The 72089-nt window shown below is 35.9% G+C and overlaps 5 protein-coding genes and 2 pseudogenes across 6 annotated transcripts; 3 read left to right on the top strand and 4 right to left on the bottom strand.

Moving 5' to 3' along the window:
- Nucleotides 1-28831: 28831 nt before the first annotated feature.
- LOC145015183 (2-C-methyl-D-erythritol 4-phosphate cytidylyltransferase, chloroplastic-like) lies at nt 28832-31526 on the bottom strand. Its single transcript, XM_078973633.1, has 11 exons — nt 31201-31526; nt 30844-30915; nt 30604-30659; nt 30345-30424; nt 30151-30233; nt 29941-30018; nt 29729-29797; nt 29520-29588; nt 29368-29414; nt 29137-29227; nt 28832-29014 (listed from the first exon to the last, which is right to left on the bottom strand). Exons 1-11 carry the CDS (start codon nt 31438-31440, stop codon nt 28946-28948), a joined length of 954 nt encoding a protein of 317 aa, XP_078829759.1. The 5' UTR covers nt 31441-31526; the 3' UTR covers nt 28832-28945.
- A 136-nt stretch (nt 31527-31662) lies between these two features.
- Nucleotides 31663-33155, top strand: LOC145015184 (NADH dehydrogenase [ubiquinone] 1 beta subcomplex subunit 3-B-like). Of its 2 annotated transcripts, none has more exons than XM_078973635.1 (2): nt 31663-32004; nt 32939-33155. In XM_078973635.1, the coding sequence occupies exon 1, from the start codon at nt 31751-31753 to the stop codon at nt 31979-31981; it is 231 nt and encodes a 76-aa protein (XP_078829761.1). In that variant the 5' UTR covers nt 31663-31750; the 3' UTR covers nt 31982-32004; nt 32939-33155. The 2 variants fall into 2 exon arrangements, with proteins under 2 accessions (XP_078829761.1, XP_078829760.1); XM_078973634.1 differs by having other exon boundaries at nt 31667-32010.
- An 802-nt stretch (nt 33156-33957) lies between these two features.
- Nucleotides 33958-37775, top strand: LOC145015182 (ATP-dependent Clp protease). The gene is made up of 14 exons (XM_078973632.1): nt 33958-34819; nt 34949-35090; nt 35182-35265; nt 35393-35439; nt 35530-35604; nt 35697-35774; nt 35865-35921; nt 36011-36081; nt 36177-36276; nt 36362-36466; nt 36574-36636; nt 36751-36873; nt 36964-37125; nt 37582-37775. The coding sequence occupies exons 1-14, from the start codon at nt 34091-34093 to the stop codon at nt 37654-37656; spliced, it is 1911 nt and encodes a 636-aa protein (XP_078829758.1). The 5' UTR covers nt 33958-34090; the 3' UTR covers nt 37657-37775.
- A 2316-nt stretch (nt 37776-40091) lies between these two features.
- On the bottom strand, nt 40092-40715 carry LOC145017086 (secreted RxLR effector protein 161 pseudogene; annotated as a pseudogene).
- Nucleotides 40716-43563: 2848 nt separating this feature from the next.
- On the bottom strand, nt 43564-44241 carry LOC145017084 (uncharacterized). Its single transcript, XM_078975174.1, has 2 exons — nt 44140-44241; nt 43564-44094 (listed from the first exon to the last, which is right to left on the bottom strand). Exons 1-2 carry the CDS (start codon nt 44239-44241, stop codon nt 43564-43566), a joined length of 633 nt encoding a protein of 210 aa, XP_078831300.1.
- Nucleotides 44242-50741: 6500 nt separating this feature from the next.
- Nucleotides 50742-54554, top strand: RUS6 (root UVB sensitive protein (Protein of unknown function, DUF647)). The gene is made up of 13 exons (XM_078975654.1): nt 50742-51274; nt 51603-51701; nt 51807-51920; nt 52016-52087; nt 52174-52284; nt 52476-52595; nt 52719-52820; nt 52945-53017; nt 53106-53189; nt 53301-53365; nt 53454-53555; nt 54120-54305; nt 54412-54554. The coding sequence occupies exons 1-13, from the start codon at nt 50936-50938 to the stop codon at nt 54475-54477; spliced, it is 1533 nt and encodes a 510-aa protein (XP_078831780.1). The 5' UTR covers nt 50742-50935; the 3' UTR covers nt 54478-54554.
- A 2527-nt stretch (nt 54555-57081) lies between these two features.
- Nucleotides 57082-58220, bottom strand: LOC145018235 (zinc-finger homeodomain protein 2 pseudogene; annotated as a pseudogene).
- Nucleotides 58221-72089: the final 13869 nt, after the last annotated feature.

Below are 72089 nucleotides of genomic sequence, written 5' to 3'. Positions count from 1 at the left end.
TAATTAGGGTTTATAGTCTTGGATTCAAAGCATGTACAATAGAGAAACCTAGATCCAAGCATTAGGGTTTATATGAGCACATAGGATTTCTTATGACCAAAAACCCATCAGTGGTATCAGAGCCTAGCTTGGTTTCAATTGTATTGATGCATGGCATATCTAAAAAATTCGATTTTTAGTGATCAAGAGGCTGGACTCGCCGAGTCCATAGCTGAACTCGCCGAGTCCAGGGTGACTCGACGAGTCCAGGCTTGACTCGACAAGTCAACTCGTCAAATATTGCTTATCTCGGGATTTCTTGCAGTTTTTGCATATGGATAGTTACCTTATCATGTTAGATCAATATAAATCCGATTTTATGATATATATGACTATATTCTTGATCTAATTAAAGATAATTATCAATTAATAAGATAATTGTTTCCTTATAAGATAATTGATTAATTATTTTGAGTAAATTGATAAATTGTTTTGCAAGAAATCATTAAACAAATAAAATATGGATAATTATGTAATTAAATGTTAGTTTAGATTATTTGTTATTTGATCCTTTTTGTTATGAAAAGTTTCATATATTGCCCTCAAGTTTTGAAATTTAAAAGTTGATTAAAAGTTTAATTAGGAATGTTAAATTCTAAAACCCTAGAAATGTTTTGAAAAGTTCAAATACACCCTTATGGTTTTATTAATTAATTAAGGAGTATAATTAAAAGAGATTTAATAAATCCATAAAATTTTAGGTTAACCATTTAATTGAACTAAAAGTGTAATTGTTAAAGTTAACCACATAGTATTTTAAAAGTATAAAATGCACCCTATACTATATATATAACATTAAAAATCTAACATTATATATATGTATGAGTAAAAGTCAGTCTTACCGTTAGTAGGCCTCATTCACGAAGTTGGCCTATAAGGGGTTTTTAAGGAAATTGCCTATAAAATGGCGATTGAATGGGTATCCACTCTTACCCACCACACTCTTGACTAGTGGAGGGTCGTTAGCCGAACGGGTAGGATAGGACGAAACCTTCCATTATAAGTATAATGAAATACAAAGTAACTAAATGTTTTTCTAATTCCTAATCTTAGTTACTTAGGCAAAAGTGAATTGATGCAATTCCATGAAATTACACTTTGTGCCCTTGCGAAGACGTTAGTGGAGCGTGTGTGGTTAACCGGCACACTAAATGGTTCTAAGCAAAGGTAGCAAAGGGTGACTCAATGTTTGTCATAGTTCGGTGGAGCGTGTGTGGTTTACCGGCACATCGAATAGGTGACTGTAACATGTTGGGGCACCATGTAAGTTCGCATGGTTATTCACACCCGCTTTGTGATCCTCGGCATCCCAGTCACAAACTAGAGGGGCATATCGAGATTTAAACATGCCATTGAAATGTTCAATGAATCTCAAAGGATCTACAAGTTTTCATAGATTTAAAACTTAAATTTCTTTTTCGTTTTTTCATGGTGGAAATTAGTGAATCGTCATTCACTTACCTTCAAATATTCTGCAACTAGATTATGGCATCCCTCTTCTAGGTTGTAGCATATTGTGTTGGGTCCTAGCCTTAGTATCTCATTTGGGTGATTTACTAAGGACTCAATCTATCAACTAACTTGAATTCGTTTTTCTCCCGTTTTGTAGATGTCAAAGTTCGACAACTATGGTCTTCCCAAATCCCGTGGAACAAGCATTCCACATGAAGATGATATTCCACGATTCGATCGAGGAACAAGAGATCATGCTTCACTTCCTCCTCCTCCTCCAATTATTCTCCCTAACCCACAAGTTCAAATGCTTGAAAAGTTCAAGATCACTCAAGCCCTTTTGGCAAGTGAACATAAAGAAGGAAAGTCGGTGTGTGCACACGTCCTAGGGATGAAGTCACACATTGATAGGTTAAGAATGTTGGGATCCGTTGTCTGTTGATTGGGTTCTTCAGTCACTTCCTAACTCATATAGTAAGTTCGTAAGAGAGTACTATATGATGAACCGCGACGTGACCCTTATAGATCTCACCTATATGCTTATTGCTGCTGAATCAGCAATGGTTTGGCGCAATAGAAAAGCAAAGTTGATTGGTGAATCTGCCTTCGAGATCTCTATGGATATAGACAATGGCAACGAAAGACATGCTATGATTGAAAAGATTGATCATAAGAGAAAGGCGATGTCTGAAGTAGTTCCATGTCCTGTTCCAAAAAGAGTCAATTTGCTTTTATTGCCAAGAGAAGGGGCATTGGAGATGAAGCTGCCCTATTTACCTAAGAGATCTAAAAGATGGGAGAGTCGAAACGTATGGCTCTAATTTAGGTAAAATCCATTGACTAACTCTTTTAAGCTTCATTCTAGATTCTGAATACATGATGTGATAAGGTTACAATTGATGTTTTGAAGGATCGAAGAAAAGAAAAGAAGCTTAAGGGAAGAAGTGAGCAGAATCTAACCGTGAAGGAATGGATTTCGATCGCGTTTATCGAAGATTAGATTCTTGAGCTACTACTTAGAGTTAGAATTAGATTGCTAAGAAAGATGTATTAGCATAAGTTTTTCAATGAGTTGCATTGTAAGGACAAATTTTTCCGCAATAAAATAAATTTTGATTTTAAATTCTATTTATTTATCCTTACAATGGCGTGTATGAAAAAATGATGTTAAAATTATTAGCAATAATAGATTTGTTTCTTATTGTGTTATGGAAAGTCAAGAATTTACCAAATAGGGAGAGTTTCTCATTGCCCAAGTTTCAATTGGACAGAAACTTGGAATCATGCAACTTAGTTGCACGATGAATGAGAAATTTCATATTTTGGAAATTAGACTAATTCATTGACAAAGTGTCAAGTGAAGGACTAGGAGATCAAGTACATAAAGTTGCGTGTTGATCAAAGTCCACCATAAGAGTAACAAAGACATTCGTCATGATTTACTAAAGGTTTAGTAAATATGATTAAGTGTAATTCTGAATTGATTGAAAATGTTTAAATCAATAGCAGAACGAATAAGAAGAGTCAAGTAGGCAGAAAGATAAAAGTTTCTCCATTCTAAGAAGAAGGGAGAGTACCTTTTATGCTTTATGATAGGTCTTAATGATTAAGAACCATATCTCAATTGATCCTCTAAGTAAGTCTTAGTACAATTGTATGTTTGAGAAGAGGAATCAAGAATTGATGAAATGGAAAAATCAAGAAGTCTATCATACTTCGTTCCAATAACAAGTCTTAAAGTTAAGATTGTGGCAATGAGTGAAAAGTATTAAAGGTTTATAACATTCATAAAATGTGGAAAATTGTGATGTCTTGAATAAGACAAAGACCAACTAGGACCAATTTATGAAGTGTTTTGATACAAGCTACACTAACTCTTGAAAATTTGTTTGTCAAGAAATGTTTATTGACAAAAGAATCATATATGTCAAGGAGTCAGTGGGAGTCTTAATGGTCTCGAAAAGTTTCAAGAACAAATCAAATAAACCTTATTGATCATCACTAGCACACGAGTTGAGGTTTTGCAACCTATCGTGTTGACATTATTTTGTTTCTGTGCTGTTCCAATTAAGTTAATCATGCATGTGAGTTCTATGAGTTCTCATTTTGAACGCATAAAAGGCAAAGCACTTTAATCAATGAAAGGTACATTGATAGGAAAAGGTGAGCTGCTTAATTACTTGGAAGACGTGGTGGGCAGTTGTGCTACCATAAGGCAAGAAATCAAGATTAAGAAAGTTCGATCCATATGAGTTTGAATTTGTCGTAAACTCTGTTTTTAACAAATTCACATGGATAGGAACGAATACACCACTTTAAATCTAAGTGTCATAAGATTTCCTCCTTCATGAAAATGATTGTGAGGAAATGCTTTCACTAAGAAAGATTTTAAGAAGATAGTTATTGTAAAGTTGCATTCTCGAATTCAATTATGGCTACGGTATCCCTTTCCATGATTTGAATTGTGACGTTTGGCAATTAGTCTTAATTTTTTAAGACACACATATGAACTATCTAAAGGCAAAGGTGTATAAGTTCAAGAAGCCTTGATAAAAGATTATCAAAGCATTAAGTATTAGAAACATGGACTTAAGAAATTCAATAGGTATTGTTTTTCTGAAAGTTAAGATGTTTATGAATACATGTCGAAGCTAGTGGGAGCATAAGTGTTATGTTTTATAATAATCATCATGATAGTGGGAGCATAAATGTTATGATTGTATGATTATTAAGGCAAGTATTGCAAGTTGGTAATATTAATTATAGAAAAACAAGAGTTATAGCTTGCAAAGTCGTAAGGGTTGTAAAGTTGTTTTGCTATAATTAAGGGAGAGAATATTATGCTTCATTTCAAATCTAAAGGCTTAGGTTGTGAAACGTTAATAGATTTAGTCAAAGGTACATAGTGTGTTCTTAAAATTTCGATTATGATTACGACATTCCTCTTCACAATTCGAATTTTGAGAACATAGCAAATAAAACATTATGCATCATGTCCCATACGCTTCGGGTATAGGATCGATTGCAAATGCTTTAATGTTTGACCATTCTAAAATTTTCCAAATGTCTAGCGCATTTAGAGGGAAAAGGTACTAGAATTGGTTTTGACTAAAATAATTAAACAACTATCAAAGGACAATCCAAAGTTCGACGAGGATTGGTTACTTGTGAGTAGTTGGAAGCATGGTATTGAATGGACCATATCAACATTATTATGAATAGATAAGATTCTATTAAGAATAAGTTGCCATATGGAAAATATGGAAGCGTGTCCATATTAGGAATTAAATATTGAAAATCTATGACTAGATTAGAAACTTTTATGAAAAAGGATGTTCAAAGAAATGTACTTTAAGTGAGAGACATCATATCTAAGGAATTGTCTTGTAACGATCTCCGTTAGAGAACTTTGTAATATCATTGGCAATAGTCTTTGTGACTTTGGTGCAGTGACATTACGAAAGGATCGTTGCATAAAGTGTTAGAATCTAGCATAGTCTATAAGTAGCAAGAATTTGATATTCTTACACTTATGAAAAAGGATTTGGAGTTGTAAAATGAGAATGATTGGAAATGTGTTCAATTTGTCTATTTCACAAAAGTAATAACCATAGGTAAACATTGTGTGCATGCTAGGAGCATGGGACAAGTGTAATAATTCAAGTAAGAAGTTGATTACCCGAAACTACAAATAATGAGTAATCAATATGGTGATAAATAAAAGGAGTTTTATTTATACTCAAAGGTTTGAGGCCATATGGGATTAGTATTATTCTTGTGTTTCACCTTGCATGTTTTGACTTCCAGAATAATTAAGTTTATTAAGAATAATCGAATTATTCGAACGGGCCACAGTCATTCATATGTTGGAAGTAGATATGAATGAAGACTGTCATGAATTGGTGTGTGGATTGTCTAAAAGAGTATTAGACATAAGCAAATGTTTGCTGCAACGTTCATGAGTGCTTATGAATATGATTTGAGCATTGGATTAAACCCACGCTCGCTTGGATCACTCCATGAATTGTATCACGAGTGATTAGTGAGACGATAACATCTTATATTCTTGAAACGGAGATGTGTGAGTTGTATCTTGCGAATCGGTTGCACATTGATAATATGTAAACGCACTAGTAACTTGGTGTTATAAAACATATTGTTGTGTGTGATTTGGTTAGTGAGTGCAAGTGAGCATTGTATCAAAGTTTATCCGTTCCTTTTATTCAAAGAATAAAAGCGATATCTTTTGGGCCCCTCGATGGTTTAGTGATGAAAAACGTAAATGCTCGGCCGGGCTAGGGCTAATTTGATTTGTTCAATTAGTCTGTCGTCATAAATCGAAAATCGACAAGTAGTACAAAGAGAATGATTTGAAATCATATCTCATACGATATCTAGAATGGAGGAATATATGATCCCTTATCTAAGGACACGTGTATCTGATAGGATCAGAGTTGACAGCAGCTTTGGAAAGCTACGATTGCATATCAGGATCTGAAGTCATACGCAGAATAGTTATTAGACTTATCCAAGTGGGAGACTGTTGGATTAGTGTCTAAGTCCATAACTATTTTGGTATGTACTTGATCCGATGGTGCATGGTCCTTTTGGGTTGCCTTCACCAAAGCAACTTGATTGGAGAAATAAATAAAGAGAGAGAGGTTATTATGATTTATTAATATGTTATAAGAATAATATATTAAAGGAGAAATCATATTTGTTTAATTAATATTGGTCAATAATTAATTAGGAATTAATTTTGTGATCAAGTGTAATTAATTAAACTAGAGGGGCTGAATTGTAATTATGTGATAGTTACAAAATATGGTAATGGTTATCCTAAATATGGGTTGAACGAATTCAAGGAGATAAGGATCCTTGAAATCGTCCAAAGGATAAAGGATAAGGGTTTTCAAGGCTTATCTTATGGTTGCTTTGTGGATAAGCAACTAGATAAGGATAATGACTGAAACCCTATCTCTACACCTATATAAAGACCCTAAGGCCTTAGAATTCGTGTACTTGTTCCCAAGGAGTCCTAAGGACGAATTCTAACCTCTCTCCTCTCTCTTTATACCTTCTCCATTTCCTCTTGGTGTTTGTAAGCCATTAGAGGAGTGACACTTGTGACTCTAAGCATTCCAAAGTCATTACAAGGAGATTTGGGATTGTTATTGCTACATAACAATCAAGGTATGATCTTAAACCTAATTACATATTAATATGATTACTTGAATGCTAGAATTAGGGTTTATAGTCTTGGATTCAAAGCATGTACAATAGAGAAACCTAGATCCAAGCATTAGGGTTTATATGAGCACATAGGATGTCTTATGACCAAAAACCCATCAGTTATGACTTCCTTGCTATGCATATGGGTCATGTTCTTTCAGTAGTACGAGCACATACTACCTTCCACACTTACCCATATTTGTATCAAGTATCACCACAACACCCTAACAATATACATAAACATAGCGAGCTTTCAATCCTCATTCCTAGATGAATGCTAGATATCTCATAACTGGCCTCCCGGTCTCTCATAAATCACCCGTCCATGAAATTTCCACCAACCCTGTAGCACTAATGTAGGCTAGCCATACATAATGTTGGACCCTATATAGTTTTGAATATCTAATCCTACCTTAAGCCCTAATCAATAAGAACATAACATAAGGCCAAATCAAACATTCTCAGGTTATAAGATCTTAAAAATATACAGTCGTGATGCATACACAAGCAACTACAGTAATGATGTCAATCTCATATAAGGAAAACTCTAGGCTAGTAGGCATCATGTAATCAGGCAATTCTATTAAGCAATTCATGAAGATCCCTAGCCTAGTACTAGCATGTTGTTCTAACATATCACGTAATCAAATAACTGTAGGGTATTTTGGGGTCTACTTACTAGCTCCAGCTGATCGTACACTTTGCATCCTCTTTTGATTATTTTGAAAACCATTTAGATTTATTTTGAAAATCTTTCCTTTATTTGAGACTGGATTCACACGAGTGTTCTCCAATTCACTGAAACTAAGGCTCTGATACCAACTTGTAACATCCCAAAAGTTCAAGCCAATTTAAAACTTTTTAAAACATTTAAAACCATTAAGTTATTACAGTTTGTTTTCAAAATAGTTTAATCATCAGAGTATCCCCATAATCAAATCATAAAATCATGAGATATGAGGAGTTGTACGATCACGCCTTCGCCTTCCCGTGATTATCAGAAGTACCTGAAACATAATCAAAAACCGTAAGCCCAAAGCTTAGTGAGTTTCCCCAAAATACCAACACTGTACAAATATAACCATATCATATAACAAATACATAACAATATGCATAATGAGCCTTCAGCCTGACTGGACCGCCTCGCAGGGCCTAAAACCTATCTAGATCGCTCCCGAGCCTTCCACATGACTAGACCCCCTTGTAGGGCCTACAGCCTATCCGGACCGCTCACTGGGTATGTTGGCCTACAACACCAAGCATGACCACCTCAACCCAAGCCCCAATCAAACAAACTTGTGCACATAAATATCATACGCTAGCTCATATCATATAACAATCAAACCGATCTAAAAAATCACTAATCATTGCAACATCCTAATAACCGGGATACAAACCTAACCGGTCACTAACATAGCATCATCTTATATCCAGGACACTGACCTAACCAGGTCACTATGCATAAGCATATCATCATCTTAACTACCAGGATGTAATCAATAAACATATCATGCCATAACCGGATACAATCCATAAAGGGCCGTCCTTGGTGCCTTAGACCCTGTTTATATTGTGAGGATAACCCACCTGACACTCTCCAGTTGTTGGTTGACAGATTCCCGAACTGCCAACATCAAACAACACACAATTAATAATTGGGTTCCAACCCCAAGGTCCAACTCACACTCCAAAGGCCCAAAAGTCAAATATGGGTCAAAGCCCAACATATGGCCCAATTTTCCAAATTGGTCCCAAGCCTCTATATGGTCTTTCCTTAAGGCCCATTCAATTATTCTAGTCCAAACTCTTGGTATTCTCATGGCCCAATATCACGTAATCATAAAGGCCAAGATATGGCCCATCTATAGCCTAATTTTCCAAATTAGGCCCAAGTCTCTCACATGGGCCTTACCATAAAGTCCATCAAATTATTTAGGTCCATTTACTTGTTCTTGGATATCCCTTCAATAGTCCAATCACCAAAGCCCAATAGGAAGGCCCAACTCGAGGCCCAAGTGAAAATAGGGTTTTCACATTAAATGACAAGTAGGGTTAAGTGTTGCTACTTAATCCATTAAGTCCAACATTACCTTAGGTTAATTTGCACATGATTATTAATTATTATTTTAAGTTTTATACATAATTCCCGTGTAGTCCCGATCAATCCCAAAATTAGGGTTTCACGACATTAGGGTTTTCCAAACCCTAATTAGGGTTTCCAACCCAATACTAGTACATTAGTTAATTGGTTGGGCTGTTAGGTTAATTTGGGCTTCATTGGGCCCATTAGGGTTTCATGCACCCCAAACGAGTCCAAAACACTAACAAAGCACACCGCCACCCAACACGGCGGTCGGTGGCGGCAACCACCACCCTACGGTGGTAGTTTGGGTTTTTCTTTTCATTATTCTATTTTTATACAATTTACAATGCAATCTCAATAACATACACTAAGATACACATACAAAAATAAAATTACACACACACAGCCACCCTTGTGGTGGTTGGTGGTGGTATATGGTGGCAGCCACCACCTCATGGTGGTGGTGATGACTTCTTTTCCAGATTCCGGTCAAGGGTTTCACACCCACACACAGCAACACACACTACATTACACCCACCTAATGTATACACAAATCACACACACAGCCACCTTCCATGGTGACTGGTGACGATGGAAACAAGGCAGCAAACGGCATCAACCCACACCCGGATTCCTAGATGCGAACACAGCCACCCAATATGGTGGCATCCGACGGTTGGTCTTTATGTTTCACAGCCATGCTGGTTGCTTGAAGCAACATGGCGGCTTCAACGGTGACTCGGAGTGGCGGCAGCAGCAGTATTATCTACGACAACCACCATGGCCGACAACCATGGTGGTTTTCTTGGTTTTTTTCTAGCCAACCAATACCGACACCCACATCCCACAGCGAGCTCTTAACGGGAACAGAATCCCATCCCAGCCACCACTTGTGGTGGCATGAGGCGGTTGAGCGGAGAAGAAAGAAGGGAAGAAGAAAACGTGGAGGAAGGAAAACGCACGGCAGCAGCGGTGAAGTAGCCGCATAGCGGCAGTGGCAGCGACGGTCGATGAGGCTCGACCATCACCTTCGATCAGTACTCCTCGATACAACAACGGTCTTGGTGGTTTTTCTGGCGACCCCGATGTCCGATGATGATTCAGATGGCAGCGGCTGGAGAAGGAGGATGGAGATGGTGGTGGTGTTTTGAGGCTTAGGGTTAGGGTTACCGGGTGTAACGAGTTTATATCCCGCCTCCATCAAACTTCTATCCATAATAACCCTTCTGGTCCCTCACTCCCTATGACAACCTAATATTTCAAATCAATGTAATGACCTAAAAAGTCAAGAATTGTAATCTCTTTTGATATAATAAAAGTAGTGTCAAAAATAAAATGTTCAAAAGTCTCTATTGGGTTGCCTAAAATGATAGTTATCGTGTCAAGGCTTTTAGAAATATAAAGAACACTAAAATCTGAGTTATAACGGAGAAGATATGACCAATCAAAAATTCGTGTCAAACCGGTAAAACACTGGTAAATGTAAAAAGTGAAATTTCAATAAAATACTTTTTAGCCTTAGGTATCTAAACGAAAGTCGTAGATTATACTAAACTATGAGCGTGCATAAAAAGAACGTCAAAATCCGACTTCGTATGAGGAAGTCATGATTTTTCTAAGTTTTGGGATAGCGGTAGACAGCTAAAAACTCAAAATAGAGATCGAGGGATTTTTGGCTGAAACAACCTAAATGAGAATCGAAGATCTCAATAATAGTAGCGCAACAGTAAAAAGTTTGACGAAAACGGACACCGGATGAAGAAGTTATGGATTTTTAACGGACTTTTTCTGTCCCGGCCTATTAAAAGTATAATATTAAAAATAAAGACAAAATTAGTGTAAAGTCCCTATTCTGCCTGTGTATCAGTCAAATCCGTTTGATGGTGCGGAATCCCAATCAAATGGATGATATCAGATAAAATAAGAAGAGAAAGAGAAAAAGAATAATATGAATCTTTGTATGTATTGATATGAATTATGATCCAGATACAAAAGATTCACATACACATAAAAGCTCTTGTTTCTCTCTGGCCGTAAACTCCTTCTAGTTCAACAACCTTTACTCCTCACCCTAACACCTCTATTTATACTTGAATATGGGCCGGACACACATGGGTCGTAAATGAGTTTACGGCCGTAAGGTGTTTATGACCGTAAACTAGGCCATAAATTCATAAATATTACACAAAAATATAATTCCCAGAAAAGTAAAGTATAAACCATATTTTGACCCAACAATCTCCCCCTTGGTTTATAGCTTTCTTTCCTTAATTGACCCAATAAGCTCCCCCTAAAAAGTAGTTGGCTTTCTTGATAATCTTCATTGGGAACTTTGGCTTCAACTTTAATCTTCAAATTCTTCACAGCATCACGATGAGCATATGAATCTTCAATGAATGACTTCATCTTGAGCAATCGAGCCTTTCTTCAGAATTTTGCATTGAACGCACATTGGGTGAGGAGGCTTGACGTACTGATTCTTGAAGATAGCGCTTTCAGCTTAAGAATCTTCAGAGAAAACATCAGAGAGAACAAATCTTCTGGATCACTTCAGCAGGTACAACGATAGCAGCAGATTGATTGAGAAGGCTTCAATGCACTCCGTCACATAATCTTCAATTTTAGCTTCACCTTACTTCTGGGGTTGAAGGATTGAATGTTGAAAGAATAATCTTCATTTCTTGCTCCTTCGAATGCGAATTCTTCGATGCTCACGGACGAGGCTTTGGCTCAGAAATCTTCAACAGAAACTTCATGAGTCTTATCTATACCTGAAATCACTTTTCAAGACAAAACAAAACTAAAAGAAAACTTAGCACACAAATTAAAACGAAAACAAAAATATTTTTGGATTTTTTATTATTTTTCTGAACAAGAAAGTAAACAGAAATAACATTATTTTGGATTTTTAATTTTTCTGATTTTTCATTGTTATTTTTATTTTCATTATTTTTAATTTTTAATTTTTATTTAATATTTAAGTTAGAAGAAACTATGACAAATTTAACAAAAATAAAATTGCTATCTAACTTTAAGAGTGATTTGGGATCAAAGTTTTTAGACAGCCTTTATCCACTTGTCGGTACCTTCTATCTTCACGTCTTTGTCTGGTCGATCGTCGGTATTGTGGTCCACTTAAATACGAAAAATTGTGACAAATTTAGGACATACTATTTGTTACAAGACAGGATGAACTTAAAATTCTAAAATTACATCTGATCCTAATTTCTTAGATACTATATCTTAAGGACCATTTAACTGACGACGACCAGGGATATTGTTGTCCACCTAAATCGAGCAGCGAGATCTACAGACAATCTGTATTTGTTCAATTTTAAGTGTACTAGAACGTGTTTCCCGCTTCCTGATATGCCCCAGCCATCAAGAACTTCCAAAGTACTCCTTACACCGGGTGAGCAGACAATCATTCAGAGAGAAGATAGATTCAGAATTCTATAACTTATTACTTTAGAGGGGTTGAGAAGTAGAATGTTGCATATGCTGTGTACCAGGTCGGATTTGAAGTCACGCAAAGGAGACAGCATATGGCTAACAAATAAGAAGAATTTCATATATATAGCATGCAAAGAGATAGAGTTGCATATGTTGCAATCCAGGTCGGATCTCTTCTAATCAAGTAAAGGGTGCAACATATGACTAACAAACAGAGAGAAAGAAAATGATATTCTACAGACCTAATTTATCGGAATTTACCAGTCGCCCCATCCAACCAGAAATAAGGACAGAATCCGCACATCGAGGAAAAGTTAAACCACGGTTCCAAGTACGGGTTCATTTAATGTGACGAGCAGATTCCCATATATATCTCCCTGCTCAACCTATCCGAGCGTCGTGACATCAGGTTAAACGAATCTAACTAGGTCAAAGTTTGTCCAGTCCTTAAATTCATTAAATTCAACTTTCCTAGTCAACTCCATTTAAAATCTTTCGTGCCTACCAGCACATCGAGTCCAGAGCATAGACGATTCAACTTAGGTACGTTACGCCGATTCAGGTTTCCCGTTATCACTTGATAATATCACTTCCCAGAACATCTCCTTCAAGAACATTTCATAACCAACGTATTTTTTTATTTTCTGATTTTCTAATTTTTTGGATTTTTTTTTTAATTTTTTAATTTTTGTTTTGTTTTTATTTCTCCCCCTAAATTTGTGCATAGGAGAGAAACGAAAGTAAATGCGCAAATTTAAACTATCCTAAAACAAAAATTGCAAATCAGGTTAAGAAAAACTTAGGTGTATAGAGAAGAAAACGCAAACCGTAATTCACCGATTGAATCTGCATTCAGAAAGTCTGAGAACAACAAGCATAATCTCAGAACAGGTCCGAAAATTCTTCATATCATTAAGCACTAACCCCATTTGTGATCTCTTCCTTTCTTCCTTTCCTGCAAAAGGACACATACTCTCAACAAAGGTCTGAATGTTGTACAGTTAAGAGATATCCCTAACATGTGTCTGGAACAGCTACTACCAACAAACCGAGGTCTGATGATATGCCTCCATAGTTGCTCCGACACAGAGCGGGATTAGTTGGTCTTTGGAACCCAGTCCATTTTGAAACTGGTTCGATCATGTTTATCCTTGCACGGTACTCTCTCCCATGACATGTCCTGTTTATCACAAACAGAAGATATAGAAATATTAGAATCGTTAGAAGATTTGGGAGATTGAGCCTTCAGAACCCATTTGTAGTTGGGTTTAACCCATTCATTTTTCGATCTGATGGGTGGCTCAGTACTTGCTTTTGAACTTGATGTCGGCCATTGAGATGACTTTGATTTTGGCTTCATGGGAGCATCTCTTGGATTTGACTTTTTGGTCGACATTCCCTTCTTTCCCTTGGGATTCGGATTCTTGGCCTTTTGGGTTTGCTTTTTGGCCTTCTGCGCATTCCAGTCATCATGGTCTGAACGTGACCTGGAAGGGTTTCTTTTGAAGTATCTCCCACTTGGCGCATTTTTCCATCCTTGTGCATAGTAGGGAACGTATGCACGATTAGGACAATTTCTGGCAATGTGTCCAGGTGTTCCACAGTGAAAACAAGTCTTTTTCTTCACTGTGAAGTTATTTATTCCTGCCCCTGGTGGCGTATCCTTGCCTTGTCTCTTATTGTTCCCAGATGCACGCTTTCAATAGGCACTCTGTTTCGATGGAATTGGTGGCCTGTATTTCTCAACGGGAGGTTGATCAAAAGCAGTTGAGTTCGAAGCAATAGATTCAGAATTCAAGGAGATGTTGGTTTGTTCAGAAGAACTCTCCTTGTTCTCATCCTCTGTTACTTTGCCTGCACAAGAAGTAGCAACATTAGTATCTGCAATATTAATAACTCCTCCTAACACAAATCCAGCTCGTTTGCCATATCGAAGATGTGGCTCCCTGTCAGTTTCGTCCTGTGTCATAGGGATAGATGTGTAGTTATGATTATAAGGAGGAGGTACACTGTCATACCCTAGACCCTTGTTTTGATTTTCTTTGAATTTTAATTGGGTTTCATATAAGGACTCGACTGTCTGACTTTACGCAGTATAATTTTTGAAACGGACATCAGTTTTTCCACACTTGATTTTTAAAGTGTCAAGTTCTTCAGTTACAGCAGTAAGTTGTCTCTTAACATAATCATAATTTTCACACTTGTTGCTATACTCTTCCTGAAGTTTCCTAAAGTCCTTGGTTTTTGCTTCTAACTCAGCCTTCAGGAGTTTCGGTCGTTTCCTGAGTTGATATCCTTCATATCTCAAGTCATCAACTTCTCTTTTTAATAAATCAATTTGTTCCCGAAGAAATTTAATCGTATCTTCACTAGATAGTGTACATGAAACTTCATATGATTGAGAACCTGAAACTTCATTGACCGAGATGTTTGCAGAACTCATTGTATTTCCACACTTCCAAGCATCAAGTTCTTCAATTACATCAGCAAGACTAAGACAATTGAGATCTTTTGTCTTCTTGATGATAGCCACATCCATATCCCACGATTTTGGAAGTGAATTCAATAGCTTTTTGTTTATCTCAGATTTACACAAGAAGATCCCAACTATATTCATCTCGGTAATAAGTGTAGTAAATCGTTGCAACCGAGTTTCGAGGGTTTCTCCAAGGATATAATCAAAAATATTGAAATTTTGTCTTAACATATCCTGATGACTCTCTTTCATGTTTCAACTCCCTCGTAAACCTTAAAATCAATTAAAAAGCACAACTAGAAGCTATAATAAAACTTAAAAGTCAAACCCTTTGATTATAAACCTTAAAAGTCAAATTTAAAAAGTTAAACTCAAAAGTCAAACTTGAAAAGTCAAACTTAAAAGTCAAATTTAAAAAGTTAAACTCAAAAGTCAAATTTAAAAGGTTAAACTCAAAAGTCAAACTTGAAAAGTCAAACCGAAAAATTATATTTGAAAGTTTAAAAGTTAAACGAAAAAGTCAAAGTTTAAAGTTAAAGGTCAAACGGAAGTCAAAGTTAAAATTTTAAATAGAAGTCAAAATTTAAAAACTATTTTTTTTATATATTTTATTTTATTTTATTTTTTTATATTTAATTTTTATTATTGGAAATGAGGTTTTACAAATAAAAGAAATTGATTTTGGGGGTTAAAAGTGCCAATTTTCGAAATTTAGATGCGAAAAGGAGAGGTTTTGAATGAAAAAACGGAAGGTAAGTAACATGTGGCAATGTAGATCAACTGGTAAGGCGTTGGTCTTCTATAGAGGAGGCCCGGGTTCGAATCCCTGCACCCCCCCAATTCCGTTTCGGTTTTTTAAGTGCGAACCGAAGACACAGCTGCCATGCGAGATGCAAGGTGCGAGGCAAGGAAGATGTGCGAACCGAGACGATCTAGACCGAGCCGTATACTCCGAACCGAGGCCGTGAACTCCGAAACCCTAGCCGCAAATTGTTTACGGCCAGAAACCCTTTAAAGGCCGTAAACCGTTCAAAAAACGACGTTTTTCACCCTTTTTTTGCTCAAAAACTAGTTTTTATCAAAAATGCAAAGAACAAACCCCCCTTAATTTTCAGAGATCTATCCAAAAACGCAAAAATAATTCGAAAATAAGATCAAATAATGCCCCAAGTCTGACAAAATTGACTGATACAACTTGCCTCTGATACCAATTGTAAAGTCCCTATTCTGCCTGTGTATCAGTCAGATCCGTTTGATGGTGCGGAATCTCAATCAAATGGATGATATTAGATAAAATAAGAAGAGAAAGAGAAGAAGAATAATATGAATCTTTGTATGTATTGATATGAATTATGATCCGGATACAAAAGATTCACATACATATAAAAGCTCATGTTTCTCTCTGGCCGTAAACTCCTTCTAGTTCAACAACCTTTACTCCTCACCCTAACACCTCTATTTATACTTGAATATGGGTCGGACACACATGGTCCGTAAATGAGTTTACGGCCGTAAGGTGTTTACGGCCGTAAACTCAGCCGTAAACTAGGCCATAAATTCATAAATATTACACAAAAATATAATTCCCAGAAAAGTAAAGTATAAACCATATTTTGACCCAACAATTAGCCGATGGAGTCTAAACGATAGTTATAGAGCATAATCTCACCTACGTGTGGATATAAAGAACATTGAAAATGGAGCTCGTACGCGGAAGTTACGGATTTTACAAGTTCGGGACACAAAACTCAAGGTTCTCAGCTGGCAGCTCATGACGTGAGCCACCCATACTCACGATGTGAACCTATGACTGATGGGTTCTAGATCCTATCAACAAGTTGTCAAGTCTATGAAAGGAGGCAGGTCGAGCTCACGATGTGAGCCACCCAAACTCACGACGTGAACCCTCAGATTTCACCCCTATAAATAGAAACCGATGGTTTAGGGTTTAGGTGCTCAATTCTCTTCTCTCTCATGCCAAAGCTCTGCGTTTTAACCCCCGAAGCCATCCCGAAGCCCCGGTCTTCACATCCAAGTCCCGAAGGAAGGTTTTACACACCCGAGATTCCTGAGAAATCCGTTTTCTCCTGTCGGAATTCTGCTCGGTTTCCTCTCACCTTCTTTAATCTATCAAGTGAGTTCATACCCCTACACCTTTTCCAAACTTTTTAAATGTTTTATAGGGGGGGATACAAGTACAACATAAGGAAACTTGTGTTTCAAACTATTGATTATGTTTACTTATACTTTACGTATCAAGTGAGTTCATACCCCTACACCTTTTCCAAACTTTTTATATGTTTCATAGGGCGGGGGGGGGGGGGGGATACAAGTATAACACAAGGAAACTTGTGTTTCAAATTATTGATTATTTTTCTTATACTTTACGTATCAAGTGAGTTCATACCCCTGTAACTACATTTTCAAATGCTTGTCAATGCTTTTATACACTTTTAAGGGGGGGGGGGGGGGGATTCATGTAAACACACGATTATCCTCGTGTGAATAACATAAATCTTTTGCTATACTTTTGTTATAATCGATCACATGTGATTTATAACTATCATACGAAAACGTTCTCATGCAACATATCACGATAACACTTTGTCCATTTTGATATGAAACATGTTGTTATATAAATATCAAACACTTTATTTATATTTTGAATATAAATGTTCAATAATGTTATTACAAATGTTATACTTTACGTACAAAGTCGACACTACACTAGGGTTGACCATACAAACGAAATACACTTTTGGAAAAACTCTAATAGGTATAGTTTACAAGGAAATCATGAGATTTTACATACTATAAGTACTATATCAAGGAAAAACTTTCATATACAATGACAAATGGACTTTTCATACATAAATCTATTTGATACTAAGTTTTGTGAGACATTCCACTTCACGTAATACCAAGTATGTCGTTAAAGTCTTGTATTATATACCACAATCTCTTGTAGGGAGAGCGTGATACTTGTGTATAGATCTATACGGGAATGACAATCTCGCACCTAAACTGTTAGGTACAGTTAGAACGGTAGGTCTGGGGTGACAAACGTCATAACATTCAAACGCTTGAAGAACGTTGTTACAGGTATCCTAGGTCAATAGCATGGTTATAATACTCACATGAAGTATAAAAAAAAACACAATGATTTACGGGGTTATCAAATGTCTTAGTGATTTTATACATACATAAATCTATTATTCTAGGCATGACAACTACCAATGCAATATAGTTTTGGAACTTTTAAACTACCACACACTCATGGAAAAACATTGGATTTTTTAGAAGTAAACTCAGTGATTTATACCAAAATTACAAATTTTATACATAAACGCTTATGAACTCACCAACTTAATTGTTAACACTCTTTCAAAACAACTTGTATTTCTCAGAGGCTCAGTAATACAGGTAGACTTCAGCTTTTGGAGAAGTGATGCTAAGTCGTCGGTTTAAAACTCATTATGTCATCGTATTGTAATTTGTTTTGAACAAGTATCATTCAACAATGTAACTTTTGAATTATATATATGATGGTTGTTTTACTTTCTTTGCTATGTATTCAATCTTTACGATACTACATGAAGTCGTCCGCCCTCAAACGATTCCGCCGTTCTGGCTTGGGGGTGTGACACTCCCTCTATTCTTTCAATTTCGGTCCTTAATTTACCCTTTAAACCCTTGCCCCCATAAGTCTTTTCAATATAAGCCTAACAGTTCCAAAACAACCCCTCCTCTACAAACTATTCTCAATTTAGATCCATAAATTACCATTTCTACCCTGGCTTCAAGAATCCTTCTTAGAATAAGTCCAATATTTACTCTTTAACCTTGGAAATCAAAAGTATATCATTTTGGTACCCCGAAACCAACACCCCACTAATTCATGTTTGATTTTGGACAATAATAATATAAAATAATAATAAAATTACATCTCGGGGTTTCGGGTTTATCATTAATTATCCTATTTTAAACAGGATGTTACAATAACAGATAAACACAACACTATAACTACTAGTCTCAAGGCCCCGCCTATCTTGGGCCTCACCCCTACTGTGCTACTAATGAGGTATGGAACCCCATCCACACTTAGCTAGTGATGAGATACGGGTCCCCGCCCACACTCATCTCCCTACCATGCACATACAAGTATCTCAAAGACAAAAAGTATAACTAAACATGCAATCCTTCCTCGGATACCACCCGACATCGAACCGTAGTTCGGAAACATACATATAAACCTTCTGTGGGCCTCGCCCGACATTGGATCGAAATCTGGAACATATAAACTACATCGGGCTAACTCTGACATCATATCTAAATCCGGTATACACTAGCATACATAAACGGGCTGACATTGGTACCTTCGACCCTTTCCCACTGGAGAAACCTCACCTCACAAGCTGACTGTAGAATTCTGCAAATAACCCCTCGCTGCTAGCTGGCAGATCCCCGAACTACTAATCTCTTGACTCCCTAAGCTACCATTACCCAAAAAAACAATTAGTCCAAACCAATAATTTTCCTTAGGGTAAAATGACCGTTTTACCCCTAGTCCAACTTGGTCCATATCTAAGGCCCAAAACTATCAATCCCTAAATATCCATCAATGGCCCAATTTTCCAAATTGGGCCCAAACCCTTACATGAGCCTTTTCCCAAAGGCCAATTCATTTTCTAAACCAATGATTTTCCAATAGCCCAAAGGTCCAAGCCTATTGGGCCTAATCAAGTCCTAACTACATTGGGCCCGCTAAGGCCCAATTCATCATCCAAGGTGTAACGCCTGTGTTTCTGGGCTTGCCATTTTTAGCAATGTGATAGTCTAGGTTAACCTTTGTAACCCGTTTTGAAATAATAAGATTGTATTATTTGAGTATTATGTGATTTGTGCTTAATTGCTTAATTATGTGGTTTGATTAATTAAGAATAAAAATAAGCGTCAAAATTTAAGTGTAAAATAAACTTGATATCTTTAGATAATGTTGTAGTAGTTGAAACAAGGTTTCCGAAGATATAAAGAATGCCGGAATCCGAGTTATAACGAGGAAGTTATGACCTGTCGAAGTTTCGCGACAGAACCGGCAACGCTGAATAACGTAAAAAGTGAAATTTACGTTAAAGCGATATTTAGCCTTAGTGATCTAAACGAGAATCGAAGATCTCGTTGTTAGTATCAAAGCGATAAAAAGTTAGGCGAGAACGGACGTCAAACGAAGAAGTTATGAATTTATAACGAAAATTTCTGTCCTGGCCTATTAAAAATAAATAATAAAAATAAAGTCAAAATTAGCCAATGAAGTCTAAACGAAAGTTGTAGAGCGTAGTCTCACCTTTCCGTGGATATAAAGAACGTCGAAAACGGAGTTCGTATGAAGAAGATATGAATTTCCGAAGTTTGATAAATAATTTGTATTTATTTTTAAATCAAAATTCGGAAGCCTTATCCGAAGGCGAGTCATCGATCCGATCCGACTTACGTGCCGCGTAAGTGAGTACGCCCTGCATACTCCGAAAGTGTCGACATCGCAGCAAGTGGCTTCGGATACGTAAGCGATGACGTTTCTGAGGCACGTACGCCCCGCGTACGAGAGGCTTCCAGCCTCTATAAAAAGGATCCGAAGGCAGCCGGCCAAATTGCTATTTTTCTCTCTTCTCTCTACCGTTTTGCATCGTTTTGCATGCCAGAAATACCCCGAAGCCCCGGTAATATTCCCGAGTCCCGAGATCCCGAAGATCCCGAGAAGTGCGGTTTCCGAGCCGAAGCTCTGCCCGCGAGAAGTTCGATTTTTGTAGAGATCTTCCAGATCTGTTGAGGATTACTACTTCTGCAAGCCATAGTGCTGTCCGATCATCTTCTGATCAAGTGAGTGTGTAGTTAATTTCTTCTAACGCATAATTATGAAGTATTTTATACGAAATACGTGTTATGTGTATAATTTTGTTGTTATGTGCATGAATGTATAATCACTCTTTTCAATCTCATAGATCTGAATTGTTTTCTATGAAATACGTGTTATGTGGGTATGCCTCATCTGTTATGTGAAATATGTATTGGATGAAAATGCTATACAGGTTTTAAACTATGTATAAAAATATATATTTTGTCTACTAATATGTTGGGTAGAACATGGGTAGATAGTTGGTGCGTAATAAACAGATGAGAGGCCTCGATGTTGTTGTTGTTGACCTAGTTATTCAGCGGAGTATGGATAACGACCACAGACTCCTTCTAGACAGTCTCGTGGAACGCTAGCAGGTTCATAACCTGTAGCTGTTGTGAACGATGTGTTCACCGGTGTACTCTATCCCCCTCATGGTTGCCTTAGGATATCTATTGTTGAGGAAACCCCTTGGCTGTAATGTCCGTCCCGATGAAAATCCTAGATTAGGTCCCTTGAGATAGATGTTGTTTTAGGGACGTAAAGTGAGGATAACGGGAATGGGTAATCGGGATAGTGATTGGTTGGTGAAATTAAATATAATTTATTTATTGTGGGTTGAAAACCCTATATGCTCACCAGGCTCCCAAGTCTGACCCACTCAGTTTTATTTGTATTACAGGAAGTGGCGCAAGGGCGTAAGATGGATGAACCATCAAGTTGTTTTGTTTACAAGTCTACATATGTTTATATTTGTTATATGACTTGTAATGTATTCGTTTATGCTTATTGGTCTGTATCGGAACATGACACCCCAAGTTTTGATTATAATGAAAATACATTTCTTTTATGAAATGCTTTGGTAAACATTGTTTTATCATGTTTTGTTTTTGGGAACAAATTCCGCAACTCTTTCAAATCAAAAGGATTTACTCTGAAAATATTTAAAAGCATAAATGAAAATCGGTCTTTTCTGGCCGAGATTTTGGGGATGTCACACAAGGCCCATAGGGCAAGCCCAGCAAGTCAAGCCCAACCAAAAGTCCATTACTCTAAAATCATTAGTCGATTATGAGGCCAAACCAAAAGACAAGTCCAATACCAAGCTATCCCACAATCAAAGACTCCAAAACTTGAACAGGGGATGCTCACGTTGTGGGCCTTTCATGCTCACAACGTGAGGTTGTGGTTTCAGTCCAGGAACTTATTCGCATACGTACTCACACCATAAGTCTTCATTCCTCATGTCGTGAGTCCAGATCTGACCAAAAAATTAGCATTAAGCTCTTAATCCATTAAGTGTTAACATGGGACAGTCTAGATGGTCTTCCTTGACCCCAAGGGCCATAAAAGTCGAAGCTTTTCAGTCACATATGTCCAATACATGACTTAAACACCAACTTGGGTCAAAATGAAGTAAAAAAGTTCAAGACTCAAACTTGGAGTCCAAAACCATGACCAAAATCCAGATCTGGGACTTATAAGGCTTAAGGTACCACCATGATCCATAAAGTTTCCAACTTTATGGATTCCATGCATGCTAACCAATATTACAAGCCATAAAATGCATGGAAACTTAGATCTAGCAAGCAAGGAAAGGGAAGACATGAACTTGAAGACTTATAAAGGTCTAAAATCTCCACGGCTAGCTGATGATGAAGCCAATAAGCTAACAAATGCACCACCAATGATCTTCTTCTCCTTAATGAGCTTCAAAGCCTCCTAAATCTCTTGAATAACACCAAAAATGACCAAGAACTTCAATGGGGGTTGAGATTAGTGTTTCCAGAGGTCTTGGGAGTGAAAGAGGCTGAGGAGTAGCAACCCCAATCATCTCATACCTTTAAATACCCAAAAATTAGGGTTTTAGTGAATCAGACACTCCTGACATCGTGAGCCCATAATGCTCACGTCGTGAGCCTTAAATGAACTTGGCCAACAAGTCAACGATCACTCACCCGAATCACTCCAACTTCTAACAGCCATAACTTCTTTGTTTCAACTCCGTTTTTGACGTTCTTTATATCCACGGAAAGGTGGCAAGAAGATCTACACATATATGAACTCATCCTCACCTCAAACCCTATGCACTAAAATCCAAAATTCATAAAGAGCTCAAACTGCCACTTTACCGATATACCCCTTAGCTCCAATGCACAACCCAAACTCTCGAATTACCTCCAATACATTATTTGTACCGAAACGTTCTTGATCTCTCTTTTCCAAAGGCCCTAAGCCTTATGATAACCCACCTTCAAGCCACAATCTCGAATTAGGAAAACGATTCAGAACAGGGTGTTACACGAGGTCTGAAAAGTAAATATTATTATTCCTTTGTCATGAAAATGTCAATGTTTTTTTATTTATATTTAATTAAATGTGTTGGGTTTTAGTATTTTACTCGACTCATATTCTTAGGTAAAAATGTTTAATTGTCTGTTGGATTTCTTTTTTATTTTCTAAACATTCATAAAGTTATTCTTCCATTTATACCAAACAAGATATATTACGTGTTTATGTTCGTTCACTCAATTGTCAGACTTCTTAATGCTCCGGATGAGGCAACAACAAAGCAGCAAAACATACATAGAAAATTTAAACGTAAATAAGTTTAAAATTTTAAAATTTCATGTAATCAAATGGGTTATTTCATAATGTAAACTATGATAGGATTTAGTGGAATATTTGTATAGGAAAAATAACAATTACAGTATTAAACATGGTAAAACTTTTAACCTCTTTTAAAAGCCTTTTACAGGTGATCACCATTTATATATATATATATATATATATATATATATATATATATATATATATATATATATATATATATAACACCCGAAATTAGAAAGGTCAAGAAAGGAAAGGAAAATCATAAGTTAAAGAGGGTCGACTCATCAAGTCCAGGGAGGAACTCGGCGAGTCGGAGCGGGATCCTGGTGTAAAGTAAGTGACCGACTCGGTGAGTCGGCAAGTGGACTCGGCGAGTCTGTTCTGGGTTGGGAAACCCTAAATCCGGGACTTAGTACCCTATTTAAGCACCTTATTCTCTTCCCCAGGGCTCATTTGCGGTCCCTATAGTCCAGAACACCAAACCCTAGCCACCATATCCTTTTCTTGGAGCAAGATCTAGCATTGGAGAAGTAATTTGCAAGCTTTGAAGAAGAAGAAGAAGGAGAAGGAGTTGGGAGGTCCAAGCAGGAGCTTGTTGGTCCAGGATTAGCTTCTCAACCTCATCACTTTTTGGTAATAAAGCCCTCACCTTGGCTATTGTACTTCTAGATCTAGTTTGCCCCCAAATGGATGGTTTTGAGCTCAAAAACCATAAATTCGTAATGATAAACCAGTTATATCGGTTCATATTGTAGATCTAGACATCCTTGAGCCCCAGGAGCCCAAGAAAGACATATTTTGGTAGCCATGACCTTGTTCTAGCCCAATTAGCCTCCTTAATAGTTAATTTGTAGTGTTTTGGCTTCATTGCATCATAGAAACACATAAAGTTAGCAACTTTACATGTTCAAATAGTCTTAGAAGACCAAATCTATTGTTTGGAGCAAAGGAGAAGCTCTGTGACTCGAAATTATGGAATGCACGTATAGACTCAGCGAGTCTGGGAGATGACTCGGCGAGTCGGGCTAGATTTCAGACTTGAGTCGCGTAGTAACTCGGCGGGTCACATGGGTAGACTCGGCGAGTTGTATGAAGATGGGAAGGAACTCGACGAGTTGGAAGAACAACTCGGCGAGCATGTTGAAGATTACCTTAGACTAGGCGAGTCTGTTCTTGGACTCGACGAGTCAGGTCGCGAAACCCCAAACCCTTCGAGTTAAGACTCAGATCAGTGAGTTGAGTGGGGACTCAGTGAGTTGGACAAGTCTGGACTCGGAAATCAGTAAACTCGACGAGTCATGGTCTGACTCGGCGAGTCGAGTCGCAAATGAAAAGGGTTTCTGAGCTTATGAACTCGGCGAGTCAGTAGGTTGACTTGGCGAGTAGGGTCAACTTAGAAGGTTGACTTTGACCAGAACTTTAACTTTGACAAGAGTTGACTTAGTTGACTTTTGGAGGACTGTCAGACTAAGTGTTATATTAATATTGGTAGCACAGAGAGCTAGAGGAGCAGCACCTCAGAGGTTTGTCGGTTAGCAGCCAGAGGGTTATCAACAGAGCTCAGCAGTTCAAGTGAGTTTCCTTCCAGTAGGAACGGGTCTAAGGCCACAATGCCGGCCCGTTTAGCTAGTAGTAGTTTCCAGACTTCGATCCGATGCAGTAGTTAGTATGTTTGATGCCTTCGTGGCTCAGACAGGATTCATGTGTTATGTGTTCCGAGCTACGACCCGATGCAGTATGCAGTATATGTGTGTTCATGCTAGTTGATATGTTTATGTTATGCTATGTTCAGTTAGTTCCGGACTTCGGTCCGACGCAGGGGGCAAGGCCCCAGTTAATCCGGACTTCGGTCCAATGTAGGGGACAAGGTCCCAATTAGTTTTCGGACTTCGGTCTGATGCAGGGGGCAAGGCCCCAGTTAGTCCGGACTTTGGTCCGATTCAGGGGACAAGGTCCCAGTCAGTTTCCGGACTTCGGTCCGATGCAGGGGCAAGGCCCCAGTTAGTCCGGACCTCGGTCCGATGCAGTGAGCAAGGCCCAGTATGTGCTTTATATGTTATTGTATGGTATGTGGTGGTTTAGGGGAGCTCACTAAGCTTCGTGCTTACGGTTTCAGTTTTTGGTTCCAGGTACTCGGTTTTCAAAGGAGGAGCTCGGAGAGGTTGCAGTGCACACACCATAGTCAGTTAGCCTGAGAATGTTTACTCTGATAATGAGATTATGTTTTGGATTAATACTCAGAAATTATGTTATGACTTATGATGCGGTTTTTATAGATATAGTTTTAGTAATATTTTTTTAAAAGAAATTTTTAGTCGTGATTTTGGGTCGTTACAATATATATATATATATATATATATATATATATATATATATATATATATATATATATATATATATATATATATATATATATATATATATATTAGGAATGGCAACAGGACAGGTTCGGGGCGGGGCATGGTTTTCCGAACCCGCCCTAACGGGTTTCGGGTTTTTCCATCGGGTTTCGGGTATCTTATCGGGTTTATAAAAATTCATAACGAAATCTTTATTCCGTTTTAGGATACCCCGATGTCTTATAAAAATATATGTTTTAGCCTCCTTTTTAAATTAAAAATATGTTGCATCGCTTTAATAAAATAAATTGGACGTTATATTAAAAATTATTTGATTGAAGTTTAGTATAATACGTTAAAACATAAAAATTTGTTAATAACAAAAAAGATTATTTGATTTAATTTTAGTGTAATACGTCAAAACATAAAAAATGATCATTCGTACCTTATTTTTAAAAACTAAAAAGATTGTTCACAGTAAGTATTTTATATTTGAATGTGTACAATTAACATCAAAAAGATTCGTGTGTGTGTGTATATAATCGGGGCGGAGCGGGTCGGGGCGAAGAGAACTCACTCCCTGCCCCGAACCCGATAAAAAAACCCAATAACAACCCGTTACCTGACCCGAAATGATCGGGTTTCGGGTTTCTCTATCGGGTTCGGGGTTTTTTTTCCATCCCATATATATATATATATATATATATATATATATATATATATATATATATATATATATATATATATATATATATATATATATATATATATATAGCAATAGGATAAATTAGAAAATTGATAGTCAATTGAAAAATAATAAGTTTGTTTATAAGTCATCTATTTCATATTTTTTGAATGAGTCAACTTTGAATTCATCATTTTATATATATCCAATAAATTTATCAAAGTGATAATTTATTTTTTTCGAATAAAAGAGTTTAAAATATTTTTTGAATAAAAATATAATTTAAATGAAATTTATTCTTAATTAAAAAGTAATATCATCTAATAAATATATTTTAAAAAGAGTCTAGCACATTGTTGAATGTTGGTTTGTTTTCAATATTATATTGTAATCTGTTTAGAAATCATAACATCTTTTAATTTTAATTTGTACTTGTATTGATTATGTATATTTATTCATAAAAGTAATATAGTTATGGACAAAACTTCAAATTTCGTTTATAAATAACTTTTTATACATTTATGATTATTAATTATGATTTTTAAAATTTTTATGTTATTTTAAATTGTCACCCGTTTGATATACGGGTTGTAACCTAGTTTTCAAATATAAATAGACTTCTACCACATCACTTTGGTCCTTTGTTTCAATTAGTACAACCAACATAGATTTTCAAATAACTTTCTTATAAAATACGACTTATTTTTTCTATTAAAAAAATCATGAACTTTACTATTTACTTTTCAAAAATAATAGCTTTTTTTTAAACGGCAAAAATATATTTTATTCGTTACTATACCCCAGAGCAAGTAGCTAGTGAGGTGAAAATTGTTACATTGATTCGATACAAATGAGAGGATTTTTAATCCAAACACTCTATTCTAACTTTGCATGTGGCCACGATAATTTACCCATACAAAAGTTTGGGACTTTATAGTAGAAATTATTTTCGGCGGTTGCCATTCTTTGTTGAAGATTCTATCATTTCTGGCCCTCCATATATACCACAATGCACCGAAAAATAATAGCTATCTAAAATTAGGTTGGGGCTTATACAAATTAAGTTGCTGTGTTAAACATTTAATTAGCCCATTTAAAATACATGGAGACTTGAAAACAATTTGTTATGACACATATTTTCGTGTAAGTTACTGATTCTACACACTTTTTAGTTTGTAGATATTGTTGAACATAATTTTAGTTTAGCATCTTGCTCGTTGTATAAAATTTTGGCTGCCAAAAAAAGGTGTAAATATGCACAAAAAACTAGGGGTGTGCATGGGTCGGTTTGGGTCGGTTTTGGATTCAAACCCAACCCAACCCATAAATGGTCGGTTTCTGGTTTTTAGAACCCAATAGGATCGGTTTCTGATCGGTTCGGTTTCTTGGGTTCTGAGGTCGGTTTGGGCGGTTTTTCGGTTTCTTGGGTTCAACCCATACACTCACGGGTTCTGGGTTTAAACCCATGGGTTTAAGGTTTTAACCCATTTTCCATAAATGAAGCAACAAGTTAGATACTTCAAAAAATAACAAATTTAAGTTAAGTACTTCAAAAAACATGAGTCTTACACAAATAGTCAATTACAAGTTACAACTAAAGCCCGGAATAGTCTATTACAACTAAAACACAATCAAGTATGGGTGGTTTCTCGGGTTGGATGGGTCGGTTTCTTGGGGCGGTTTGTCGGTTTTAAGTATGGGTCGGTTTCTTGGGTTGGATGGGTCGGTTTCTGGTTAGAAACCGAACCCGAACCCGATTTTTCGGTTTCTAAAAATATCAAACCCAAACCGTCGGTTTCGGTTTTGTCGGTTTTAGTCGGTTTCTCGGTTTTTTGGTTTGGGTTTGCTCACCCCTACAAAAAACATATATACAACTGCATTTGTGGTAGTGCTTGATATCATTTAAAAGGAAGGATAATTTTATTTTTCTTAAAAACCTTTTACCTAAGAAATGATTGTAACTAACAAATAAACAAATTTTGAACAAAAACATTCTTCTTCATATGCAAACCAAACAAATTTACATGTTATCGGTTCACCTTCATTTTCTTCGTAAGAACATCATACAATTTCATTTCAATCTCCCTTGAAATTGCTACACTTATATCTTAATGTGTTCCACATAAATTCATGGAGTTTCTTTATCGTTCTTTCATTCAAATACGTTTTTCTTTTAACAACTGAATTTTCACTAAGAAACTAGCAATGAAATAGAAAACAGATTACATACTTGAATAATGTTATTATAGTCCCCTAATTTAAGTAAATCGACACCTAATAGTGGTTTAAAAATCCTAATTTAACAATTCAGAGGACTAAAATACAAGGATATATTTTATTTGTATGTAATTGTTCTAGTTGCAAACTTTTGAAAAGTGTAAAAATGATATAAAACATAAAAGCTCTCAAAAGCTAGTTGAAATAGCTTTTTTAGATTAACAACTTTTTGTTTAAAACACAAACTTTAAACTCGTACGAAGCTTTTCCTTTAATTCGACCTCTCTTTTAAAAGCTAAAGTCTAACTAAACCCTGTAAAAAGCATATATTCAATATGGACAAGGAATATATACTAGTAGGATTATATATAGAGAAAAGGGTTTTGATTAATACATGGATTAAAATGGGTTTAATAATGTTCCTATGTTGTATGCATGTCATGTCATGCAATAACATTTACAGTTAAGCTGTCACAAATGAGGCCGTATTTAATATTCTTTCAGCAAGTAAAAGATCATCGGGAGTTGTAACCTGCAATGCGTACATCCATCTATAAATATTCATATTCTTGATATAGATTTTTTTTTTTTTTTTTTTTTTTTATATAAAGTAATTATAATACACTATTAAATGAATTACGAATGATAAATTACCTTGATGTTAGTATAAGATCCTTCTGTGATGTACACAGGATGTTTGAGATGCTCAACAATTGACACATCATCCGTGACTTCAAGGCCTTCTCTGTTGTGTACCCAAAAATTAAAAATAGGGAATCAATCCCTTACTGATATATTATGAATAATTTAGAATAAAATCAAATGAGAACAAGAATTTTTTTCTTTTGGAGTATTAAACAAACGAAATGAAAATGAAAGTGGTACCTATTTACAAGCTCAAAACCTTTCTTCAACAGCTCAGGCTTGATGACCTAAAAAAAAGATTCAAATCACATCAAGGACAAATAGAAAATTGAAATCGTCAAAATGTTGACTTTTTATATTATATATAAATATACATATAAATATAATTAAACCTGTGGAGTTTGCATTTCCCAAAGTGTTTTTCTGTCCAAAGTCTTCACTACAAAAGATTCGCTATTTGCCTGCGTATATAGATTTTTTTTTAAAAAAAAACAATAATTACCAACGACTATTTGTAATGTACCCAAAATAAAAAGTATAAAAACTTTAGGTAAATGAATTAATTTTTATTTTTATTTTTGTATTTAGTATATAATACTACCTCTTTGATAGTTGCTTTAGCAGGAACACCAAGTACTGAAGCTCCAACATGCAAACCATCATTTAGAACCTGTCAATTTAAAAAGAATGTTTCACTTTTTTACCAATTTATGCAACTGACATGACACCACTTAGATATTTATTTATGTAACATTTTTTTTTTTACTTTTTAAAATTTATGTGGAGATGGAAAAGGTAAATTGGATAACAAACCTTTTGTACATCACTAGAAGTTACCAAAGGTCTTGCTGAATCATGAATGCATACAAGTTCAGAATTCAAATCAATTGCCTGTTTACAAAAAAGAAAAAAATAAAATGAGATTCTTTTGTGTTTCATGCTATTAATAACATGTAATTATTCTCAACTATAAAAATGATTAAAACAAATAATTATTAAATATTATGAGAGATGAGAATGAACCTGAAGTCCACTGAACACAGAATCTTGTCTTTCTTTTCCAGGCAATGCAAATTTCAGGTCAACATTGACTTTCTGTCTAGCATCTGATAAGAAAAAAGAAAAATGAGCTTCTTTTGTGTGTGATAAAAGATCAAAATGTGTGTTAATCACACACACACACACAATATTGTATTTCTGCAAACATGTTTTCAGACCTTCAAAAATATCCTGGTAAGATGGATCACAAACCACAATGATTTCTTTAACCTCTGGCATCCGTGAGAAAGTGTAGAAACTACAAAAAAAAAAAATGAAGCATTTAACCACTTTAATCCATAAATCAGGGAAAATGTGACACATTGTTGCATAAAAAAGCATTTAACCCTTCTTTGAAACTACCAAAATGTAATAATATGTTGATTTTTAGGTGCTCCAAAATCCAAATATGACAAGAAGTGATAGTTACCAAATTACCTATACAAAGCAATTGGTTGCCCTAAAAGGGGAAGATACTGCTTTGGCATGCTTGCCTACTCACAAAACAAGATCAAAGTCAAGCAAATAGTCATCATCATGAGAGAGCAATTCCACTTGCCAAAAAATATGAGGAGCTCAGTGATCCAAATGTTGAAAATTGAACAAAATTGTAAACTCTAAGATAAGAATTTGATTATGTTTGTATGATCAGTGGGAACAGGATTGAGAGAGACTTACACCCATTCGTTTTCCCTTCCCTCCAGCTAGAAGAACCACGGAGACACTTTTCTCTTTAACAGATTCACTGCTCTGCAAAATAGTAATCAAATCCAGTTGACCAATTACTTGAGGTTGGGAATTGGAAATTTGGAATATATGATCATTTATGTTAGTAGATAAAATTTAAACTGATTTAGCTCCAATTCAGCAACATTACGAGATCAAATTGATGTTGCTAGACGAAATCATTTGTCAAACCCAATACTGATTCCATACAAAATGGCTCCAATTTCAACTTCCTAAGCTCTAGCTACCAATACTTGCATATAGATTCTTAAAAGTAACTAGAATTCATTATTGTCGAAGCTCGCTCACCTGGTTTGTAATGCTAGAAGAATCATGAGCGGAGCAATTGATTGTATAGCTTCTAATAATTGAATGGCGTCTAGGGGAAGTGGAATTTCTCGTACTTAACGAGCAAGGAGATAAGAATCGAGGATGCTGGCCGTGGTGAACTGACGATAGGTAGATGGAGTTGGATGGAATTTGACTTTGAGATAGGGAAATCTGAGAGGAAGGTGAAATGACGGAAGGCATAACCTGAAGAATCGTCATCCCTTTCTCTCTGCAACACCGCTGACCTCCTCTTGTTCCCCCCTGAAACCGGTGAAGAGAGACAACAATAAGATGCCATTCTTGTTAAAACTTGAAGAGCAGCATCTTGTGAAAATCTGGATATGGCGATCCGGGTATAATCATTTCATTCGGGTCGGGTTATTGGGTTATCGAATCGATCGATGACAATCTGTTTATGGGCTTTGAGTGTGTATGGCCCAAGTAAAGGCGGAAGTCAGCCATTCGTATCCATTGGGGCAAGGCAAACAAGGCAGCAAACCGGGGCGGCGACACAGATCAATCGACGACGATGGGGAAGACATTAGGACCAACCGGAGAGTTCTTCAGGCGAAGGGATGAATGGAGGAAGCATCCGATGCTCACAAATCAGTTTCGTCACGCAACTCCTGGGCTCGGGATAGCCCTGGTCGCCTTCGGCATCTATCTCGTTGGTGAAACTGCTTACAACAAGATCTACGCTCCTTCGCACTCCCAATCTCACCACTCTGCTGCATCTTCTTCACCTTCGCATTCTCACTGAGATTCGTGATTGTGATTGTGATTGTGATTGTGAGTCAAGTTTGATTTCTTCTCCCTTTTTCAGTTTTAGATTATTTTTCTTGTTGTTTCCGCTGCAACGTGAATATGTGCAATTTCCTAAATTGGGCGTTTTGACACTCCTGATTATAAATCTATTTGTATCTCATTCTTTACCGATTCAGTTGTATCATCAAATACTACTTAAAGATATTTTGAATTATGCCAAAATCTAGGTTTTTTTCTTAAATAGCTCCAGCGTATTATCAATGGTTGAATTGAAATTTTACGTTTTACCCAATATTTCCAACCCATATAGCTTGAATTTTTTGTACTGATCATACGAATAAACTCAATTCACGTCTGCATATGTGTTCAAGAGAAATAAACTGAATCTTGAAAACAATGTGAATCCCCATTCCCCAAAGTTTGGGTTATTGTTTTAAGCCATCAAGTCTTTGACTTTTGGGTTTCTCCTTTATCTGTAAGTAAGATCATTACAAGAATACCTTGCAAAACCGTATCATTGTTGATGTAATTTAGTATTGTATGTATGAAGGTGTGAATTGATAAGTATGAAGTTGAAGCCTGGATTTTACCCTCCTTTATTTTTGGTCTTTATAACAGTTGTCTGTTATATAATTCAAAGCTAGGTAGATAGGTCATTTGGATGATCATATGTTTGTGATTTATGTCAAGTTGTTGAGTAAAAAAGTCGATAGACCACAAATGAAGGATTATATTTGATGGCATTTGGAGTTTGGAGAAAGGTTAATTAAGGAGGAAGAGGAACTGGTTCAAGCTAAATTTGGACAAAATACATAAAACACAATTTGCGCCAAAGTGATTAAATCATTATCTGGTTTTGAAAAAAGATTGAAATACAGCAAGTTATTTGATGATGAACAACTGGATTTGGTTATTGATTTGGAAGTGATGTGTTTTTCTGTATATTTTTCAGGTGCTGTGATTGTGATTTGTGAAGGGAAGCTATGCATACATGATTAGGAATACTCAATCCTATCCAATCTAATGACTTGTTTAAATAAAAGCAGTTCTCTTATTCGTATGACAATGATTTGATAAAGCATGTTATGTATAATTTTCTTGGTGCGTGCTTCAAGACCTTTGGATCTATCTGTCATTTGGAGAATGGATGTGTTTGTTGTTTGTTACCATATGTCTTCGTCTTTTCTTTTCCTATGTTCATATCACTTCAACTCTCTCTTTGGCAACCATGTTGTTCAAACTAAAACAAACAAATAAATAAATAAGTACATCAAGTATATTGATAAATAAATCCACAACTGTTTTGTCATCTTCATTACAACTCTTTAGTAACATGTCAATAACCATTCATGTAACATTCAGTGAAGAATGTAAGTACATAGTTTTATCATTATCATCATCATTTACTAAGGACATTCTTTTGTAATGTTGTCAAGTTCTCAACTAGTAAACCACCTGAATCACAATAACCAAAATATATAAGAAAATGTATACAACCCAAGCCATATAAATACTTAATTCTGTATTTTTACATGAAAGGAAAAAAAAAAAAAAAAAAAGCACCATATAAAAGATAGATTATCTGATTATGTAATTTGTACGTCACTTATTGTACCTTTTTTAACGTCTGGAATTTCCAATATTTTTTGTTATTAGGTTTTAGTTTCTTGATACGCCCGTAAAACCTAGTATAGTCGGGGCCTTTAAGGTTGATGTATGTTTGTCATTCACTCCATTAATATCATGTTGTGTTGTATTTACGTTTATTTATGTATTCAATATATAATATAGACAATAGGTTTCCTAAACGTAATTTGTATTAACTTTTATTAGTCAATTTTATATAATTTTCTTCATATTCTATTTTTTTCATACTCTATTATTTTTAAATCCATTTTTGGGACCAAATATTCTATCATTTTTTGTCAATCAGTTTTACCTACTTCCTTTTATTGGATAACTTCTGTATTCATTTAGATATAACATCGCCGTCTAGACTCTCTCTCTCACACATACACACACTCGCACTCGCACTCGCACAGTCATTGCTTCGTTTGCTCGTAATTTATGTTTTGTATGCTTTGGAGAAAGAAGCAGAGTAGTCATGTCCTCGATGTTGAGGTGGAAATCCAAGATTCTTAGTAAGCATATCAGAGCAACTTCGTTTTCATCATCCTCAACCTATCACCACCATACTCCACTAAACCTCCTCATACCACCACCACAACTGCATCAATCAAACTATTTCAAGTTTCGACTTTTAGGGTTTCAACAAAATCGCCATAAATGGGAAGGAAGTTCCGACAATTATGATCATATTAAAGCCCAAGTTAACTGCCCTAGATGTTCCCAACTCATGACCCTACTTTTTTCAAACCGCCCTCTATCGATCACTTCCGATACTGGCATCTACCATGCCCTTAACATGTGCCGTAACTGCAGAACTGCTTATTATTTCCGGCCGTTTAAGATAGACCCGCTTCTTCAAGGGAGCTTTATTGAAATTGGAAGGATTAGAGCCGGGAAGGAGGAAGATGTGGGAACTATTGCTAATGCTAATGCTGCTAATGATGGTGACGAAAACAGGAAAGTAGGCGTTAAAATGTGGGAGAAGTTAAGGTCTTACGGTGGTGGGGATACAGTAGATGGTCCGACGATGGATGCTGGTGGTGTGGCGGTGGAGGAGCAAGAGAAGCGTGGAGAGTGTGGTGGCGATGGACAGGGTAACAATGGGTGGTCGGGTGGATCAAAGTTTGGGATAGAATTGCCGACACCAAAGGAGATATGCAGAGGACTTAATGAGTTTGTAATTGGGCAAGAACAGGCTAAAAAGGTGTGTGTGTTTTACTAATTATTATGGGGCATCAGTTTGTAACGTTTACAGTAGAGCTGTATCAATTGAAACGATTTATCTTTTTGATTTCTGTATTGTAACGTTTATGCAATATCGACAATCTGACAGGTGCTTTCGGTTGCTGTTTATAACCACTACAAGAGAATTTATCACGCCTCTATGCATACAAATCAAGAAACTGAAAACCAAGATGTGGATCATGTTGAGTTAGATAAGAGCAATGTTCTGTTAATGGGTCCAACTGGCTCAGGTTTTCACTTATTTCTTGATTCTCTTTTTGTTTATTTATTCAAAATTCTTTTGTTTTGATTGTTATATCATGAATTTGACTGAAAGGACAGGGAAGACATTACTTGCAAAGACCTTAGCTCGAGTAGTCAATGTTCCTTTTGTTATTGCTGATGCTACTACTTTGACACAGGCAGGTTTGATATAAGTTGTACCTTACATCAGATACAAAACTCATGTATGTATGTATGTATGTATGTATGTATGTATGTATGTATGTATACATCAGTTTCTTAATATTTCATTACCCTCTTCTGTAGGCAGGTTATGTTGGAGAAGATGTGGAATCAATATTGTATAAGCTTCTTGTGGTAAGTTATAAGTATATATAGTTTTGGTCAACATTGACTTTATGCATATACCTGTTGACCATTTGGTGTATTTTGGTTGACTGGATTCAGGCTGCTGACTTCAATGTGGAAGCAGCTCAACAAGGAATTGTGTACATAGATGAAGTTGATAAGATAACTAAAAAGGTCTTGTGTTCTTTGCATTCATGGAAGAAAACATAGATTTTTATTTATGTTTGTGTATGTTTTTTGGTTAAAAGTTATAAATATGTATGCAGGCTGAAAGTTTAAATAGTGGCAGAGATGTATCTGGTGAAGGGGTTCAACAAGCGTTGCTCAAAATGCTTGAAGGAACTGTGAGTTGTATCGATTCATATGTACATTGTTGATTTTTTATTATTATTTAAAGTTGTAAAGTTTATAAAATTTGATTGTTTATTTTGCAGATTGTTAATGTTCCTGATAATCGAGCTCGAAAGCAGCCTCAGGGTGATGGCATTCAGGTCTTTTATTTGCCTTAATAGCTAATGTCTAATTTACCCTTTTCTTTAAAATACTGATAAGTAATTCATGTTGATTGAAATATTTGCAGGTGGATACAAAAGATATCCTTTTTATATGTGGTGGGGCCTTTGTTGATCTGGAGAAAACCATTTCTGAGAGGTATAAAACTATAAATAATAATACCCATGAATGATTTTAATATATTCATCTATTGATTTTTTTTTTTTTTTTAACATTTTACTATTTTGCCCCAGACGACAAGATTCATCTATTGGGTTTGGTGCTCCAGTGAGGACTAATATGAGAGTTGGTGGATTAACCAATGCTGTGGTTACATCTTCATTGTTGGAATCTGTGAGTAGCAATTTTAACATTTTATTCACATTATAAACATTTTAAGTAATCAATTGCTGTGAAAATTTGTATTTTAAAATTGTAGGTAGAAAGTGGTGACCTTGTTGCATATGGTTTGATACCCGAGTTTATTGGTCGATTTCCTATTCTAGTCAGTTCTTCAGCTCTAGATGAAGATCAACTTCTTCAGGTTCATATTCAGCTAATTGCAAGAAATAGCAACCTACTTTCATTTATTTGTTTATTACATAAACTCCATTTTTTATTTTATTTTTTCTGTAAATTTATTATTGACAGGTTTTAACAGAGCCGAAAAATGCACTTGGAAAGCAGTACAAAAGGATGTTCGCCATGAACAATGTAAAAATAAAATATATATATATATATATATATATATATTTTTTTCACATTTCCTAGTAAAAAATAGAATAAAAGTAATAATGGTTCTACTTGATTCCATTTTTTGTATTTCAGGTGAAGTTACATTTTACTGATACTGCACTGAGATTAATTGCAAAAAAAGCAATTGCCAAAAACACAGGTGCACGTGGTCTAAGAGCCATTTTAGAAAATATTCTGGTGGACTCAATGTTTGAGGTATTTTTTTCTTTTTTTAATCAAAATAATTCCACCCTTTTGTACTTAACTTAAACTTTTTTTTTAAAAACACATTGTGGGAAATTATAGGTTCCAAATCCTCCCCACCAAGGAGCTGATTTTGTTGATGCAGTGGTGGTTGATGAGGAGGCCATAGGTTCAGAAGAACAACCAGGAACTGGTGCAAAGATTCTTTATGGAATTAATGCATTACAAAAATACCTCAATAATCTAAACTCAACACACCCTTTGGTATATTCTTCTTCCTTGGTTTCAATAAATTTAACCACTTAGAAACTAAAGAAAAAGAAAAAAAAAAAAAAAACAAGGGCAAATTTGTAAAATTTGACAGTTTTTCGATATGGTTGTTCTTTGTGCATTAAGGTGTTGTTTCTTGTTGACTTAATGAGTTGAATACTTAATATGGACATCATGACTTAATAGGTTAAGCCAAGAAACATTATTTGCCTCCTCTTTTGTTTCTCTCATGTTAAAACTTATGATATTTAATCAAATTGATGAAATATTGTGGTATTTGTTTTTAGAATAGAAGGATGAATGGTCATCTAGTTTCATTCGCAAAGTTTTTTTTGACTTAATGCATGAAAAATGTATTAATATGCAAAGTCAGGGAAAATTTTCAACATTCCCCATTAAGTCTCAAGTTTTAGTGTTTGATTAAACTTAATTTTGGGTGATGGATTTTAGGAAGCAACACAAGGGAATAAGGGTGGTAGTATGGAAGGGGATTTGGAGGTCACATCAAGAGTCATGAGTTTGTGAAAACATCATCATCATCATCGTCTATGTATTTGTATTTGGCTATGTACATTTTTAAACCCAAGAATAAAAGTTGATGTATTTTCACAAAATTTGAATGCAATTTTAACATCTCCAACTTATAGACTGCTCCAATAACATTTTGGATCGACTTAAAAGAATGATCAAGTTTTTTGGTAACACGCAACCTACTGAAATCTGGGAATGCCTTGCCGTGGAGTGTATATAATATCCAACTTATTTGAAATCATAATATAGAGAAAAAAAAAAAAAAAAAAAGTTATTTAGAAGGTATAGAGATAACCATTAGATAAAATATCAAGATTTATAACGTAAAATAAAATGTTAATCTTTATTTTATTGGCTACACTTGGCGTATAACGCTATAACATTTTACAACTTACATAACAAAGGATCCGACTCTGACTACGCGGATAATCATTATGTATATGTATATTTTTAAGTTGTATTAATTTGATTATAATATGATGGATTTTATTTGTTATATGTGGATTTAAAAGAAGGTTTGTTGGGCCCCGCTTAGAATCCAGTTGGAGATTTTCCAGGTTGGATTGGTAGGTCCGCTTCTATCCAAATTCATTTTCTTCTGAATCCATGTCCAATTAAAAAAAGAAAAAGAAAAGTTGGTCAACCAACTACTCCATGCGTTCTATTCTTGGTCCCCCACTTCCTTTTACATAAAGGTTAAATTCTTTCTCTTTTTCACTAAAACTGACTTATCCATTTAAATACTAATTAAATCACGGCAACCCAAGTCAAACTGATACAACAGTGTTTCTCAAATTGATACACTACTCTATGTCAAATTTGATATCCAATTCATAATTGGTATGTTGCACTTAGAGGACCTTCACATTGTTGATGTCAAATTTGATATCCAATTCATTAAATGTAGCTAGGACATGGTCTCGATAATACACTCTACCTATTAACTTAGTATCAGAGTTTGACACACAAAATAAATAATACTTATCCTTTGGTTTAAAAAAAATTATGGTATGTGGTCTTCGGTTTAATTATATGTGTAAAATAGATAAACTATAGATTTGGGTTAAAGGTTATGCAAGTATTGGATTAATGGAATGCAATATAAACATTTAATACACGTACATTTTTTAAATAGATTTACACTTCTTATTAGGAAAAAAAAACAGTTAAGGCTATGTAATTACATACCTTTGTTGTTGACAACATGTTTGTCCTTATATGCACCAAACTTGTCTAAATGACATGCTCTAGGCACATATAAGAAGATTGTGACCGACATCTGTGGTAGTGTGAGTTTGATAGATACTTAATAGCATCCATTCTCATCTAGCTTTGTTAAAAACATTAAATTATATCTTTGTTTAATCTTCAATTCTGAAGTCATACAACTATTTGTGTAGTATGGACACATTGCCCTAAAGTTGCGGTCTGAGTTTTGTGCGTTCTTGAGAGGTCGTACACCATTAAGCCCATACAACCAAGAATGAAAATAGATAATGGTTTATTACATACTTTCATCCTACATTATGGCCTGACAGCAAGTACACCATGCGTACATAATGTATGCCTAACGTACTCCTCATCCTTCCACCACCTTAAGTTGAAATGAAAAATAGACTAAGTCAGAAACTTCATACCTGGCGACTCGGGTGCTTCAGTTGTATTGATCGCCTGGAATGAAGAGGGTAGTAGGGATGTATGTGGAGAAGTGCATGACATGTTTGAAAGTAAAGTTGAATCATCAAAAGCCACACGAAAAAGTTCAGTTGTTGCCAATTCTAGTAAAGAAATAGGATGAGATAACAATCAATTTTTTATGAGTAAACTATTGAAAACACCGAATGAGTATGATTATATTTGGGTAGCAGTATATCAACTGACGAAATCTACTCAATTCATTCCTATATGTGAAACTTATTCGACTGAAAGATTGGGTGATGTGTATATAAAAGAAGTAGTTAAAAGATATGGTGTGCCGATTTCGATTGTGTCTGACCACGATAGCGGATTTACTTCATAATTTTGGCAATGTTTTTAGGAACAAATGGGTTTCAAAATATTGATGAGTATGACTTATCACCCGCAGACAGATAGGCAGAACGAAAGGACTATCATGACATTGAAATAAAAGATCTAATTGAGAATTTGTACTCTACACCTTTTTTTATTCATTACGTAACTTGTTTTCAAACAAAAGCCAACAAGATATATATATCCTGAGATCCTAAAATTCAGTAAAAGATAATGAAAAGCAAAACAGATAAATGTGAAACATCTATGATTATCTATTCATTGGAATAATCTAGATTCCTTTACTCCCCCTCAAGCTGGAGCATGAAGATTCCGAATGCCCAGCTTGTCCGACAACAACTTCAAACGATTTGAACTAAGTGGCTTAGTGAGCAAGTCATCCAATTGATCTTGAGTGCTTATCTTGACAGGAACAATCTCCTTTGACAAAACACGTTCTTGTACGAAATAGCAATCCATTTCGACATGCTTGGTGCGCTCATGAAACACCGGATGTGAGCAATATTGCGTGCGGATTCATTATCACACAAAAGAGGTGTTGGTGCATGGAAATCGACATTAAATTCTGCCAACAACCAACGGGTCCAAAGAATTTCACTCACAGTAGTAGCCATTGCACGATACTCGGCTTCAGCTGAGGATCGAGAAACAACTGATTGTTTCTTGGATTTCCATGAAATCGGTGCACATCCCAAGAGCAATATGTACCCCGTCCGTGACCTTCGTGAAAAGGGACAACCCAACCAATCTGAATCGCTATATGCTATCAACTCAACATCTTCAGTCTTTGGTAACAACACACCTTGTCCCAAAGTAGTTTTGAGATAAAGAAGTACTTGCATAGCAGCATTCCAATGACTTTGTTTAGGGTCCGAGACAAATTGGCTAAGGACATTCACGGAATAAGTAATGTCAGGTCTGGTTGCTTGAAGATATAAGAGTCTCCCAACGAGACGTCTATACACACTAGCATCGACCTGATCTTCATCTTCTCCTTTATTTAATTTTTTATTTTGTTCCATTGGAAACCTGCTGGGTCGACATCCAAGAAAACCCGAATCTTCTAGGACATCAATGGTGTACTTTCATTGACTAAGAACCAAACCTTCGCTTGTACGAGCCACTTCTATGCCCAAAAAATATTTCAAGGTTCCAAGATCCTTGATACTAAAACTCGCATCAAGTCTAGATTTGGTATGCTCTATCTTTTTCTTGTTGTTACCAACAATTATTACATCATCCACATAAATAAGGACTACCACAAAGGTGTCGCCATGCTTATAAACGAATAGTGAATGATCAGCTTGAGATTGTCGAAATTCTAGACTTTGGAGGGTTGTAGTAAATTTTTGATACCGATTTCTCGAGGCTTGTTTTAACCCATACAAAGACTTTTTGAGCTTACAGACTCGTGTTTCGTTGTCTTTTCTAAAACCTTGCGGTATCTTCATGTAAATGTCTTCATCCAAATCTCCATGTAAAAAGGCGTTGTTAACATCTAACTGGTGTATGATCCAGTCACGTTTGACAGCTATAGTGAGTAGAACACGTATGGTTACAAGCTTAGCCACCGGGGCAAAGGTGTCATGAAAATCCACACCTTCCATTTGGGTGTAACCCTTAGCAACAAGACGGGCCTTGTAGCGTTCTATATCTCCATTTGGCTTATACTTTATCTTATAGACCCACTTGGAATCTATAGCTCTTTTTCCGGAGGGCAATGATGTAAGTTCCCAAGTGTTATTTTGTTCAAGAGCTTGGATTTCCCTTTGCATGGCTTCTTTCCATCGGTCATTTTTAATAGCCTCATGAAAGAACTTTGGCTCATCGTGGGTGGCGATGGCAGCTAAAAAGGACTTGTGAGCATTAGAAAATTTATCATATGAGACATAACTAGTGAGAGGATGTATCGTGGAGGTGACTCGATTGGCAGCAGGTTGCGGATGACTTATCGAAGGAGGCAGTTGTACGTCATAATCTTTGAAGCGAACTGGTTGAGATCGAGTTCTGGTCTCTCTGTTGCTGTCAGTGTTGCTGATTTCTTGGTTCTCGTGATTGTGACTCTCCACGAGTTCGCTGTTTTCATCGATGGTAGTATTATCTAGTTCGAGAGTATCGTGATGATCTTGGGCTTCATTGCGAATGTGGTTGTCGACGATGAAAGGACGTTGAACCGGAGTCGTGGTGACCTCCTTATCAGTGAAGACAAAGAGGTGTTCATCTTCTTCATTTGTCTCCTTACTTTCTTGTATTCGTTTCATTGGAAATTCATGTTCTAGAAATCTTACATCTCTTGAGACTACTAACCTTCTGTACTCTAAGTCATAAATTTTGTAGCCCTTCATCCCCAGTGGGTAACCAACGAAGATGCCTGGTCTACCTCGCGGCTCAAACTTGTCTCCACCGGTTTCTGTGCTTCGGTAGTAGGCCAAACATCCAAATACTCTTATGTGATCATAAGTGGGTGATTTATTAAAAATAACTTCATAAGGAGTGACCCCATTGAGCACCTTCGAGGGAAGCCTATTGATCACATAAGTAGCGGTCAAAATACATTCTCCCCAAAAGGCCTTGGGAAGATTGCCGTGGAAACAAAGGGCTCGTGCCGTCTCAAGCAAATGTCTATGCTTGCGTTCAACCACCCCATTTTGTTGGGGTGTATATGGACAAGAAGTCTCCAAGACAATTCCCTCTTGTGCATAAAAGTTATGCATTTTATGAGAGATAAATTCTCCTCCATTGTCACACCTTATATGCTTGATCTCCTTCCCAAACCGCATTTTGACCGTCTTGTGAAAATTTATGAGGTGTGTGTTAGCCCCTTACTTATGTCTGAGAAGAATTGTCCATACAGATCGACTAAAATCATCTACTGTAGTCAAAAAATAATAAGCCTTTGAAAAAGATGGGGTTCTATACTTCCCCCACACATCACAATGTATAAGATCAAAACAATTTGTAGTCTTTATTTCACTAATAGGAAAAGGAAGCCTTGTGTGTTTAGCCTTAAAACAAGCATCACACACTTCATCTTGGGTATTTTTAGAAACATTTTTAATAAACCCTAAACTAGAAATCTTCTTGGGAGATGGATGACCTAGCCTCTTGTGCCAAACCTCAGAGGTAGTAACGAAAGCTTTCTTCTCCATCGCCCCATTCAATATAGTCTTCCACTGCAGTTACCCGCACCAATCAAGTCCCTCGTTACTAACTTCTGCATCACAAAGAAATCAGGAAAGAAGGTTATAGCACAATGTAAGTTCTTGGCAAGCTTATTCACGGATAATAAATTATAATTGAAATCCGGAACATGCAGGACTCCATTAATCTTAAGGCCTCCTGGAAGGGTATGTTCACCCTCCCCCATAATAGGTATTTTGTCACCATTAGGAATGATGATGGGTGCCTCCTTCGTGTATGTGATTTTGTTATCAAGAATAGTCAATGACCCATCCATCATAAGGATTTTCTCTACCTGCCAAGTTAGCCTTCGGAATTGTCTCATTAAATGACTCCTCCTTGACGTGTTCCACAAAGAGGTGATATTGCTCATCGGTTAACCCTGGTATAGGACTAGGACCCATCTCCACGCAAGCTGCCTTCGGCTTAGGTTTATCCTTCTTCCCGGGCCACCAGTCCGGATACCCTATCTTCTTGAAACACCCATCCTTATTATGACCTTCTTTCCCACAAAAGGTGCATTTTTCTGCCTTGTCATTACTTTGCTTGAATGTCTTTGGAATGGGCTTGCTAGCTGATTGAGTTCCTTGCCCTCGTGCATTTTTCTTCCCCATTAAATTCACTTGAAAAGTCGCTGCTTCACCACCAACTCTTCTTGATCCTCCAGAAATTGCTCGTTGTTGCTCATCTTCAGCCACTAGATGGTATATTGCCCCCAAGGACGGCTGGCTTCATGGCAAGTATTTGTGTACGGATGATAGAAAAATCATCATCGAGTCCCATGAGAAACTCATAAATCTTCTCCCTTTCTTTAAGTTCACTTAATCTTTTTCCCAATTCACAATCACATTTGTCACACGTGCAACGGGGCATAGGAAGAACACGTTGCAGTTCATCCCACACAACCTTTAGTTTCGTGTAATAAGAAGAGACAGAAGATCCATCTTGTCTGGTGGCATTTAACGACTGTTTCAGCTCATAGGCATGTGGTGCTCCCTCCTTCTCGAATCTTTCTTCAAGGTCCTTCCAGATTTCGGCTGAAGTATTTGCATATCTAACACTAGTTTGAATGTCTTTCTCCATGGTTGTTGTCATCCATCCCTTCACCATGGCATCGGCTCGCATCCAAGCCATGTATGTAGGTGTTGTTGATTCCGGCTTCTTGACTGATCTATCGACCAGCCGTATCTTATTCTTTGCAAACAGAAAATTAGTCATCTCCTACTTCCATTCACTGAAATTATTGTCGTTCAATATGTCGTTAACCTGCATCTGTTTCGGGTAGTCAGACGGGTGGATATAGAAGGGTGAATTGGCATCAATGACATCTCCGTCCTTCTTGCTTCCGTCTCCTTTCTCCCCTGTCATGATCTTCGTTAACCTATGACCTAACAGATCACAGGCTCTGATACCATAAAAGATCTAATTGAGAATTTGTGCTCTGCACCTTTTTTTATTCATTACGTAACTTGTTTTCAAACAAAAGCCAACAGGATATATATATCTTGAGATCCTAAAATTCAGTAAAAGATAATGAAAAGCAAAACAGATAAATGTGAAACATCTATGATTATCTATTCATTGGAATAATCTAGATTCCTTTATGAAAGACATGTTGCGTGCGTGTGTTACATCATTTTGGCAGTAGTTGAAGTGATTACTTACCATTGATAGAATTCACATACATAACAACTACTATTATAGTATCTAAATGGAGTTGTATGAAGCATTATATGTATCCCCATGTAGGACTCCTACTTGTTGGACCGAAGCAGGAGAGAAACTACTCACTAAATTGGATATTGTAGAAGAGACGGAAACAAAAATTAAAGAGATTGATGAGAATATGCGAGTAGCTCAGCTTCGACAGAAAGAATATGCGGACAAGCGTTGAATGCTAATAGAATTTCAGGTTCGAGATATGGTAATGCTAAAAGTATCCCCGTGGAAAGGTATAATACGTTTTGGAAAACGGGGAAAGTTTAGTCCGAATTTTTTGGAACTTTTCATAAATTACTACGTATTAGAGTTGTCTCCTACCATATAGACCTTCCTAGCAAATTACAAGGTATACACAATGTTTCCATGTATCTTGTTTGTAGAAAACATTATATGATGAAAATCAAAGGGTTCCGTTACCGAAAATTAAAGTAGAGAAAAATCTGAGATACTAAGAACAACCCGAAAAGATATTGGATTGTAAAGATAAAACACTTTAGAATAATAATATAGGTCTTGTAAAAGTTCAATAGAAACATCATAGTGGATTGGGTGTAACATGGGAACCAGAAACCGACTTTAGAGTTAAATACCCACACTTATTTAGAAAAGATTCTGGGGAAGAAATCTCTTATGGTGGGAAGAATTTACAATGTGTTCTCAAATAAGTATATGTGTAGAATTATGTTATATATATTAAGAACTTAAAATGCCAAGGGAGGAATAATAATTTAAACTTTAGAACATGATGTGTCAATAATATTTATGGTAAATGAAAATGAGAATTATGGAGGAAAAGAAAGGTGAGTTTAATCAAATAGATTTAGAAGGATAAAATATTAAAATGATTAAGGTAGAATTTGCCAAGGTCGTGAAGCGATAGGCAAAGGGCCGCGACACAAACTTGCAGAGAATTTGTTGACGTAAAATGAATAGTGATTGTAATGTACTTTTAAGGATTCACGATGCGGATGAGAGAAACACGACATGGTTGAAAGTAGATTAACATGCTTATTTTATGACAAGTCTGTTTAGCGATGGATGCAAGTGTCATGAAAAATACTAAGTCGCAACGCAAGAAAGGTAAGGATAAAATCTCGGGTGTTGGGATATATATATATATATATATATATATATATATATATATATATATATATATATATATATATATATATATATATATATATATATATATAAACAGAGAGAGAGAGAGGTGAATTCAATTGAGAAAATAAAAATGTTGAAAATGATGGAATCAATCTGAATCTCATATTTATTTTGCTGCAAAACACTTGGTGTACCGGTGGAAATGGAGAAGGGATACATATGTATGTTCAAACAAAACATGTTCCTTAAATCATCTTAATCATTACCTTTATATATGCAAAAATATAGTTTTTTTAAAAATTTTAAAAACCTATTTTTATCGAAAAATTATTTTAAATATATTAAAATTCATAATTTTTTATTCTCTATAAATAGACACCCATATTGATATAGTTTTAAGATAAAATATTTTTTTAGTTTCAGCTATCGTTATTCATAAGTGAATACAAATATCTTAGATTTTTATCATATTACATTCGTTATTCACTTATGAATAAAACGTATGCTAATTTTTGTTTATAGTTTAAATATCATTCATATATGAATATAACATGTAATAAAGCTTTCTTATCTAAAATATATTTTGTATATTATCTTTCATCACATGTTATATTTATATATGAATAAAACAGGGATTAGGTCTCGTCATATATTTCATATATGAATAAAACATGTATAAATTTTTGTTAGATTTATTTGTTATTTATATAAGTAATATATTAATAAAAGACAAAGTATTTTGAAAATTCAAACTATTTATTCATATATGAATAACAAATAAACTCTAACAACATTCTGATAAACATGTTATTCACATATGAATATAACTTTTGAGTAAAACTAATACACGTTTTATTCATATATGAATATAACATTTGACGAGAATTGATGTAAACTGTAAAAATGTTTATTACATATTATATTAATATATAAATGATAGTTAAACTGTAAAAAAGTTAAACATATTTTTTATTCATAAATGAATAACAAATATAATGTCATAAAATATGATGCACTATTATTCACTTATAATTAACGAGAGCTAAAATTATAAAAAATAATTTTTTTATGTTAGACAAAACTGAAAAACTAGTACCTATGGTATTCAAAAAAAACTTTGGATAAGGTCCAAAAAGTTTTCAACTTGCATGAAGAGTCCAAAATCAAGCATTTTCTATTAATTTGGTCCTTGATAAATTGAAAGGACTATTTTGTCGTTATTAATTCTCTTTTATATTTTCTTTATTTATTTTAGTATTTCATTAATTATAAAAAAATCTAAAAAATAAAATCCCACCCACCCACCCCTACTCCATCCTACCGGTAACTCCCCCCACCCTCTCTCTATCCTCCTCTCTCTCTCTCTCTCTCTCTCTCTTTCTCTCTCTCTCTCTCTCTCTCTCTCTCCCCATTATCTTCTTTATCACATGTTCTTCCTTTGTAATAAAACTACATGCAAAATAATCAGACGTCTCAATCAAGGTGGTCTTGATAGACCTAAACATCTCCGGGATGGCCTCTTGGATATATGCAGCCACCTCCTCGTGAATCATCTTGTGAATCTCATTATCGATAACTCCACTGCTTTTAGGGTTGTGGTACGTACCCACCATGATGTCTCTGAAACACAACACAAAATAACCAGAGACTTGCTCGAGTATACTCACACTCTATCTCTCCCCCTACTTGTTCCTTAGCATCCCAAAGATTCTTACTTGGACTGCTCACCGACCCGGTGCTTCCAGTAGTACGGTCCCAATACTACCTTCCACACCGCATCTGTAATCATTCCAAGTGCTCCTCCCAGGATTCCAAATCGCAAGTACTTTATATCTCGCCGAACACAGACTACTATCATAAGCTCATTTAAGCTCATTTCTGCTATATACTCGCACTCAAAGCAAATCACTGGTAGTAGTAACTCCTAGGCTAAGGCATCACAAATCAGGCCACTCTAGTCCTAAAATATGAAGTACCTAGCATACCCTCTAGCATGCATAACATATCTCATAATATCTCATGACACTGAAAGTAAGGGTATTTTGGGAAAATCACCGTTCGAGCGCTGGTTGATTGTACACACTGCTCTTCCTCGTTTTTCTCTTAGAAACTCTTACTCATTTTAGAAAAATCATTTCTTTTGAATTTTTTTCTCAAATCCTCAATTTGAGTCCAGACATGCCCGAAGGTGCATTCGAATCCCTCAAACCAAGGCTCTGATACCAGCTTGTAACAACATAATTTTTCAAACCAAATTTTCATTTTTAAAACACATAAAACTCATATATTATATTTCATAAAAACCATAAGTGTCTCAATGTCAACATAAATCCACAAACAAAAGTCAAATCCCAGAATCCTCAACATAATCTCGAACAAGTGTGTACAATCACGATGGTGCCTTCTCGCGATCCTCGGAAGTACCTGAAACACATAACACATAACACGGTAAGCATAAAGCCTAGCGAGTTCCCCAAAATATCATGCACAAGTAATTAGCCACTCGAGGTTATAGATCTGTAAGACCCTCTGGTCAATGTGTCTCAGTATGACCCTCCAGTCCCATAGCTCGTTGGACCCTCTGGTCTGGTCTAAGTGAGGACTGTCTGACAGCTCGTTGGACCCTCCGATCTGGTCTCAGTAACACATAATATAGCATAAATATCACACAAACAATGTATAAATCAAGTAAGCACATACGACCCTCTGGTTACACATAAATACCACTCGAGGTAATGTATAGTAAGAAGACTCACCTCGTAAGCTAGCAAGTAAAAGTCTCGTGCGCGGAATCATGGATCTAGACTCTGCCTATCACAAGGATAATATCTCTAATTAATACTCTCCTCACACTCAAATGCACCAAACGTTGATCTTTCTTACACTCTAGCCTTAGAAATAGGTAAAAGACCATTTTACCCCTTCCTGACCTCCATCACTCATTTGACCAATCCTAAAGTCAACAAAATTTAATTCCAGTCAACAGTCCAAATTGACCAGACTCGCCGAGTACACTCGTGCGAATCATCGAGTTCCATCGTTTCTCAGTAATCTCATGAAGGTCTAGCTCATCAAGTTAACCCCTAACTTGCCGAGACATCGCATGATAAGGCTCATCGGAATAGACCCTAATCGACTCGTCGAGTCGGCTCATCAACTCGGCGAGTCCATTCAGACTCAATTGTTATTCAAACAATTCCAAGGCAGAAAACTCTCTCATACTCTATATCTAAGCTCTCTAGGCTCGAATATCACGTAAAGCCTTGAGCTTTACGTTCATGCATGGCATAAAAGGGCTAGAAGTGCCAAGAACAAGCTTGAGAAGAAGTTTCTCATTCAAAGGGATAACATGGCTGAATAAAGCAGGGAACTTTCGACTCTAGGGACCTCACAAGACCAGATCTGATGTCCAACTCTAAAAAGGTGCTCAAAACCTTCAAGGTCCCCCATAAGAAGATGGAAATGAAACCCTAACTCTAAGACCATGAGATCTATCCATACAAAAGAGAAAGTTTCGAACTTTATACCTCAAACAAAAGCTCCTACACGTATAAGCAGCAGATCTAACAACCTCTTCATAATCCTTGCTTGGAATCATCATTTCCTCTACCAAAATGCACCTAAAAATCTCAAGTAAAGCTCAAAACTCTCTCAAAAGCTCAAGGGGGCGATTAGGGTTTCTTCTCAGTGAGGTTTGGCCACAAATGAGGCTATAAGTGCCTATAAATAGGCCCCAAAATTGGGGATATAGGGTTTCCACTCACAGTACCTACTCGACGAGTCTACTCCCGGACTTGTCGAGTAGATTATTAAACTCACGTGGTCATACCCGCTTCTACTCGGCAAGTTATAGCGCCAACTTGTTGAGTAAATCAGTAAACCTCAAAAATAAATAATTAAAATAATATACATATGAATCCGGATGTTACATGTATATTTTATTTGGGGTTGTTCTCCAGATGAGTGTGGATCAACTAGATTTGGTTTGAGTAATCTGGCTTGAATGATGTTTGCTTATCTAGGCTGGAAAGTTGCATTATTTGAATCAGTCTGCTTTTGTGTATGTATTAAGTCCATACACCATCAGTGAACAAGTGATTGCATACAAAACCATTGTAAAACAATAATTATATATACAAAACCACAACTGAAGTCCAATCTCTTCAAAATCTTGTTGCTAGTCTTCACATTCATCGATTCCTGGCATATGGGATACATGATATGTAAGATAGTAATATCTCGTGAGTCATATGGATTTGCACCCAAAACATTTACAACATTTGATAAAGCTTAATATACTTAAAATCCACGATCGATTATATGCCTCTTTTATTCTAAAAGCATAATTTTTTTTATCTCTATTTAAAATCTTAGCTCCATCACTATTAATACATGACAATGAATAATTTTCTATTACAGTTATCTTGATTCATATCAATAAATTAAAAGTTGAAAACTAGAAAATTTCCAAAAATACAAATTTTAATAAAAATAATTTAAAACATAAATGGACATAGGGCGTGTTCGGCACAGAACATTTGAGAGCGTTTAAGAGCTTTTAGCTTCTAACGTTTGGTGAAAAGCTCCATTTTGAACAGAAAGTCTCATTTAATACTAAAAGCTTCTACGTTTAGTTTAAACAAAACACTCCAAATTCAAATGCTAATTCACGTAGCGTTTAACAAAAGCTACCAGGTAGAAGCTACATACTACCCGTTACCAGCTATTTTTACCGAATATCCCCTTAGTATCAGTAAGAAATTAAATAATAATAACAGAGTCCAACGGATCATGCGCTCTAATCTCAAATCTCTTAGATCCATAGATATTGTTTTCAAAAGGATTAGTTTTATCATCCAGAAAAAACTAATGATGCAGCTTGTTTCCTATTTGCTTTCCATCTATATGTATTGAAATATAACAAAACAAGGAACATTTTAATCGTGTCTTAAACTTATGTTGTTTGAAGTTATTATAATAATAAAATACATCGCTAGCTTTTACTCTTTTAGGCCAAAAGAGAAATAGGAAAAGGAAAAATTGGCGTGCACCGATCCTTTTAAATCGGTTGTATCTGAGTGTGTCTCTGAAACTCCGTAGGAAGGTAAAGAAGTCTAATTGTCAGCCACCTGTAAAATGTAATTGATGCATCCAATTCCTCCATCGTCAATTCCAAAGCCTCCTTCACTTCTCCCACTTCCATAAGCACACAACTCATTCTCCGATTCCTCCCACCATGAAGTTCGAACGCCCCTCTAAAACCCTCACCGCCACAGCCTCCAGCTCTTCTCAAGATGCTCGTTTGCTCGTCCGCGAAACTCTCAGAATCTCCGCCAATCTAGCATCTTCACCTCCGCCGTCGGTGGTTGCGCCTCCGGAGAGTAGGTCGTTAGAGGCCACGAGCTTCGGCCTCGTTGAAGACCAATTCGTTGATGCCAGTTTGAGATTAATTTGTTATGAGGAGGTCGACGGCCGTAGGTTTAAGTATTTGGCACATACTAATGGGAAGAAATTTAATAAGGGTTCCAATTCGATTCGTTCCGTCAGCTTGCAATCTCGTAAAGCCCCTGCAGATGTCGGTTTTTCCTTCTCTCTTTCAGTCTCTGTACACAGATACACATACCTATTTCTTTTTATCTTCAATGCGCCTCTATTTCCAGTGGAATTTGTCTCTTAACTAATTGTTACTCATGATCACTTGAATTCCTCACTCAAATTGTTCGACTTTTCTATGCTACATCGTATACAGAACAACAAAGAAATGAATGTTTCCTGTACTAATAATTTACACGCATATCAATTCATATATGTGAGAATTTTTGTTGCTGTATCAGTTTCAGTATCCATTGATACTGAGTAATGAATATACATATTCATGCGAATAATTTAGATAAGAATTGCAGGAGTTGATTTCGTTTATAAGATCCTATGTGGTTCCAGAAGGCTTCCCTGACAGTGTTAGCCCTTCATATGTGCCCTACATGACATGGAGAGCTTTAAAGGTACACCCTTAAATCATTATACGGAATACCACTTAGCACTTACATACAAAAATCCTCATAAGTCTCTTGATGATCAATTGTCAATTATGTGAAATTTTAATTTAGCATTTCTTTGGTGGAGCAATGGGTGTCTTCACCACACAAGCACTTCTGCATTCTGTTGGGGTCTCCAAAAGCCAAGCTATGCCTGGTGCTGTAGCTATCAACTGGATTATCAAAGTAAAGAAAGGAAATAATTAGTTTCTGATGAAAACCAATTTAGGGTTGCTGTTTCTTACATAATAAAATCCTTTTTTTTTTTTTTTTTTTAATAGGATGGTTCAGGGCGAATTGGGAAAATGCTATTTTCTCGGCAAGGAAAGAAATTTGATTATGATTTGAAGCAGGTGAAGTGAATTTATCTTACCTAATTTTGTACAACTCCAAAAAGATTACAAATCTCATTATTATTATTATTATTATCTTCTTTTAGCTTCGATTATCAGGTGACCTTTTGATGGAGTTGGGTGCCGGTGTAGAATTAGCTACTGCAGCTGCACCTCACCTCTTTCTTCCTCTTGCCTGTGCTGCCAATGTTGCAAAGGTTTTACTTTTACCACTTTCCTCACTCCATTTAACGTGCCTTAATACATACTTTTGTGTATATATATATATATATATATATATATATATATATATATATATATCAAGTATGTATTAGACACAATGTGCCTGATACATGCATACTATTTCATTCAAATATGTTTTAGCATCATGATCTAAATTTGATTGTAGAATGTTGCTGCTGTTACATCGACATCAACACGTACTCCAATATACAAGGCCTTTGCAAGGGGTGAAAACATAGGTGATGTTACTGCCAAGGGAGAATGTGTTGGAAATGTTGCAGATTTGGTATGCCACTTTAAATATATATATATATATATATATATATATATATATATATATATATATATATATATATATATATTTGAAGGGTATATATATATTTAATTATTTATGTATCCTGATAAACAGTTTGGAACGGGATTGAGCATCATTATAGCTAAAAGAAATCCTTCATTGTTCACCACATTTGCTCTACTCTCTTGTGGATACCTTTATAGCTCTTATAGAGAGGTAAACTAACACTACATCTAACCTTTTTAATCCCTTTTAAAGTACATTAAAATGATTTCATTTGCTAATTTGTAGGGAATTAATTGCTTTACTTTTTTTTTTTTTTTTTTTTTTATACCACCAGGTAAAATCTGTTGTGCTGCATACACTGAATCGAGCAAGATTTACGGTGGCAGTAGAATCGTTTCTTAAAACAGGTCAGTCTATATTCTCAAATGTTTATTTCCCCTATATGACAATTATTATTTTCTTTGATTATTTAGTAAATAATATTTTTTGATTCAGGCTGTGTACCAAATTTGCAAGAAGGAAACATGATGGAAACAGTATTTAATTTCCCATGGTGTAAAGACAGACCAATTGTTCTTGGTATTTATTTATTTATTTATTTATTTATTGTTAATATATTATTCGTGCTTCACTTCACATATAATCTTCTAATTTCTTTCTTGTACAATGTTTCTTGTTCCTGTGTTTCAGGCTCAAGATTTAAGGATGCGTTTCAAGATGCAAAATCATTTTATGACGTGGAGCCTGTTTTTGAGGTACCCATTTTTTTTTTTTTTTTTTTTAATTATCTTCACAGCACATGAACTTGTATGTTTATTTATTTATTTATTTATATATTTGCAGAAGGAGAGATATGTAGTGGCGTATAATCCTGCCAAAGGGAATATATATGCAGTCCTGAAAGATGAAGCAAAATCTGATGATATTTTGAAAGCAGCTTTCCATGTAAGTACATTGATCTATATTGTTTTATAGTGGCGTAAGTTACATTTTTGGTCCCTGAGTATAGTTGGTTTTTCATATTTGACCCTTAAAAGTCCTCTTGCATTTTTGGCTCTTATTCGTATCTTTTTTGGTCCTTGTTCTATAGTTTTTGGACCAAAAGTGCAAAAATTTGTAGTAGAGTAAATTACATTTATTTGTCCCCAAGTATAAATGGTTATTTCATATTTGTCCTCTTAAAAGTTTTCTCCTGCATTTGTGGCTGTTATTCGTAACATTTTGGGTTCCTATTCTATGTAAAATGGTTAATTTTAGGACCAAAATTGAAAAAATTAGTTATATTTTGGGACCAAAAAGCAAACATAGTCATTGTACTCGGAACAGAGACTAAAAAACCGGTTGCAAAACGGCAAATAAAGACCGGAATTGCAAAAAAAAAAAAAAAAAAAACAAATTGGGACCAAAATTGCAAAAGTCAGCTATACTTAGGGACCAAAAGTGTAATTTACTCTTTATTTTTATTTTAAGGATAAAACCGATTTAATTGAGATGTTTTATGTCTTTCAGGCTCATGTGCTTCTCCACATAATCCGGTCATCAAAACACAGCCAAATTATAAACGAAAATACAAATACAAGCGGTGATCATTCAAGTCTTTTGCCAACACCCTCAGATCTTCAAGGCCACGTGGCAGAATCTTATAGCATGGTGTCTGCTTTATATGGGCCTTTTAAGACGAAAGCTAAAGAACAGGTAGGTTAAAGTTTAACCAAAATCTGATATAATCTTTTTTCCCAGTTTACACCAATAACAATCAAAACCATTTATTAATTTTTTTTTTTTTTTGTATAATATATAGGGGTGGGTGATGTCAGATTCCCTTCTCAATCCTGGTCGGGCCCGCATATGTCAACAAGTTAAATAATGACTCACATGATATGACATAGTAATCTTATGGATTTCCGTTGGGAAAATTTTAAGCTGTTTATCCTTTTTACATCATTCACGCCTTCGGTTTGTATATGCAAGCAATTTTTTTTTCTTTTTTTTATTAAAAAGTTTTAATCATGGGTATAACTATTTCCACATTTAACCACCGAAAAACGACAAATCTATTGTTCCTATATAGGATTCATATAACCAGTTTGTATTGGTGTGAAAGGTGATGTTTCTCTTTAAACAAACCAAAATTGTCAAAATAGGGATCATGTATGTATAAGATCATTTTTCGTTTTATAAGATTGCGATCCTAAGCTTCTTCAAAAGCATTTTAAAACATGAACAAAAAAAATACATTTTTATTAATCAGTTAAAACATGAAAAATACATTCTCAAATCTCAATACATCATTTAAAAATAGATAGTTCAAAAGAGGTTTTCTATTGTTCATATTCCATGTATTTAGTTAGTCAAAGCCAAAATATTAGATTTCTAAATAAATAAATAAAACAATGTTCCTATTTCGATTTTACCAAATAACGACTTATATATGATCATGATCGATTTAGCTTAGATGAGATCATAGCGATTGGAACTGCAATTAGAACAGCTTTGAACCAAAGTAGAAGCACATGCATGTACATAATGTAAGTCGCACAAGTGAGTTGATTTGATTTTCATGCCAAAAATCAAAGACTTTATTTATGGAATCTGTATTTATATGATTAAAACAAATATACGGAAAAAGATAAATGACGAAACCAAAGGAAAAGATTGAGGGTGTACTGTGTCCTTGGACATTGTATGTAGTATATATATATAATGTAGATTGTACGTACGTAGAATGCATTACAGCTGGTGATCAGTAGCCCGTATATAATATATAGTTATATGCATACAATTACAATGATGCAATGATACAAATGGTACGTGTTCTGGGTGGTTACAAGTGTGTACTGTTTAGAATTTCATAAGACGTGGCTATTATGTCATGATCATCATCGACAGTACTGATGCACTCACTGTAGGAGGTACACTTGACATCCTATTTTGCAACATTCATTCGTTTCCTCTTAAATCCAATCTTGTTTCAATTCCCTATACCATAATGAACTATTTCTTCATTAATTACAAGATAGATGTAACAGTTGACATGTAATTAAGTATTGACATGTAACAGTTGACATGTAATTAAGTTGATATATATATATATATATATATATATATATATATATATATATATATATATATATATATATATATATATATATATATATATATATATATATATATATATATATATATATATATTATAAGGACAAGGTCTGACTTGAGGTCGCAAGTGGTCCCATGATGTTGGGATTAATATGATTCACAATATGAGAGTGAGAATGAAAACACCTATATTAAATGCTTTACCAACATTCACAAGAATATTAAAAGGCATATGGTCCAACAACACAACAGACATATCGCTCTTTTCTTTCTGGTTTTAATTCAAAACTTTTCACTTTTTTATTATTATTATTATTATTATTATTATTATTATTATTATTATTATTTCACTTACGAAGATAAGAGAGATGATATCAGATAACATTATTTCCTTTTCAAACTATATGTAATGTATCAAATATATTAACTGTGCTATTGGTGGGACTTGCTCATGGATCTGACATTAATTTGTTGCTAATTAAAATCTCTATCGTGTAAATATTTTAGTCTGGGAATTTTAACGCGTAAAGAAGGCTACATAAATTTATTACTCTTTCATCTTTTTAATTTAATACATATCTAGTTTTAAGAAGATAAATATTTAATTATTATACCAAATATTCAAATTCTAAGAAAACTCTAATGAACTAAAATCAAATCGATCAATACTTTCAAAGAATCATTACAAACATGTGAAAACAATACGGAATAAAAACTTATTTAAAAAATAAGAATTATTTGTTGCGTCTTCTCAAACCACTCATACAAATCGTACATGTTTACAATGCAGGTCAGCTCTTTGATAATATCTTTTAATATGATATCTTATTTTCTAACTTTTTTTATAACATTATTGCACTTCTAAAGTATTTTTATTATCATTTTTTTATAGAATAATATCTTTATATTTTTTTTATTTCATATCAGCGTGTTAATATACCACTTTTAATATTGTTTTATTATTTAAATGACGTTGTTATAAAGCAAACAACTATAATACAATGATTAATATGAAGACATAAAAATATAAAAAAACTATAATAAATAAATCAGTTAGAGTAGCTTTAACTTTGAAAATCGCTTTAACGAATATCCAATATGTTGCCTAGATTTTACAAAGTAGATTATATAGGATATTTCATCAAACTTTTAATAGAATTTAGCAAAGGGACCACAAATTTTCAGACAAAGGAGAAATATATAAAGAAAAAAAGAAAAAAGAAGCAAGAGATAAAAAAGTTATCAAATTAATATTCCATACAAATGGAATCCTTTACGTTAATCCATCCCTCATTACCTAATCATCATAACATCACCAAATCACATATATAATCTCCTAACATTTTATCATAACATCGCCCGCCCACCCCCCCCCCCTAATTAAACCATATATAATATAATATAATCCATGAGCATGAAGGCCTTCTTACTACTAAATCACAACCCAAGATTCATTTTTTTTATATAATTAATTCGGATCTTGAGGTTGAGGTGCATTAATGGAGATAGAGTTGGTGATGTTCTTTGCAAGATTTTGTTTGTTGTTATGCATCCAGACTTTTAACACTCTCCTTTTGATCCCGATTTCTTGACAGAAGTGCTGAACAACGGATTCCTCTTGTCTTTGTATCTTCCACCCAACTTTCTCTGCAAAATTCACCATCTTCTCCTTCTGTTCTTGTGTGAACTTGGTTCTGAACCTCTTCTTCACCACCTGCTGCGCCACCGCTGCTCCCCGCCGATCTTCTTGCTCCTCAGATTCTGATCGGAAACCACCCATTCCCATTCCCATTCCCATATTGTATGGTACAAGTGCCCCTCCGCCATTTCCAAGAACACCATTTGGGTGATGATGATGAGCTTGAAGGATGAGGTTTCTACCGTTTCCAAGATCAACTCTTTTGAGATGTGGAGAGGAACTGTGGTAGTTAATGTAGTCGTAGGAGGTGGTGGGAATGGGGTGGTGGTGCCGGTGGTGGTGGGGGTTGTCACCTTCCATTTCTTTCCGGTGGAAGTTTCGGTGGCAGCTGCAGACTGCGCAAGTGAGAGCTTCAAGAGTACCCTCTTCACCGGAAGCCATGAACTCACCACACCCATCTGTCGCCTTTCCTCCAATGGAAGCTGCATGGTTTTTTAAACATTCTCTGTACCTTACAGCCACCATCATCTTCTTGCTAATGTCCTCCATGGACGCCGGCGGCGGCGGCTGTGCTGTTATGGTGGACATATCGGGTGGTGGTTGATGGAGTGATAATGGGAGAATGTGATTGTGTCCATATGTGGTGTTGATCGGGAGAGCCATCTCTCCTACTTCTTCTTCTTCTTCTTCTTCCTCTTCCTCTTCATGTTCATGGTGAAATTCCATTTCTACCCTTGCGCCTGCACTAAGATTGAAGAAGTTGAAAACGGAGGGTTTTGGAGGTGAGTGGAGTACTAAACATGAGTTTATGGGAGAAATGAAGGCTGAAAGAGGGTAAGGGGTATAAGAGAGAAAAAAAAAGGAAGACAAAAGCTGATTGCTTTGCTTGCACTATCAGGCATCAAGTTTAGCCTGGTTATCCACACCTTATATTGTTAAATTCAGAATCTCATACTAATTTTGTTATATCGTGTACAAGTTATTATACATGTGATGGTATCAAATCAGTGATTATTGGTCTGGTAATAGTTTCTTTTCCAACGGTTTTGTTAGATGCTAAAAAAAACCCTAATAATTGGTGACGTGTAGTCAGAACATCATTTCTTTTTGAAACTTAAAAAAATATTTGACATTTCGTGAGTTTTGTAGCGCCCATTTGCGGATTTTATTATTATTATTATTATCATTTTTTACAAAAACATATGTATAACTCTGCATGAAATTTATATATCATTCACGAGGTACTAAAATTAGGGGTGAGTTAGGTTCTAGACAGATAGGTACCGATTTTTTTTGGACCTTGGACCGAACCCTATGTTTATGTTCGGGACCGGTTCGGTTCGATGCCGGGTAAATCAGTTTCAGGACCAAGATTGACCAAACCAAAGTACACTATTGTTTTTTGATAGAAAGTCAAAGTAAATTATTGTTTTCACTAATAGGAAACAAAGTAAAATACAGTTTTTTAATTGAAAGTCAAAGTACATTGTTATTTTCATTGAAAAACAAAATACAATGCTATCTTTGATTGAAAGTCATAGTACACAACTGTTTTATTTGAAAAACAAAGTACAATGCTATATTTTGTCAAAAGTCAAAATACATTATTGTTTTCATTAAAAAAAACAAGATACATTGTTGTTTCGGTATAAAACAATGTACATTCATTCGTAATCATCTGTAGCATTTTTTTTTCCTTTTATGTTTTGATCACATATAACATCTTCAATCTCTAATATTGTAAAAAACCAGTAAACAAAGGAAGTCAAGAGTAAATTAAAGAAATAGTCCTTATGGTTTGGTTGAAGTTTCAATTTTGGTCCTTAAGTTTAAAATTTGATAGGTATATCCCTATGGTTTGTGAAAAATGCACTTTTGATCCTTGGTCCATATAAAAAGATCAAATTACTCTTTCTTTCTTTTTTCTTTTTCTTTTAACTATAAATATATATATATATATATATATATATATATATATATATATATATATATATATATATATATAATTGTTTTTTTTATCTTTATTTTAATAGAATTAGTATAGATTATTTATAAAATTATTTTTATTTTTTTAAATCAATTATCTAAATTATATAAAATCATATTATTATTATTACTATTACTATTATTATTATTATTATTATTATTATTATTATTATTATTATTATTATTATTATTTATTTATTTTTTTGCTTTATTTATTTATCTTTGTTTTTATGATTTAAAAGTCTTTAAATATTTTTATGTTTTATTTAAATATCTTTTTTAATGCTTTTTTAACGTTTTGTTCGTCAAATATAATTATTTAATGTTGTTTTTTTATGTTGTTTTTGTTTACATCATTCACATATATGTCTGTAAACGAACTGAACGTTCGGTGGTGAATCGTTGGCAAACTATTCGGCGTAAAGTTTGTTTATGTTTGTTTATTTAATAAATGAATGAACATGAACAAAAATTATCGTTCGTTTATTTAATAAATAAATGAACATGAACAATGGTCTTGTTAGTTTATTTATATTCGTAAAAGTTTGTTTATGATTTTCCTTTACGTTCATTTATGTTCGTTTGTTTAATTTATTTATATTCATTTGTGTTCAAAATTTTTTTTATTATATTACCATATTATATGTTCATTTATATCCATATTATATGTTTGTTTATGTTCAATTTTTTTTAAATTATTTTATCATATAATACCAAAAGAACATAAACAAATAAAGGTAAGAAACACAACTGAACATATATGAACATAAACGAACGTATAATATGGTAATATAATAAAAAATTGAACATAAATGTATATAAATAAATTAAACGAACGAACATAAATGAACGTAACTGAAGATCATAAACGAACGTTCATGAATGAACGAGACCATTGTTCATGTTCGTTCGTTTAACTAAATGAACGATAATTTTTGTTCATGTACGTTCATTTATTAAATAAACAAACATAAACCAACTTTCTGCTGAAAAGTTTACGAACGGCTCACCGAACATTCAGTTAGTTTACAGTTTAACATATAAGTGAATGATGTAAACCAAAACACATAAAAAACAACATTAAATAATTATATTGGACGAACAAAAAGTCTAAAAAGAACAACAAAAAAATATATCTAAATAAAACATCAAAATATTAAAAGATTAAAAAAACAAAGATAAATAAATAAAGCTAATAATAATAATAATAATAATAATAATAATAATAATAATAATATGATTTTATATAATTTAGATAATTGATTTAAAAAAATTAAAATAGTTATATAAATAATCCATATTAATTCGATTAACAGAAAGATAAAAAACAATTATATAACAACAACAACAACAACAATAATAATAATAATAATAATAATAATAATAATAAATTGTTATAAGAAGAAGAAAAAGAAAGAAATGATGATTTGGTCTTTTTATTTGAAACAAGGACCAAAACACAATTTTCATAAACCACATGAATGTAACCTATCAAATTTTAAACTTACGAAACAAAACTGAGAATTCGACCCAACCTCAGGGACCATTTCTATAATTTACTCTAAAGTTAATATCCACTGATCGGTAATTATACAAGATTTTTTTTTCTAATTATATATATATATATATATATATATATATATATATATATATATATATATATATATATATATATATATATATATATATATATATATATAAAGTAATTAGATCACGATATCTTCATCTTTTGAAATATCATCAATGTGTTGCAACCCAAAAACAAGGAGAAATTTTTTATTTTTAATTAGGATTTACAATCATAAGTTTGATTCCAAAACCGGTTACATAATCATCATAAATAATCAGAGTGACAATAATAATAACTGCGAAAAATAGTGGGGAGTGCATGTTGCGCCATCAAGCCGGACCCTTCCCCTTAGTATCGGAAGTATCTGAAACCACGATACAAACTGTAAGCAAAAACTAAATGAGTTTTCCCAAAGTTCCACATACTAAATATACAACTGGGCCAAGCCTTGGGGTATATTCCAATCCAATAAGCAAGTATGGGCCCTACTTTGGGGCCTCGTCTTGGGGTATATTTCAACCTGATCGTACAATAGTGGGCCCCACCCTGTGGTATATTTCAACTCGATCATGCAAATACAATATATATCACACAACAACTAGTATTCTACATAACCGAATAATGGCTGACATTGGTGCCTTCGACCCATGGATACAAGGAGGAGACTCACCTCGATATGTTGGTAAATACTAACTGCTCGGCTACTGATCCGGGAAATCCTACACTGAACACACATAAATTACCCTAATTAGGAATGGGTTAACAATCATGAGTATGGGCCTGAATTCTAATCCAACTCTTAAGGTTAGGGCCTTCTTCACCTTACCCATAATGGACATAATAAACCCTGGCCCAAAACACAATAATGGGCCTTAAGGCACAACTCATAACATTTAAGGCCCACAATAAAAATCTGAGACCCACCTACCCTAAACAGGCCAAAGCCCAAAAACTAGCTAAGGCCTAAAAGCCACAAATATCTAACAATTGTCCAAGGCCTAATGGGGCATACGCGCGGCGTAATACCAATATGCTTAGCGTACTTCAATCCCAAGCAATACGCACAACGTACAACTTAATACGCTCAACATACTGAGCCGTTAAGCACTTTCAGCCATTAAGTGCTTAATCCATGCAGTCACTTCGTCAACTTACAGATCTCGGTCATTTAAGGGGTCATAGGGCATAAAGTTGGCAACTTTATGACTTTTCATGTCTTATAGGAGCCCAACATCCAATTTTGTCCATCAAGACTCACTTTAAGGACCTATATCCATGCATGGTGTCATAACAACCATCAGGATAGCATTTTTATGCTTCTAACACACCAAAGGGACTAAGATCTAGCATTACAAGCTTCTGGAGTTGCCCAAACTCACAAAAGAGAATCCATGGACCCAAAAGAACTCATTAGCATATCCTAAATCTAACTATCAAAAGAAACAAGAAGATATGAGATTTTTACATCCAAAAGCTTCCTAAGATGATATAGATTCAGGATCTTGAAGTTTAACCATGTCCAATGCTTGCACACCAAGTTCTTCTTCTTGGAAACACACCAAAAAGGACACTAAAGTTACCTTCAAGCTCAAAGATCACTCTCAATAGCAAACTGGGGTTGTAGGGACGATAATAAGCATTGGTGAGGGTCCAAGAGTCATAAGTTAGCTTAAATAGGGCTAATGCCCTAAAATTGGGGTTTTAGCATTAGCCATGTACGCCCCGTGTACGACTCGTACGCCTCACGTACATGGCTCAGGTTCCCGCTTCCACTTACCTATGTATGGTAAGCGTACACAAACATACACCCAACGTACGTGGGGAATCCTTCCGAAAATTAATTTTTTGCTTCAAGGGTTAAACGAGAAAAATACCAGGGTCCAAGTGTTACAAATTCCCCCCACTTGAACTAGACTTCGTCCTTGAAGTCTACTGATGCGAATAATTCTAGGTAGTGCGCTCTCATCTTGTCCTACGTCTCCCATATCCACTCAGAGGCATTACGGTACTGCCATTGCACCTTCACTAGGTTCATGTAACGCCTGTGTTTCTGGGCTTGCCATTTTTAGCAATGTAATAGTCTAAGGTTAACCTTTGTAACTAAATTTGAAATAATAAAAATGTATTATTTGTGAATTATGTGATTTATGTGTTTATTTTCTTGATTTTTATAATTCAATGAATTAAGAATGAAATAAGCATCAAAATTAAAGTGTGAGATACACCCGATATCTTTGCATAAAGTTGTAGTGGTCGAAACAAGGATTTCGGAGATATAAGGAATGCCAAAATCCGAGTTATAACGAAGAAGTTATGACCTGTCGAAGTTTCGAGACAGAACCGGCACGACGCCGAGTGACGTAAAATATGAATTTAAGATAGAACGATATTTAGCCTTAGCGATCTAAACGAAAGTCGTAGATTTCGTTAAACCGAGAGCGTGCATAAAAGGAACGCCCAAATCTGACTTCGTATGAGGAAGTTATGATTTTCTGAAGTTTCGACGTGGCAGTATGCAGCCCGAATACTCGATTTGAGATCGAGCGGTTTTTAGCTGAAACAATCTAAATGAGAATCGAAGATCTTGTTGTTAGTAGCGAAGCAATGAAAAGTTAGGCGAGAACGGACATCAGACGAAGAAGTTATGAATTTATAACGAAGTTTTTCTGTCCCGGCCTTCTAAAAATAAATAATAAAAATAAAAGTCAAAATTAGCCGACGGTGTCTAAATGAAAGTTGTAGAGTACGGTCTGACCTTCGCGTGAATATAAAGAACGTCGAAAACGGAGCTCGTATGCGAAAGTTACGCAATTTAGAAGTTTGACAAGTCAATTACGCCTCGCGTAATTTGAGTACGCCCCGCGTACTCAGTCGGTTGCAACTTGTCTGACCAATACTCGAGTGCCACCAGTCGACACACGCAGTGACGTCAAAGTACGCCCCGCGTAACCCGAGTACGCCCCGCGTACTGAGTACGCCCCGCGTAATTTGAGTACGCCCCGCGTAATCCCAGACCCAGCAGCCTATAAATAGAACTCGAATTCAGCCATTTTCTCTTGTTCAAACTCTTCTTTCTCTCTAAGTTTTGCCTCGTTTTGCGTGCCGTTTATACCCCGAAGCCCCGGTAATATTCTCGAGCCCCGAAGCAAGATCCGAAGCCCCGAGAATCCCGAAGAGCGTTATTCCCGAGCCGAAACGCTGCCCGCGAGGAGCCCGGTTTTGTGAAGATCTTCCAGATCTACGGAGAAACACCTCTTCTGCAAGCCGTAGTGCTGCCCGATCATCTTCTGATCATGTGAGTGTGTAGTTACTTTCATTCCAACACAATATTATGAAGTATTTCCTATAAAATACGCGTTATGTGTATATATTTGGTTGTTATAAGTGTGAGTGTATATTCACTCTCTTCTATCTTATAGATCTGAAGTATTCTCTATGAAATACGTGTTATGTGTGTATGCCTCATCTGTTATGTGAAAAATGTTTTGATTGAGCATGCTATACAGGTTTTGAAACTACGTATAAAAATGTATATTTTATCTACTAATATGTTGGGTAGAATATGGGTAGATAGTTGGTGTGTAATAAACAGATGAGAGGCCTCAATGTTGTTTTGATCCAGTCATCTAGTGGAATTTAGATGACGACCACGGACTTTTCTAGATAGTCCAGTGGAACGCTAGCAGGCTCATAACCTGTAGGTGTTAATGAACTTGGGTGTTCATTCGCTGTATTCCATCCCCCGCATGGTTGCCTTATTTGACTTATATTGCTGAGGAACCCCCGAAGTATGTGTAGTCGCCCCGATGAAATATTCATAGACTAGGTCCCTTGTGTTAGTTATTTTAGGGACATAAAGTAAGAATAACGAGAATGGGTAACTGCGTTATTGTTGGTTGATAATAATTAATTAAATTATTTATTGTGGGTTGAAAACCCTACATGCTCACCAGGCTCCCAAGCCTGACCCACTCAGTTGATTTATTTTACAGGAAGTGGCGCAAGAGCTTAAGATGGGCGAACATCAAGTTGTTTTGTTTACAAGTCTGTATATGTATATATTTGTTGAAAGACTTGTAATGCTATCGTTTATGCTTTATGATCTGTATCGGAACATGACATCCCGACTTTTGATTATGAAATGAAATCATATTTCTTTATGAAATGTTTTGATAAATATCTATTTTATCATGTTTTGTTTTTGGGAACAAATTTCGCATCTCTTTTAAAATTAAAAGGATTTACTCTGAAATTTTTTTTAAAAAGCATAAATGAAATCGGTCTTTTCGGGCCAAGATTTTGGGGATGTCACAGTTGGTATCAGAGCATTAGTTTAAGCGAACTAGGAATTTGTAGGATTTCTAGACTTAAACTTAGAATGCTAAGTGGAATTTTGAGATGTGTCTGTTATGTTTTAAGACACAAGCACTAGTTTATTTTAGGAAAGTTGCCTAAAATGCTTTATGTGCTAAATGTTATATGTTGCCATATATGATATTATTTGTTCGGATCTATGGTCTGTTGCCGACCGGATCTAGAAACCTTATGTGTGTAGGATTCTAAGCGTACGTCTACGATATTAGAACTAGCATGTAAACGTTTCGGAGTGATAAGGATGATTTGAATATCTATCGTGAATAAGGATCTAATTTCACCTTATTCGGTGTGTAGATCAAAATGGTGAGAACAAGAAGTGGAGTTGGAAATGCTGATGAAAACAGGAATCAACCACCAGTGATTGAACAAAGACCTGTTGTAGCAGCAGCACCTGAGCCGATAACAATGGCCGGTGTACAATTGATGATTCAGACGATGTTGGATCGTCATATGGATGAAACTAGACGGTTGCTTCAACAAAATCATGAAGAACTGTCAATTCGTGTGGAAGATCCTGAATTGAATGAAGGGCACTCGGAAGGTGGAAACTTTAGTGGGTCTGTTGGTCAAGCCAACCCACCGATAGTTAGACAAGACAACCGTGATGGAAGGAATGATGGAATGGGTTGCAAGTACAAGGACTTTTTGACTTGCAAACCATCGACCTTCAATGGAAAGGAGGATCCGACTGGAGTTATGGATTGGATCTCAGAAATGGAATTGGCCTTCATGACGTGTGGCTGCAGAGGTAAGTTGCAAACTATCTATGCCGTGCGTCAATTCCGAGGTGGAGCTGTTCATTGGTGGAACACTCTAGGGAAGACTTTGAGCCCTAATGAGCCACTGCAATTGTCATGGGTAGAGTTCTTGGTGCAATTTAAGCGCAAGTTCTGCTCAGCCCAAAATCTGTTGGAGTTGGAGAACAAGTTCCTGACATTGACTAAGGGCAGTATGTCAGTTGATGAATACACCAATAACTTCACCGATAAGATGGAGTTTGCCTTGCGTATCGTTCCAGACGAGCTGACGAAGGTGGACCGGTATGCGAAAGGACTCCCATGGGAGTATGAGGTGCCAGTACGTCAGGCACATACTTTAGAGGCAGCTATCTGGGCTGCCAAGTCTGTTGAGAACATGATAAAGGGGAGAACCACCAACAAGGTTGAGGTTGGTGAGAAGAGGAAGTTTGAGGGAACATCTGGTTCCGGCAAGAAAAGCAAATTTTCGAAATCTGATTCGAAAAGGTTTGGTGGGGGTAAAGGAGGGGAAGCGAAGTGGTGTGAAAAGTGTAAGAAAAAGCACTTCGGGAAATGTAGCGAGGATGTAACTTGCTACAAGTGTGGAAAGGTTGGACATTTTGCCAATGAATGTCCGAACAACAAAAGGATGTGTTTTGGTTGTAATGAAGAGGGGCATATTTTGAAAGACTGTCCGAAGAAGGAGGAGGCAGCTAAGCCCAACATTCCACCAAAGCCGAAGGCGAGAGCATTCCAGATGACACTGGAAGCTGCTAAGGATGAAGCTGATGTCGCTTCAGGTACCTTTCTCGTTAACAATTTGCCTGCCCAAATTTTATTTGATTCTGGAGCCAACTACTCCTTTATATCGCATGAATTTGGTAGAAAACTAGCTTTGCCTGTTGATAGACTAGATAATGCTTTATTAGTCGAAGTTGCTAGTGGCAAGTTTGTACCTGTTAGCCATCGTATGAAAAACATCTTAATCGAGTTGAATGGGAATAAGTTCCACGAGGAATTATTGCCTATAGAACTTAATGGTTTCGACATCGTGTTGGGAATGGATTGGCTCAGCGCCAATGATGCTGAAATTTTATGCAAGAAGAAGATTGTTAAAGTAAACCCGCCTGGGAAGGAATCATTTATGGTGTATGGGGACAAACGCCGAGTGAATTTTGGAATCATTTCCCTAGTGAAAGCCAGAAAGTGTTTGACCAAGGGATGTACATCATATTTAGCATTCGTGATTGATGCTAAGAAGGAGAAGAAGGTGATGCAGAGTATTCCTGTGGTGTGTGATTATCCGGAAGTATTTCCCGAAGATCTTCCTGGATTACCACCTGATCGACAAGTGGAATTCCGTATTGACTTGTTACCAGGAACCACGCCAATAGCAAAAGCACCTTATCGATTAGCACCAACGGAGATGAAGGAGCTGATGATGCAACTTCAAGAGTTGTTGGACAAAGGTTTCATTAGACCTAGTTCATCGCCCTGGGGAGCTCCGGTGTTATTCGTGAAGAAGAAAGATGGAAGTCTGAGAATGTGCATTGATTACAGAGAGCTGAACAAGGCAACAATAAAGAATAGATATCCGTTGCCAAGGATTGATGACCTATTTGATCAATTGCAAGGTTCGAGCTATTTCTCGAAGATCGATCTTAGGTCAGGATATCATCAGCTGAAAGTAAGAGAGCAGGATATAGAGAAGACTGCGTTCAGAACTAGATATGGACACTACGAGTTCTTGGTTATGTCGTTTGGGCTAACCAATGCTCCGGCAGCATTCATGGATTTAATGAATAGGGTTTGTAATCCGTTCCTTGATAAATCCGTGATAGTGTTCATCGACGACATTCTGATTTACTCAAAAAGCCAGGAGGAGCATGGCAGACACTTGCGAGAAGTGTTAGAAGTTTTGAAGAAGGAGAAGCTGTATGCTAAGTTCTCCAAATGTGATTTTTGGATTCGTGAAGTCCAATTCTTGGGTCACGTGGTCAACCAGGAAGGGATAATGGTTGATCCAGCAAAGATTGAAGCTATAATGAAGTGGGAACAACCGAAAAGTCCCACGGAGATTCGAAGCTTTTTAGGATTAGTCGGATATTACCGAAGGTTTATCCAAGGCTTTTCTTCGATTGCTACTCCATTGACAGCTTTGACCCACAAAGGAGCTGCTTATGCTTGGAGTGAGAAGCATAATAATCATTCGAGAAGCTAAAGAAGAAACTATGCGAGGCACCGATACTTTCTCTACCCGATGGAGTTGAAGACTTCGCTGTTTATAGCGATGCGTCTGGGGTTGGATTGGGTTGTGTTTTAACCCAAAGAGAAAAGGTGATAGCATATGCGTCTCGACAACTGAAAGAGCATGAAAAGAACTACCCGACTCATGATTTGGAGTTGGCAGCGGTAGTTTTCGCTCTGAAGATATGGAGGCATTACCTCTATGGCACTAAGTGCAAACTTTTCACTGATCATAAGAGTCTCCAATATCTCTTTAATCAGAAGGAATTGAATATGAGGCAACGATGCTGGCTGGAATTACTCAAGGACTACGACTGCGAGATACTTTACCACCCCGGTAAGGCTATTGTTGTTGCTGATGCTCTCAGTCGGAAAGTCAATCTTGAAAGGAAAAGGCCAAGAGCGTTGAGAATTGAAGTTGTCTCGACCATTGTGGAAAGTATAAAGAAAGCTCAAGAGGAAGCTTCTGAGAAAAATGACCGAAAGGAGGAACGTTTGGGTAAAACGTTGGTGTTTGGTACAAACGGTCATGGACTGAAGGTATTCCAAGATCGTATTTGGGTACCTAAGTCAGGAGGAATTAGAGATCTTCTGATGGAAGAAGCTCACAAGACCATGTATTCGATTCATCCCGGTAGCACTAAAATGTATAGGGACCTGAAACCCTACTACTGGTGGCCGACGATGAAGCTTGATGTTGCAAAGTATGTGGCCGAGTGTGTGACTTGTGCGAGAGTCAAGACACAACATCAGAAACCGTACGGGAGTTTAGAACCTTTACCTGTGCCTATGGGTAAATGGGAAGACATTGCCATGGATTTTGTCACTAAACTGCCCAGAACAAAGAATGGTCACGACATGATTTGGGTGGTCGTTGATCGATTCACTAAGAGTGCGCATTTCATAGCAGCCAAGGAGAAATGATCTATGGAAAAGCTTGCGAATTCTTACGTAAAGGAAATTGTGAGGCTTCACGGTGTTCCGTTAACAATTGTGTCGGATCGTGATAGTCGTTTCACCTCGCGATTTTGGAAAAGTCTACAAGAAGAATTGGGTACCAAGTTGTGTTTAAGTACAGCTTACCATCCGCAGACCGATGGTCAGAGCGAACGAACGATACAAACACTTCAAGATATGCTGAGAGCATGTACCTTGGAATTCCTAGGTAATTGGGATGAACATTTACCGTTGGTAGAATTTTCCTATAACAATAGTTTTCACTCGAGCATTAAGATGGCACCTTACCAAGCTTTGTATGGACAAAAGTGTCGTACGCCGTCTTGTTGGCTTGAGGCTGGGGAAAAGCAGTTTATGGGACCGGAGATGGTTCATCAGACTGCTGAAAAGTTGAAAATAATTAGGGAAAGAATGTTAGCAGCTCAAGATCGTCAAAAGAGTTATGCTGACAAAAAGCGAAGACCGACGACTTTTGAAGTTGGGGATTCGGTTTTGCTTAAAGTCTCGCCGTGGAAGGGACTTATAAGATTTGGTAAAAGGGGAAAGTTGAGTCCAAGGTTTATTGGACCGTTTAAAGTTCTTCAGAGGATTGGGAACCAAGCTTACAAGCTCGAACTACCAGAAGAACTGAGTGGAATTCATAACACTTTTCATGTGTGTTATTTACGAAAGTTCACGGGGGAAGTTCCCGACATGATTCCACTTTCGGAGTTGAGAATCGATGAGAACAAAAGGTTGATTGAAGAACCAGAGGCAATTGTTGACCGAAAGACTAAGAAATTGCGACGTAAGATGGTGGAGTTAGTGCTTGTCCGATGGAAACACACGAATGGGCCAAACCTCACCTAGGAGACGGAGAGTGACATGATGAGTCGCTATCCGCATTTGTTTGTTGATGTGTGATTCCGGGGACGGAATCATTCTAAGGTGGAGAGAATTGTAACGCATGTGTTTCTGGGCTTGCCATTTTTAGCAATGTAATAGTCTAAGGTTAACCTTTGTAACTAAATTTGAAATAATAAAAATGTATTATTTGTGAATTATGTGAATTATGTGATTTATGTGTTTATTTTCTTGATTTTTATAATTCAATGAATTAAGAATGAAATAAGCATCAAAATTAAAGTGTGAGATACGCCCGATATCTTTGCATAAAGTTGTAGTGGTCGAAACAAGGATTTCGGAGATATAAGGAATGCCAAAATCCGAGTTATAACGAAGAAGTTATGACCTGTCGAAGTTTCGAGACAGAACCGGCACGACGCCGAGTGACGTAAAATATGAATTTAAGATAGAACGATATTTAGCCTTAGCGATCTAAACGAAAGTCGTAGATTTCGTTAAACCGAGAGCGTGCATAAAAGGAACGCCCAAATCTGACTTCGTATGAGGAAGTTATGATTTTCTGAAGTTTCGACGTGGCAGTATGCAGCCCGAATACTCGATTTGAGATCGATCGGTTTTTAGCTGAAACAATCTAAATGAGAATCGAAGATCTTGTTGTTAGTAGCGAAGCAATGAAAAGTTAGGCGAGAACGGACGTCAGACGAAGAAGTTATGAATTTATAACGAAGTTTTTCTGTCCCGGCCTTCTAAAAATAAATAATAAAAATAAAATTCAAAATTAGCCGACGGTGTCTAAATGAAAGTTGTAGAGTACGGTCTGACCTTCGCGTGGATATAAAGAACGTCGAAAACGGAGCTCGTATGCGAAAGTTACGCAATTTAGAAGTTTGACAAGTCAATTACGCCCCGCGTAATTTGAGTACGCCCCGCGTACTCAGTCGGTTGCAACTTGTCTGACCAATACTCGAGTGCCACCAGTCGACACACGCAGTGACGTCAAAGTACGCCCCGCGTAACCCGAGTACGCCCCGCGTACTGAGTACGCCCCGCGTAATTTGAGTACGCCCCGCGTAATCCCAGACCCAGCAGCCTATAAATAGAACTCGAATTCAGCCATTTTCTCTTGTTCAAACTCTTCTTTCTCTCTAAGTTTTGCCTCGTTTTGCGTGCCGTTTATACCCCGAAGCCCCGGTAATATTCTCGAGCCCCGAAGCAAGATCCGAAGCCCCGAGAATCCCGAAGAGCGTTATTCCCGAGCCGAAACGCTGCCCGCGAGGAGCCCGGTTTTGTGAAGATCTTCCAGATCTACGGAGAAACACCTCTTCTGCAAGCCGTAGTGCTGCCCGATCATCTTCTGATCATGTGAGTGTGTAGTTACTTTCATTCCAACACAATATTATGAAGTATTTCCTATAAAATACGTGTTATGTGTATATATTTGGTTGTTATAAGTGTGAGTGTATATTCACTCTCTTCTATCTTATAGATCTGAAGTATACTCTATGAAATACGTGTTATGTGTGTATGCCTCATCTGTTATGTGAAAAATGTTTTGATTGAGCATGCTATACAGGTTTTGAAACTACGTATAAAAATGTATATTTTATCTACTAATATGTTGGGTAGAATATGGGTAGATAGTTGGTGTGTAATAAACAGATGAGAGGCCTCGATGTTGTTTTGATCCAGTCATCTAGCGGAATTTAGATGACGACCACGGACTTTTCTAGATAGTCCAGTGGAACGCTAGCAAGCTCATAACCTGTAGGTGTTAATGAACTTGGGTGTTCATTCGCTGTATTCCATCCCCCGCATGGTTGCCTTATTTGACTTATATTGCTGAGGAACCCCCGAAGCATGTGTAGTCGCCCCGATGAAATATTCATAGACTAGGTCCCTTGTGTTAGTTATTTTAGGGACATAAAGTGAGAATAACGGGAATGGGTAACTGGGTTATTGTTGGTTGATAATAATTAATTAAATTATTTATTGTGGGTTGAAAACCCTACATGCTCACCAGGCTC

Source organism: Lactuca saligna, chromosome 9, assembly GCF_052625555.1.
Source record: "Lactuca saligna cultivar CGN05327 chromosome 9, ASM5262555v1, whole genome shotgun sequence".
Classification (NCBI taxonomy): domain Eukaryota; kingdom Viridiplantae; phylum Streptophyta; class Magnoliopsida; order Asterales; family Asteraceae; genus Lactuca; species Lactuca saligna.
This window is presented reverse-complemented; position numbering and strand designations above follow the sequence as displayed.

Coding starts and splice junctions, on each gene's coding strand:
- LOC145015183 (XM_078973633.1), bottom strand. CDS start 31,440: ATGACGATTCTTCAGGTTATGCCTTCCGTCATTTCACCTTCCTCTCAG. Junction 30,425..30,603: donor CAACCAATTGCTTTGTATAG/GTAATTTGGTAA, acceptor TTTTTTTTGTAG/TTTCTACACTTTCTCACGGA. Junction 29,589..29,728: donor CTAAAGCAACTATCAAAGAG/GTAGTATTATAT, acceptor CTATATACGCAG/GCAAATAGCGAATCTTTTGT.
- LOC145015184 (XM_078973635.1), top strand. CDS start 31,751: ATGGGGAAGACATTAGGACCAACCGGAGAGTTCTTCAGGCGAAGGGAT.
- LOC145015182 (XM_078973632.1), top strand. CDS start 34,091: ATGTCCTCGATGTTGAGGTGGAAATCCAAGATTCTTAGTAAGCATATC. Junction 35,922..36,010: donor CTCAGGGTGATGGCATTCAG/GTCTTTTATTTG, acceptor AAATATTTGCAG/GTGGATACAAAAGATATCCT. Junction 37,126..37,581: donor TAAACTCAACACACCCTTTG/GTATATTCTTCT, acceptor GATGGATTTTAG/GAAGCAACACAAGGGAATAA.
- LOC145017084 (XM_078975174.1), bottom strand. CDS start 44,241: ATGACAGGGGAGAAAGGAGACGGAAGCAAGAAGGACGGAGATGTCATT. Junction 44,095..44,139: donor ACTACCCGAAACAGATGCAG/GTTAACGACATA, acceptor GAATGGAAGTAG/GAGATGACTAATTTTCTGTT.
- RUS6 (XM_078975654.1), top strand. CDS start 50,936: ATGAAGTTCGAACGCCCCTCTAAAACCCTCACCGCCACAGCCTCCAGC. Junction 51,921..52,015: donor CTATCAACTGGATTATCAAA/GTAAAGAAAGGA, acceptor TTTTTTTAATAG/GATGGTTCAGGGCGAATTGG. Junction 53,366..53,453: donor ACGTGGAGCCTGTTTTTGAG/GTACCCATTTTT, acceptor ATATATTTGCAG/AAGGAGAGATATGTAGTGGC.